Here is a 60,948-nt window from a genome sequence, read left to right on the forward strand (position 1 = left end):
AACTGCTCCAAATGGTCCCATAAATTTCTGCAGTTGTCTGTCGTGTGTCCATGGTCCTGATGGTAATGGCAATACAAACTCGGGTTGCGTTTTGCAGGCTCTCCTGCCATCCTGTTAGGCCATTTGAAAAATGGCTCGTCCTTTATCTTCTCCAAAACCTGCTGAACAGGCTCCCGAAATACCGCATTAACGGCCTGGGCATCTGCCGAGACCGACTGGCCAACAAAGTCCCGCTTTGGTCGGTTGTTATTATAACGATCCGACCTGAAATCCCTCCTCTCCTGAGGGATCATCTTGGCCTTTCCTTTCCCCTGAAGCTGATCCTTCTCTATCCTTTTGTACTTCTCTATTCTGTCCATCAGTTGGCGCACACTGGTAACAGGTTTACCCGTCAAGGATTTCCTCAAGTCATGATCAGCTGGGAGGCCGGCTTTGAAAGTAGTTATGGCCACAGCGTCATTCTTCCCTCCTATTTCGTTGAACATCTCCCAGTACCTATCCGAATAACTCTTGAGAGTCTCGCCCTCTCGCATAGACAAGGTCAACAAGGACCCCAGCGGCAAAGGAGTCCTACTGCATGTAATAAAACGAGCACCAAAAGCCTGGGTCAGCGCTTTGAAAGATCCAATAGAGTTGGCCCTTAAGCCATTGAACCACCTCATTGCCGTCGAACCCAAGCTCGACGGAAAAATCTTGCACATCAGGGCATCATCCCTGGAATGAATAGCCATCTTCTGGCTGTAATAACTTACATGTTCCACCGGATCCGAATGGCCATCATACAGAGAGAACGTAGGTTGATTGAATCGCCGAGGATGGGTAGCATCATCTATGCTTCTTGTAAAGGGTGACCTGGAAATTTGACTCAAAGCTTTGTTCATGGCATCGTTTCCCACGCCCCTACTAGTTGGACTTTTACGCCTACGCCTATGGCGACGCTCCTCTTCGTAGGAGAAAGTCTCACTCTGCGGAGTTCTCGATCTCCGCCTGTAACTAGTTCCATCCGACTCCCCCGATGATAGTTCGGAGCGAGGTGGGGAACGCTCCCGCCGCGCATGACGTAACTCTCTCTTCAAGTCCGCAATTTCACGTTGCAGATCCCCATCATGCTTTACGTGGGAAACGTGACTCTTCCCGCGTGTACGGGTTCTCGTGGTGTGAGTAGTATGTATGCTCCCCTCCTGGACTTCCCTCCGTTCGGGATTTTTTCGAGGACCATCATGCTGAGAGCCCCTTGACTCCGCCTGATGCGGGCTGACATCGCCCTGATGCAGCCCCGCTGCGGGGTGAGGCAGTTCCACTCCTTCCATCGAAAACGTTGTGTCGGAGGTTGTACAAGCTAACACAAGCTCTTCCCACAGACGGCGCCAATTGTAAGGACACGATTTGGTGACGAACTTAAACAGTATTGGATTCGTACGTAAAAGGCCCAGACAATATGATTTGTAGAGCGTGGGTGTAAAGAGCTAGGTTAACTGTGGTATCTACCTCCAAGATTTTCTCTCAAGCCCATACAATGTATTCCTTCTTTTTTGGTTGGTATAATCAACGTCTTTTCTTAAGTCCCTAGTGTTACTCTCTCTCTCTCCCCTTCTTACTTCTTTCTCTTCAGTTTTCTGTGTGTTCTTCTTTTTTTTTTCGATCCCCTTCTTCATGTTCCTCTTTTAGTTTATATACTCCTCTTCGCGATCCATCTTCACCGAACACGTGTAGATTGTGTCTGGGGGATTTCTTTCTGTCCCATCTGGTGCCTCCTGGAACTTCCTACGGGCAGCTGTAAGGCTGCTTCCCTACTGCTCAGGTATCACCTCCACATTAATGCGGCCAGAGAGTTGGTTGAAAGGTTATTAATGCGGAGGCAGCTATAGTTTCAGATATTTGTTTGCCTTATCTCTTTCATCTTTAGTCGGCTACTCTATCCCTTGAGATGACCTACTTCTGAGATCTGATCGTGGTGAGACCACGTCCTGATCGTCTTCGGGCGCGATCGTCCTCGGACGCATACTGCCGAGGAGCATGGCATCCTCGGACGGGTGCACGACCTCGAATGGGTCACTGGCCCAACAATCCTCAACCAGTTCTGAATCCTATGGGCCTATCAACCGAATGATCCCCACAACTAGTATGGTACACTAATATTACTAATATGGTACACTTATTTAAACTCTCTTTCTTTTTTGATAAATAACTTATTTAAACTCTATTGAACACATACAAATCATTCAACATAGGGCCCATATATGATGTTTACACAGGTGTAATTCAAGAAGACGTACACGTTTGCGTCTATTCTATCAGAGAAAAGCTTTGATTTCTTTGCTGTTGATAAGAACTTCGGTAGAACAAATAAGAAGAAAAGACCATCCCAGAAAATCACATTTCAAGAGATAGCTTCACAATAAAACTACCGAGGGAATAGTTTAGATGGATCAGAAAACGATTCTACAAAGAGAAAAAAATAAAAAAGTACAAACCCAATAAAGAACTGCACAAACTCCATAACAATGCTTCAGTAATGCAGTATTGACTGGATGTTTTGATCTCCTCATTATGGCAAACTAAACTTAGCATTTCAGTGAGCTTCTTCTGCTGTATTTCTGTCCACTTTCTTGAAAATACAAGAGATAAAAGAGGCTTTTAACCTATGAATGTCATCAACAATAGAGCCAATTTTTGCTTGGACTTGTCAAGCTGATGCACCAAAACCAGTAGATAAGAACAGTGACTGCTGAAAAGAGTGCTGTTCTATCTATCTTGAGACAAACTGACTGCCTAAACTTCAATTTAAGTGGATTAACAGCTTTCATAATGGTAACAGCTCCAATCTTGTGATTCTAACATTCCCTGCAATTTAACCTAAATCAGGTAGTGGAGGGTTTGGTCTATCTAATCACCTAAAAGAAATTAATTGCTATAATTAGATTTTTAAAGCTTCTTTTACTGCTGGTGCAAGTGAGATTATTAAATGGAAACCAAAAATATAACTAGAATTTCACTGATATTACTCCATTGCCCATGGCAATGCTATATCAAGTTATACCTCATCAACCTTGATTGATAGAAGGATTCTATGAAAGCATGCATCTCACCAGTTAACTGCCAAAAGAAAACATGTATCTCACTAGTTTGTGTTTAACTTAGGAGTGGCAAATGGGTGGGTTTGGACGAGTCATAGATGGATTGGATGTTTAAATACCCATTTATTATTTATTTAACAAAATAATTATTATCCACACCCAAACCTAACCAAAAAATTTTAAGCTAAAACCCAACCTACTCAATTACCCAATTATGTATGTATGTGTATGTGCTTTTATATAGTAACTATATTTTTTGATAATTAGTAAGTAACTATATAAAAGAGAAAGAACAATTATATTGAAAAAAAAGAATGTTCAAAAGCCAAGTTTAACAATAACTCATTGACAAAGTTACATAAGGAAATATATTAGAACCATTATGATCTGAATCATCACTGTTATAGTGAAAGTCATAAATCTTGTTACGACCATCTTTACCAAAGTTGCAAAAAGCAACTCTATACAGCAAGACAGCTTATCCGAGAATCCATAAAGTTTTAAACTACAATCAAACAAATCACCATTAGGCAAAAATGCTCAAGATCCAGTACAAAAACAAATAAGAGAGAATCACATTTGATGGTTATGCAAGTTGCACATGACCAGACCAAACCTTCTATGACTTCTTGCCAATGAGCTATTTTTTGATAGCATAATTGTCACACCACCCATTTATCTCAATCTCTCCATAGTTCCAACTAAATATATGCCCCTAGCCTAGTCTCCTTTAAACAACCCCCCCCTAAAAAAAAAAAGTTCATTATATAGACATCTACCATAATGCCTCTTTTGCACACATAAAATCATTCATAGGCAATTCCTTTCTTTATAAGCATCAATTTTTTTTTTTTTTTTTTTAACAAGGCATAGCACTTATTCTCAGGTAGTATATCTGAGATGCACAAAAGATAATGAAAAAGGAAAGAAAATAAGATCTAAAATTATAATATCTAAAAAAATCCAAGAAACAAACAAAGAAGCAAAAGCCCTAATTGCTCCGACCTATAGTAACTTCAGTTTAAACACCAAGACATCAATTTCATCAAATTTCCTAGCATTCCTCTCCCTCCAAAACTTTACCATATGTTTCTTTTCTCTTCATCTCTCTTTTTGTATCTAAATCTGAAAGTATTGGTTTGGATTGATTTTTTTGGGGTCCCCTGAGCTTAGACAAAAATCAGGTGATACAGCCTCATTTTACAATATACCCTAACTGGTACCCTCCTGATTAAAAACATTCAGATCTCTGTTTAGCGTAATGATTTTAGGCCCATTATGATCTGAGTAATCACTCTTGTAGTAAAAGTCAAAATTATTGTTACGACCATCTTTGCCAAAGTTGCAAAAAGCATCTCTATATAGCAACAGACAGCTAATCTGAAAATCCATAGAGTTTTAAACTACAAACAAAAAAATCTCAGTTAGGTGAAAATGCTAAGTTTCACCCGTACAAAAACAAATATTAGAGTCGAACACTTTTGATGGTTATGTATATCGAACATGACCAAACCAAACTGTCAATGACTTCTTACCAATGTGCTGGTTTATCTACCATAAATCCTCTTTGCACATGTAATATCAGTCATATACAATTCCTTTCTTTATAAGTACCAAAATTTATTTTAAAAATAAAAAGAAATAAAGGAATAACACTTGTACATGGGTAGTGTAAAAGAGATGTGCATAAGATAAGGGAAAAGAGAAAAGGCTAATATCTAACAATTCCAAGAAACCAACAAAGAAGCAAAACCCCTAATTGTTCTGAAACATAGTAACCTCAATTCAAGCACTGAAACATCAGTTTCATCATATGTCCTAGCATTCCTCTCACTCCAAATACTCCATTACGACATAAAGGAATTACATTCATAAGCAATGCATAAAAAAATGAAAACATGAGTGGTTAGAGTATCTTTCTTTTCTCTTTATATTTCCTTTCTATCTAAATCTAAAAGTATACAAGACAACCTCACTGGTATCCTCCTGATTAAAAACATTCAAAGATCCCTGTTCAGCATAATGTGATCCAAGAACTCACAATGAAAATACAGGAGCAGGCTCAAATGGTAAGATACTGCTATTAAAGATTCAAATGGCGGACCAGAGGTCCGTGTTTCTGATATAATGATGACTAAATTCAAAATTTTATAACAGATCGAAAAAAGAAACACATTACTTTGATAATAATTCATTTTTATTACAGCACAATCTCAAGGTAACAGGTAACGAAAACAAATTTATCGATGCACTTAACCAGAATCAAAACATGGGCATTAATCTTGATATAAAAAGCAAAACAAACAAATCCAAAATTAACTACTAACTACCTAATTACCTCCTCCGTAGTGTATCCTTTATCTAACTCTCAGTAGCAGCCTTTGCACTTCGAAAACCCTTCTTCAACTCAGTAACTCTCTTCATACAAGCCGCCTTCGACTTCCCGGGCACAGCAGCAGCAATCTTCTCCCACCTCATGGCCACATCCTTAGGAAAAGCCTTCAATGCATTAAGCAATGCAATATCCTCCTCACCTTTCCACCCACCACCACTCTCTTTCCTATCCTCACCATTCTCCACCACCACCCCAGCATCCAATTCTCCATCCCCGCCTTCAATTCGCCTATCAAACGGCTTCCTCTTCTTCAAAAACTGAGCATATGAATCCCCATCTTCCACTTTCCTCTCCCCCAATTCCTTTGCTGTCTTGATCACACTCTCCACCTTATGCCTCCCTCTAAATGCCTCAGAAATCGCCTCCCACCGCCCAGGTTTCCCCACCGGATGCTTAATCAATTGCTTCCTCAATACCTCAATCTCCTCCTCAGTCCACTCCTTCTCTTCTTCCTCCACACCAAACCCATCTTTACTTTCTCTCCCTCCTCCATTTTTCCCACCCTCCTTCTCTTCTCTCGCAAACCCATTAGCCTTCTCCACTGAAACTACCGAATTCGCATCGAATTCTTCATTCCTACGCGGTTTCTGTCTCTTTTGGGATACCCTCTTATTGGTTTCTTCCAATGCTTCAGTTTCTTGATTTGGGAACTCGAGGATTGGGCCTTGACCGACGCGGATATCACCGCCGGTGACGGAGACTGGGGCGAAAGGACCGAAGAGGAGAGAGAGGGAGAGCCAGAAGAGGAGAGATCTGAGGGGCTCGGATTGGAAGAAGAGAAGAGAAAGAAGGAGAAGAATGGAGGAGATGGAAATGGTGATAAAGAGGAATGGCTTGCTGGGTTTTTGGTGGGTTTGTGGTGAGTCGGTGAATGAAGAAGAAGAAGAAGGGTTTGGGCGAGCTTGGAAGAGGAACCTGGGCCTCGCGTCTTCGTCCAAGAACTCCATTTTTGGTCAGAGGTCTCGGTCTAGACACCTACCTCAAACTTTTTATATATTACTGTTAATGATAACTGTTTGGGATTTTTTTGGAAAGGGCTTGTGATTCATTCTTTATAGCTCAATTTTATTTATTTTCATTTTTTAAATGAAGATTGAGGGGATCTAGTGATATTTTAAAGCTAAAATTTGGGACTCATTTAGAATTTTACTATACTTTAAAACTTAAATTTTTATTAATGGTAAGATGGTCATTAACATATTTAAATAAAAATATGAGATTTAATTTAAGGGAATACTCCTCCAATTAAGAATCTTTGTCACGGTATTTGGTGCTGCTGAAAATGCTAATCAATTTTGACTAATAGGATGTAGTAAAATGGTTTACACCCAAAAATTTCGAAAACCATTTTTAGGTTACTTGCAAATAAAAAACAAAAACCTCAACAAAACTAGAGCTCCCTCCCCCTACTCTCACAGTCAAGATTGGACCGGCTATAATGACAAGATCAACGACCGCATTCAATTTTAGACCATTCTTCTTTATCTCTTTAGGATTGCAGATTGTGGGGCACCATCTTCGTTGAATTTAAACCAAGCCATTACTAGTGTTTAAGCACTTTACCACTCATGTCTTGCTCCTCCGCCATTTGCAAATCAAGCTCTCCCTCATTGATTGTGCCATTAAGACCCACGTAATCTCTCTCTCTCTCTCTCTCCCTTTGATTGACCTGGACCCGTAAAAAATTCTTGGCGTCAAGAGAGATTTGAGATTTCGTAAGTAACTCAATGAGGGCTTTCTAAGAAGGGCGGCTCCCCATTGATTTGCCCTCCCAACTCTCAATTTGTTGTTGAGAATGATGGAACTATTTTATCAGCTTGAATCTTTCAGTATGTACTAGCCAAGTACATAAAAATGTTTCTCGAAGTTATTTTAGGAATGTAACCAAACACTTAAGAATTAAAAAAAAATTATATATATATATATATATATATTTACTCGAAAATATTTTATGTTCAACTACAACTAGCTACATTTATGTTCCTAACTAAAAGTTATCTCATCTCTTTTTGTTTTTGTAGGAGCGCGATTTTTAACGACCTATGAACGGCGTTGGGCTCGCATATAAAAGGCCCCAACAATACGATTTATAAAAAGTGGGCTTGAAAGGTATGACCTTGGGCACAGGTGAGCGGTTTAGTCGTAGTTCCTACGGGAAATACTGCATGGACGGGCTTGGCTGAACTAACTAAATCGTCCATTAGCAAGAGTTCTATGACTCAAACTCTCGCCCACCCGTCGGGCCTCCCTCTTGGCTTTATTTCCTTCTCCTTTTATATCAGTGTTCCATTCCCCTTTTTGTGTCCATGTGTTAATATTGCTTTTTGGGGTACAGGCCTGTCTAGTCATCCCATACCTAGAGCGGTTGGGGGTTGCTGAAAAAACACAAGGGCATGGTTTTGGGTATGGGCTTGTCAGATGCAGAATTCCGTATTACTGTATTGGCGGCTTTTTCTCTTGCCCTTTCCCTGTACCGAGTTTGCCTCTTTTCCCGGGTGTTTTGGGAGGTACCGAGCGTAAGACTGTCCTCGGCCAGGTCCTCGTGCCCTTCTTGGGCTTTCATTAGGCATCCTTGGAAGACTGCTCTCCTCAGCCTGGGCCTTGGGCCGCAAATTATCAGGCCCCACAATATCCCCTCAAAATCCTGCTGCCCGACTCTAGTTGGGGAGGAGGGTTTTGGTTATGTTGGGCTCACATCATGATTCGCTCAGGTTCTGTACTTCATTGATGTCTGTGCCTTTCCATTTGCATAGAAGATGCACAGAATTATAAGAGGTGCCCCTTTAAATTTTAGTCACACGGCGTTCTTTGATGCTACAGTGCTCGAGACGCGCCTTCACGAGGATCTTTTAATTTTATGGTTGCAGATGGTGTTGGAGACCGAGCCAAGTCCTTCTTGTTCGTAGCGTTCCTTGGAACTCTGCGTAAATTAAATATCTCCTCCTTTCCCTTTAAATAAGTAGGACAGGAGGTTACTCCTCTTACATACAAACCCCTCAATTTTCTTTATAACCGTAATCCTTCAGCCATAATCACAGTCTCCATACTTAGCGCTTCCCACCCTTAGTGCAATATGCCTAAGGCACGGGTAGGGGTGAAGGAACTACACCCGCCGCAGAGGCGCCGGGTCCCTCCGAGGCTTAAGGTGATGTGGTTTGGACAAGGTAGACACAGACTCAAGATGATCTTCCATTTTGGTAAGATGGGGATGATATCTCTCCCTCTTTTAGCCAAAATCCGAAGCAGGTACTGGTCGCGTCAGATTCTTGACGCGTCAGAAGTAAGGTTTTCTGCCATCAGCGCCGTCTGCTCTATTTGCAAGCGTGGTTATACGGGGGCTCCTCCACTTCCGGCTCTCTGCACCTTTTCTTCTAGCGGTGCTAGCCTGGGGTCAGGTTCCCTGCACCTTTTCTTCAACGGTACAGGCCCCAAGTTGGGTTCTTTGGCTGCCTGAGTTATGAGCATGTAAAAGTGTTGAGGAATGGTTTCCTTAGACAACATCTTGGAACAGCAGCCAACCTCTCCTCTGCACTTCTTCTTCGGCTTTCTCTTCATTCTCTTGTATTTTTTTTTCCCGCTTACGTGGTTAGCTTTAGTATAAGCTTATTCCAGCTTTTCATTGTACACTGTACTATTTCTTTGTCTTAATAAAAGATGAGTTTATTCCTTTCTAAATACTTTTCCTTTCGGCAGCAATTACTTTGTGAATGGGTGTGCTATGTATGTATTTTCCTTTAGCGATATTTAGAGCAGGAAATTTTGAAGCAGAACTTTACCAATCTGAATTTATAGGCGTTATCAAGTATTATCAAGTATAATAACGATAATTCCCAGTAAGTTAAACTCAGAAAACTAACCGAGATAACGGCTTAATGCCCTATAACGCAGGCGCGGCGATCGTCCGAGAACGATAAATACTAAATATGCCCTCCGAGGGGGCTGCCGAGCAGTGAGGGGCTTTGGTCGTGTTTTAATAACACCTGGCCCTATAACAGTTGAACCAATTCCCTTGGTATCAAGGATCCGAGGGCAGGCCGCTGATTTCAGTCGGGCTGGGAATTAACCCAACTATCAATGGATAGCTCTCATCTGGGGTAGACTCTTAGGGCCATATATCGTCCCGACTGTGTCTAAACCCTGCAATTTTCCTCTTAAGTAGTTGGTTTCCCCAGAGGCTTGAGTCCGAGGACCATACAAGGCCTTGGTTCTGTCCAAAACTTGTAGTTTTTCGTCTAAGTAGTTTTTCTTCTAAGTAGTTGGTTTCCCCAGAGGCTTGAGTCCGAGGACCATACAAGGCCTTGGTTCTGTCCAAAACTTGTAGTTTTTCTTCTAAGTAGTTGGTTTCCCCAGAGGCTTGAGTCTGAGGACCATACAAGGCCTTGGTTCTGTCCAAAATTTGTAATTTTTCGTCTAAGTAGTTGGTTTCCCCAGAGGCTTGAGTCTGAGGACCATACAAGGCCTTGGTTCTATCCAAAACTTGTAGTTTTTCGTCTAAGTAATTAGTTTCCCCAGAGGCTTGAGTTCGAGGACCATACAAGGCCTTGGTTCTGTCCAAAACTTGTAGTTTTTCGTCTAAGTAGTTGGATTCCCCAGAGGCTTGAGTCCGAGGACCATACAAGGCCTTGGTTCTGTCCAAAACTTGTAGTTTTTCTTCTAAGTAGTTGGTTTCCCCAGAGGCTTGAGTCCGAGGACCATATAAGGCCTTGGTTCTGTCCAAAACTTGTAGTTTTTCGTCTAAGTAGTTGGTTTCCCCAGAGGCTTGAGTCCGAGGACCATACAAGGCCTTGGTTCTGTCCAAAACTTGTAGTTTTTTGTCTAAGTAGTTGGTTTCCCCAGAGGCTTGAGTCCGAGGACTATACAAGGCCTTGGTTCTGTTCAAAACTTGTAGTTTTTCTTCTAAGTAGTTGGTTTCCCCAGAGGCTTGAGTCTGAGGACCATACAAGGCCTTGGTTCTATCCAAAACTTGTAGTTTTTCGTCTAAATAGTTGGTTTCCCTAGAGGCTTGAGTCCGAGAACCATACAAGGCCTTAGTTCTGTCCAAAACTTGTAACTTATTTTTCTCATCTATGGGGCTTTGGCTTCAGGGGAATTAGATCCTCGACCGAGCCCCTTTAACCATCTACGTGGCTGACGCTATAAAGTGTAGCCCCTAGTTAAGAATCATAGCCCCTAACGAAGCTTTACGTTAGAACATTGTAACTGGCTGGTAGAAATGACAAGGGTACTGTCTCAAACCATCGCCTATGCCAAGACACAAACCTCCCCACAGACGGCGCCAATTGTAGGAGCACGATTTTTAACGACCCATGAACGGCGTTGGGCTCGCATATAAAAGGCCCCAACAATATGATTTATAGAGAGTGGGCTTGAAAGGTATGACCTTGGGTACAGGTGAGCGGTTTAGTCGTAGTTCCTACGGGAAATACTGCATGGGCGGGCTTGGCTGGACTAACTAAACCGTCCATTAGCAAGAGTTCTATGACTCAAACTCTCGCCCACCCGTTGGGCCTCCCTCTTGGCTTTGTTTCCTTCTCCTTTTATATCAGTGTTCCATTCCCCTTTTTGTGTCCACGTGTTAATATTGCTTTTTGGTATACAGGCCTGTCTAGTCATCCTATACCTAGAGTGGTTGGGGGTTGCTGAAAAAGCACAAGGGCATGGTTTTGGGTATGGGCTTGTCAGATGCAGAATTCCGTATTACTGTGTTGGCGGCTTTTTCTCTTGCCCTTTCCCTGTACCGAGTTTGCCTCTTTTCCCGGGTGTTTTGGGAGGTATCGAGCGTAAGACTGTCCTCGACCAGGTCCTCGTGCCCTTCTTGGGCTTTCATTAGGCGTCCTTGGAAGACTGCTCTCCTCGGCCTGGGCCTTAGGCCCAAACGAGGAGTGAGCTTGGGCCGCAAATTATCAGGCCCCACAGTTTTATTTCAAAATTGGAAAACAGTAGATTTATGAGAAGGTTTGCTTTGTGTTTTTTGTAACACAAGTAAACTTTAAAAAAAAGCAAAAATTCATACTATATTTAATTAATTAATTATTTTTAAATTTAAAAAAACGTTAATTAAAAAAAAAAACAGAAATTAAAATAAACCCCCAACCACGTCGTCCCTCCCCCCACATCTGAAGAACGCGAAAATTACGAAATAGAACCCCACCCGATTATATAAGTGAGAGAGACTGAGAGGGAGAAAGAGAGATCGAGAGGTGTTTCTCGGCGGCTCCGGCCAATACTCGGCAGCTCCAGTTCAAAGAAAGAGAAGACTTTTAAGTTTCACGGTAGCGCCGCCGACATTGTTTGGGTAAGTTTGAGTAGCTTTTGGGTGATAGAAAGAAAGAACAACCCGAGCTCTTACACTAATTCTGGTTTCGCATTTTAACTATATAGGTTGTCGTTTGGTCCTTCGTTTGTTTTGTATGCATGGCAACGACAACAACGTTTAAGCTTTCAGAATTTTAAGGCCACTCAGTCACTACTCACTAGCACCAGGAATCTTAAAATTTTTTTATTTTCTTTGTATAACGGTTAATGCCCGCCTTTTCATTCAGAGTCGTTCATCTTTCTTCTCTCTTAAAAATCTCAGCCAAGCTTCAGTGCCGTTTCATCTATGCACGCCACTTCGAAACCCAGGTGGCATTTTCCAAAACCCATTACCGGAAACTCACGAACCATGACTCACAACTCCTCCATTACCTTTCCAAACACAGGCTTCAAGATGCACGTAACATGCTTGATGAATTGCCTCACAGAGACCAACATGGCCGAATTGTTCACTGGACTTCGCTGCTGTCCAAGTACTCGAAGAATGGCTTTGTTGATGAAGCCCGGGCGCTGTTTGACATGATGCCTGAGAGGAATGTTGTTACTTATAATGCAATGTTGTCAGGTTATGTACAGAATGGGAGGTTAAGTGAGGCTTGGCGGTTCTTTGAGGTGATGCCAGAAAGGAATGTTGTGTCGTGGACTTCGATGCTTTGTGGGTTGGCAGATGCAGGGAGGATTGATGAGGCGAGGAGGTTGTTTGTAGAGATGCCTGAAAGGAATGTTGTGTCTTGGAACTCGATGGTGGTGGGGTTGATTAGGAATGGGAACTTGGAGGAAGCAAGGATGATTTTTCAGCAAATGCCCGATAAAAATGTAGTTTCTTGGAATGCTATGATTGCAGGGTATGCTGAGTGTTGTAGAATGGAAGAAGCAAAAGTTTTGTTTGATGAGATGCAAGAAAGGAATGTGGTCACTTGGACTACCATGATTGCTGGTTATTGTAGGGTGGGCAGTGTGGAAGAGGGGTATTGTCTGTTTAGGATAATGCCTGAGAGGAATGTCGTTTCTTGGACAGCCATGATTGGTGGGTTCACCTGGAATGGCTTCTATAAAGAAGCTTTGTTGCTTTTTCGTGAAATGAGAGGGTGTTTTGACTTAAAACCAAATGAGGAGACTTTCGTTTCACTTGCCTATGCTTGTACTGGAATGCGTTTTCCTCGTCTAGGCATGCAATTACATGCTCAGCTGATTATTAACAGTTGGGACTGCAATGATTATGATGGCAGGTTATCTAGAAGCCTCCTTCACATGTACTCTATGTTTGGTATGATGGAATTTGCGCACTATATTTGTTCGAAGAACCCTAATAAATGTATTGTTCAATCTTATAATTCTTTGATAAATGGCTATATTCGCATTGGACAGCTGGAAAAGGCTCAAAATTTGTTTGATGTGGTACCTGTTCGAGATAAGATCTCATGGACTTCTATGATAAATGGCTATCTCAGTTTTGGGCAAGTATCGAAGGCATGTCATCTTTTTTACAATATGCCTGAGAGAGATGCAGTTGCATGGACTGCAATGATTTCAGGGCATGTCCAAAATGAGCTTTTTGCAGAAGCTACACACTTATTTTCGGAAATGAGAGCTCAGGGTATTTCACCTCTAAATTCTACTTATTCTACTCTTCTTGGAGCCACAGGTGCATTGTCACAACTTGATCAGGGGAGGCAATTCCATTGCATGCTGATGAAAACATTATATGAATTTGACTTGATTCTTGAAAATTCTCTGATCTCAATGTATGCAAAATGTGGGGAGATAGAGGACGCATATTGCATATTCTCAAACATGATTTACCGGGATTCGATTTCTTGGAATTCCATGATCATGGGGTTTTCACATCATGGGCTGGCAAATGAAACTCTGACAATATTTGAAGACATGCTTAGATCTGGGAACCACCCAAATTCTGTTACTTTTTTGGGTGTCCTATCAGCATGTAGCCATGCAGGGTTGGTGAATCGAGGGTGGGAGTTATTTAGTGCTATGAGTGATGCTTATGCAATTCAACCAGGTTTGGAGCATTATATTTGTATGATTAATCTTTTAGGCCGAGCTGGGAAAGTAAAAGAAGCAGAGGAGTTAGTCTTGAGGCTCCCTCTTGAACCTGATTATGCTATTTGGGGGTCACTGCTTGGTGTCTGTGGGTTCCATGAGACAAATGCCGAGACTGCTAGGCGTGCAGCCAAATGCATCCTTGAGCTGGATCCTTTAAATGCACCTGCCCATTTGGTGCTTTGTAACATATATGCAGCAAACGGACGGCATGTGGAGGAGACAATGTTGAGGAAGGAGATGAAACTGAAGGGTGTTAGAAAGGCTCCTGGCTGTAGTTGGATAATGCTGAAAGGGAAAGCTCACGTGTTCCTGTCAGGAAATAAATTACACTCACAAGTGGATGATATGTTATCTCTCCTATATGTGACAGTAGGTGAATCGTAAGAAAGTGGGTGAAATATTGAAGTTTGGGGAAGTTCTGTTTATTGTATAGAAGCATATATTGGTGAGGCTCATCCTACACATTTTCACCTTCCAGAGACATTTTTTTATTTGAGTTAAGACAAATCTGTTAAAGATTTTACCTTTTGAACTGGTCAGTCATCAGTGGATATGCTACCACAAGCATGGTATTGTCATCTCCTATGGTTATGAAGCGGGCCTGTATATTCCAATTGAGTCTATTAATCAGCTGAGAATGGTTAGCAATGGTTGTCATTGAGAAAGAGCAATGCAGTTCTAGTCGTGAAAGGAACCTATAAAACTAATAGAAGTTAAAGTTGGTTTGATTCAATGCTACACCTTAACACCAAGCTTCCTCCTTGTAGTATAGTAAAATGACATCCTGTTCCAGCATAGCAGGCTTTTTAATGTAAAAATCTTTAGAATTTATACTTGATCATTTGATTTGTTGGATTAATGATTTTATAATTACAAATAGATAATTGTTTTTGTCCTAAGTATTTTGGAGCTACTTGTCAGGTTACAACTCAGCCAGATTCTGTTACAATGTGAAAATTGTTGTAGACTTATTTGGCTCATAAAAAAAAAAAAAAAAAAAACATTAGACATTGCTATTGTGCTGGTAATTATGATGGAGCCAAAACTCTAAAACCCTTTTGATTTTGCTAGAATTAGAATCTAATAATGGAGTAATTTTGTATTTGGGTTGAGCTTGATGAAAGCAAATTGGGGTAATAAGAATTTATTTAACTTTTGTTCTAGGGAGGCATTGATATTGAATAATGGCGGCACCTGCATATTCAGGATCCAACTCTCTTAAAGAATATCTGAAAAGATATGGAATAAATGATGAAGAAGATAAAAAGAAAAAGAAGAAGAAGGTCCACAGTAAACCAGATGCAACGGGTCTTTTAGTTGTGGACAAAGATCCAGTTTGGCAGAAAACAGTCAATCTTGAAGAGGAAAACAGCGGGATTCAGCTGGTAAATAATAACATTTGAAATTTGATTTTAATTTTTCCCTTGTTGATGGTTTTCCACATTGGGTGTCCACATTGGGTTAAGTGTTCTATTATGTTATTGAACATGTTTTGGTGGTTTTATGTAGATGAAGAGAAGCCACAAGTTGATGAAGACATTGAGGTTAAGCGGATGAGGAGGCTTGAACAATTGAGGGCCAGACGTGCATATAATGCCATATCAGAGGATGGAAGTGGATGGGTTTCACTCTCTCCTAAATTCTTGAATTCCAATGACCCAAATTTTGATATGTCTCCACCTCGTAAACAGAGGATTCGAAATGACACACCTTCACCAGAACCTGAACAGAAGCATTCATATTCTGCCAGAGATAACATCGATTTGTCACCTTCACAACCGAACCTGAACAATGATATGTCTCCACTTCGTCAATGGAGGGTTCGAAATGATAGCCCTTCACCAGAACCTGGAGTGAAGCTTTCATCTGATTTGTCATCTCCAAGGCAGAGGGTGCCACGTTCCACCAGCCTGAATTCTGATATGTCTCCACCTCGTCGACGTCATGTATTTGCAGACAATGATAGGAGGAACCCTGACATTTCTCCTCTTCGACGGGGTCGTCATGGTTCTCCATATCAAGATGACTTCCATGCTCCCTTGGGATCAGACCTTTCACCCCCAAGGAAAAGCAGGAAGGGTCTTGGAAGACCTGGGTCACCTGACCTTTCCCCTCCATGTAGACACTCAACTGAAACCAATGCTTTGCATGCATCTTTGCTTCCTGACCTTTCTCCACCAAGGAAAAGTTGAAAGGAAGCTGCTGTGGAAGAACAACGAAAAACAGGTCTGATTTCTGGCAAAGATATGAGGGAAGAGATTGCTAGAATTAAGAAGAATGATTTGTTGAGGTAAACAATTACATTAAGCTGTTAAAATACTGCCCCCCCTCCCTCCCTCTTTTTTTCCACTTTTAAGGTTGATGAATTGTGTTTACCATCTTTATTATATGCACATTTACAACTGATCAGTTGTGAACGTAGTTGCTTATTTTGATTTGTTGTGTTATTATTTCTGGATTTATCTTTTGGTGAGGGAGGTGTCAAATTTCATTGAAAAAGCTACAGACGAAAACAATTTTTTATTGATCCTAAGCCTGTTTGATGCTATGCCAGCGCTGTGGTACTATCACCCTCTCATAGCATATGGGACCCACATATGAGAGGGTGGTCTCGTAAGATACCTTTTGGCGCAACCATGGCTCTGCAGTGTTTGTCATACTAAATTGTCAAAAGAATTCCATTTTAGTAAAATAATAAGATTCTTGTGAGCGAATGAAATTTGTATTTTTAACAGATAATATAGGAGTCCAAGAGTTCATTTACGTGTTTGTTATGACCCTGTGGCTGACCCATTCACTTGAATGAAAAATTCTGTATCTTTTTTCCCCATATTTTGGTGGTCAAGCAAGAAATGTTGCATAATTTTGTTCTGATAGCAATCACAAAGTTTCCCTGCTTTAAATTGTTTAGGATAAAGTATTAGTGCCAATGAGTATCAGCTACAGTTTATTCAACTTTAAATTTCCTTCTTACCCAATTTTTCTGCCTTGGTTATATTTCACCATCACTCTTTTGTTGTGTCATTGGAGTGATCTAATTCTGATCTAATTCGGAGGACAGTAGGAAGCTTCCCTTTTGAATTCATTAGGTGTTATATTATATTTTTGCATCATAATGTTAATGTTTATTCCCTAAATAAAATATTTTGCACTCATTCACAAATTAAATGCTATTGATGTGACCTGGCAGAAAGTTTACCGTCTGTTTATTTCTGTTGAGTAGTTGTCTGCACAACTATTTGGGAAATTTAATTCATGCTCCTAGATTTTCTTCAGTTATGTGATGTATATTTTAGCTTTGGCTCACTTAAGTGGTGTCTATTTAAGCTTTGGCTGAATAATCTATATTTTTTTTTTTTCTGAAAAATCAGAAGATCATTGGTTTTGACTAATGTTTAGTTAAAAGGGTAGAGAGATTGGTTAAAAAAAGAAAAGAAAAGAAATGAAATGATGTCATCTAGCTATGATAGTGTTCCCTTCTCTCTTCCTCTTTTTCCCCTGTTTACATTTCTCATCTCTTGTAAGAACTAAATTGTTTATGGAGAGAGTCAGACTTGTACTGATTGCAAGAAAGTTTTACTTTATGTCATCCCCTTTTCATCTTTTGTGAGATTTTATTAATATTGTAATAGTTGTTTGTAAGTGTTAGAATTATGGTTAAGTGATTAAACTCACCATTTCCTAAAAGTTTAAGCTTTTGGGACAATCAGTAATTTAACAGTAAGTTGTCAAAAAAAAGTTGGCGGTTATGAATACTACTGACTGCACCAAAAAGAAAACTACTACAAAGCTTGGTAGAGGTGCTGTAGTTCTGTTTCAAAGGCTTAAAATGTGATATTGTAGAGGAGACAGAAACTTGCAGAAAATTGAGAAGTAAAGGCTTTTAGATATATTGACTGCATCATGGTTGAGGATCTTAGGGATAATAGCGAGCAATTTTAATTTATTTTCTTTCTGAAATTTTTTAACTTGGATTTAAAGCTTCTTTCCTTGATAAGTAAAGTTTTCAAAGGCTTCTTTCCTGGATTTAGTAGATAGATAAATATTTGCTGCATGTTTTTGTCAGGAGATTAAGTTGGAATGGGGCAAAGGCTTGGCTCAAAAGCGGGAAGCTGAAGCTAGGCTGCAGGAATTGGAATCTGAGAAGGACAAACCATTTGCGCGGACCAGATAAAACTAATGATACGAGATATCATATTGTAATATACACACACACTGACACACACACACACACATATATATGTTTTTTTTGAAAAATTTAATTTTAATATTTACATGTGCTCTGTATTCTGAAAGATGTAGCCTGTAGGTTTCTTTTACTTGTATCTTTCATGTTAATTTTTTTTCCCCTTCCAATTCCTATACATTTGATTGGGTGACAGACATTTGGGCATCCTGGTTGACCATATCTTTTGAGGACCTTTTTTTTTTTTTGGTTGTTGTTTGAGTAGGTTTGATAAATGGATTTTCTCAGTGTTAATATAATCCAGCACAATAAGTGGGTAAGTATATAGCTGCTGGCCTGCAGTAGGTCTGTTCCTCTACTGTGCCTCACCAAATTTGAGTTTTACAATGGCATGGTTTTGATTTCCATATGATGCTGTAATCAGAGGGTATTGCGGAAATCCACCTGCCTATAAATTAACCATATAACTTTTCGTTGTTAATATTATTATTATGATTTCCAGTAGGGGTTTTGGCACCTTCTGTCTTACATATGATATTTTATTAATGATTACCCATAAAAGGAATGTCACTAGATGGTAGCTGCAGATGCAAGAATTTTAGTGCTGGTTTAACCGCATCCTAATCTGCCCTTGCATCGTTTCAATCAGTTAAAGAGGTTAGTGTTTTTTTTTTTTTTTTTTTTTTGGGGGGGGGGTGGGGTGGTTTCTGTTATAATTGGTAGACCTCTGTAGTGGAACTTTTTTCCTATGGCTTTAGACATACATTTTTTTGTTTAATGGTAGTTTACTGAGTGTTAAATTGATTAGTGTGAGAACAAGTGGACGAATCACAATCAAGTTTCCCATCATTGTAGGTTTGCATCAAGGATAAGGATCAGCATTAAGTGCATGTCTCCCATCATTATAGGTTTGCATCAAGGATAAGGATCAGCACTAAGTCCATATCTCTTTGCACTAGTGATGGATGAGCTCACTAACTTAATTCTAGAGCAAGCCTTTTGGTGTATGCTTTTTGCTGATGATATAGTTTTAGTGAATGCCAAGTTAAAAATTTGGTGAGACGCTCTAGAATCTAAAGGCTTTTGATTAGGTAGGGCTAAAATAGAGTGCATGGAATGTAAACTTAGTAAAAGTAAAAACAAAAACAAAGGGACGGTAAGACTTGATGGCCAAGAGATACTAAAGAGTGATAGTTTTCAATATCTTGGATCGATAATTCATAAAGATTAGAGATTGAAGAGGATGTGAATTGTACTCATAAGAGTAGGGTGGATGAAGTGGAGAAGTGCATCGGGAGTGTTGTGCGATTTTAGAATACTTATTAAGCTAAAGAGAAAATTGCCATACAATTAGCTAAATGTTGGGCTATTATGAAGCAATATTCATAAAATGAGTATAGTTGAAATGATAATTTTAAGATAGATAAATGGAGATCCATGGAAAGATAGGATTCGAAATGAGGAAATTCACTTAAAAATTGGTGTAGTGCTTATTGATGAAAAGACGAGGGAGGGTCGCTTAAGATGGTTTGATTATGTTTAGAGGAGAGTGACTAATGTACCAGTTAGAAAGAGTGACTTGGGCTAAGTTGAGGGAGCAAAAAAAGGTAGAGAAAGACCAAAAAGCACATTAGTGGAAGTAATAAAAAATGACATGTCAATTAATGGAGTAATAAAGAGTGTGACTTTAGATAAAGCAGAATAAAGGAAAACACATGATCGACCCTAATCAATTTGTCGAGGATTCATAGTTGACTCGAAAATTTTGGGATTAAGTGCATGGTGTCTGAATTTGTCTCAGGGTATAAGGTTTTTTACTGATTATAGATTACTCGTGTGACCAAAAAAAGAAAAAAGAAAAAAAAAAAATCTAAATCATACATTTGATGAATAATATATTAACTGTGCTTCACTACAGAGCTACCCATCTTCTGTTTAGCAGAAGCACAGCTTTCCTTTTCCGGTCTTACTATTTGTACACCTAGTGCCTTGTAATAAATAACATCTGTGTTCTCTACTTATCAGGAAGTAAAAATAAATAACATCTGTGTTCTCTGTTTGCAGAGATGATCCTGAACTTGACAAAATGCTGAGGGAGAGAATAAGAGATGGTGATCTGATGGCACATTTGGTGAAGGCAAGTAATTGACTTTCATTTTTAGTTGTTGAAATCAAAGAATTTAATACTAATTTGACATAACTCTTTGACATAGTGCAGAAAAAGCATCCTGAACTAGTTCTCCCAAACCTAGGGGATAATGAGAAAATGAAGGAATCAGGTTTGTTGTTCCTCAGGACATTCTTGATCACAGCTGGTTAAAACGAAGATTAGATACTGTTCCAAATCGATATGGTATAAGACCAGGAAGACATTGGGATGGAGTTGACCGTAGTAATGGTTGGTTCATTTCCATCATCCTTTAGTCAGATGTTTCTTTATTTTTCTTGAGAAGCTATGGATCTTGTCTTAGCATCTTCCTGTGTGCCATGATGTGGTGATCCCAATCGTTTGGTCATTTCCCATTATAGTGAAATTGTGCATGAGAGAGAGAGAGAGAGAGAGAGAGATCATTGGCCACTGGAAGATTCTTATGCTCTAAAGAAGCAAAAGAATTATTTTGAAAAGTATGTTTAGCTATCAGAAGTGATTAATTTCTGTTGTTTTACCTCTTATAGGATTTGAGAAGGGATTGTTCAAAAGGATGAATGAGAAACGAGCTACAGAAACAGAAGCATATCTTTGGTCTGTCTCTGATATGTGACTTGAAGTGTATGGATTAAGAAGATGGCAATATGCTTTTTATGTGTTTCTGGTGGCAGTGGTGTACAGTTGAACTTCTTTTATTGCTCAATAGCAGCAGCTGTTTCCTTCGCAATTGAAATTCTGTACTCATGATGCTTAGTTGTAGAATTTCAACTCTGCGGAGATGCTGTAACAATCCAGGTAATTTTTGTTGCTTGACTGTGGATTAAACCGCAATTTTATAGCATCTAGCAATGACGTTTTATGCTTTGAGTGTTGGGATATCTCTTGTTGCGTTGTTGTAAAGAAACCTAGTCTTGGGCCTCCTGGCATGTGAGTATGTGGGACTTGGTTTAGGTCCAGTGTGCACTGGACCCGATCAAATGGTGACATATGTCTAAAAGTGGACACATGTCATCATCTCAATGGGTTCAGCACTACTAGACACTGGACCTAAGCTTGACCCGAGTATGTGACCATAGTGATCTTTTAGAATGTCAGATGGCCTTATTGAAAGATCTAAAAACTTTTTTGGCCTAAAGGTATTTAAAGTAACTAACTTTTTATTATTATTTATTTATAGCTTTTTATATTTTCATGATAGTTTTTTATATTTTTCATGAAAGTGGTATTAAAACTTTACTTAAATAGTTTATTAACAAATGTCTTAAGATACCCGTTAACCAGACCCTTAAATATATATATATATATATATTTTAAATAATTTGTATCATTCTAGTAACTGAACGGCACATAACAATTTAGTCAAAAGTATATATAAAGTATTTTCTCATTTTAACTTTGCTTTGGAGGAATTCTGAAATGGCAGAATACGAAGTTGTTGTGAATTCTACATGCTCATAATTTGATTCATTTGCAACCAGGATGATATATGAATTACTGTGGATCCATGTGGTTTATAAATTTTGAGTTTGACTTATCTTCAGTACTAGTTCTCCAAAAAAAAAAAAAAAGACTTATTTTCAATACTTTTCAAAAATGAACCTTCTTTTGTTTTAATGAGAGAATGTCATATCACCCACTAATTAAATAAAAGTTGGAGATTAAAACCCACTACCATTTGCTATTATATATTTAAAACAAAAGGATATGTCTAGTTAAAAAATTTCTAGAGGTAAGCCAAACACATAAAATTTTCAGTCGGCAAGCAATTAAAGAATGAATCCTCTCACTAATGAAGTCCAGATAAATATATTGCTTGATGTAGATACTAGCCGAACCTATTATGGGTGTGACGTAAAGAATACTTTCCATTTTCTATTGCAGTGGTCAAACACTCTGCATCTACTCCAGTGATGATCTCCTACTTTATGCAAAATGAAGGTGGGTGTGGCATGTGGGGCTAATGGCGTGTACCTTAGCAAATGCAAAATCAGTGGCTAAGATCTCTGTCAAGCTTAAGCGAGAAGGCTAGACACAAATTTAAAGAATATAGTTCTCAAACATGAAGCTTACAACAATGGCAATCCTTTTTGGATGCTTGTTGAAAACCCCGACCAAATAACTGAAAATTATAACAAAAGAAACAAGGTTGATTTCAGATTTTAGTTCTGTCTTGATCACGAGCTTACACTATGAAACTCAGCATGTTGGCAATTTGGCAAGCTCCCTCTTGGATCCTTGACTTATTATACAAGAAGTTTATTCTCCAAAACTGTTTTTTTTTTTTTTTTTTTTTTTTTTTTTTTTTTTTTTAAATAAAAATTAAAGCTGAGAATCAAATTTTGTCACATCCAAAATGACTACCATGTTATCATTACTTCAAAAATAGATAAATAAATCCACTCCAAATAGGATATGTTCCATACTAAATCATACTCAAATAAAATTACTAGGATGCAAATATATAAAGGATATGAATACAATGAACATGGCAAGCCAAGTTAACAACATGCAATATAGTTCATCATCCACCCTTGCTATGGTGCATGCGCAGTATTATTGGGATACATTATTGGCCCTTCTATCTTATAACCCATATGAAGCTATTAGTCTAAAAAATGCAATATGCGTAAATTATACACTGCCGTTGAGTAATAGTTGGGATTTGTGATCCACCATTATTAGCCAGCATTGCCGTACCATTAAAAAAAAGACCCTTAAGCTTTAAGTTATATAGAAGAATAAGACTTATATTAATAGTCTAGTTTTTACATAGAGTTACACTCAAAAGACAACGAAAGAAGATGATTACATGCTTCCTTAGCAATATCAGTGAAGGAAATCTGAATTCTTCATTATTCACACCACTGTAGTGAGCATTCAAAATCCTACTGTTATAGTTAGCGGCGTTGATCTTATCTCATCCCACGCATATGGAGGTTAAGCAGGTTTCTTCCAACCAATTTCCACATCCAACCAAACTTTTTTTATCTAGAGTCTGCAAAAAAAGTTTCCAATATACATAATTAGTATCATCAAACAAAGGAGGTGTTTTGTGTGACTATCCACGATTCATGACATCAGGAGTTAGGAAATCACACAATAAAGATAAAAAACCTAATCAAAGTATGTCTGCTATGATACCACTTGTTGGGTTATAGACTGACTTTAGGTAATTAATCCAATTATCTAAGTTGATTAATTAGTCAAATTACATGCAGATCAAACCAAGGCACAATCAAATCACCAAATTAAATTAGAGCGTAGGGGAAAATAAGTTTGACATGAAGATTTGATCACGATGGACAAAACCCTCGCATGCAAAACCTCACTAGGTGAATTTCAAGCCACCACTCTCAAAGAATCCACTAATCAAGAAAAAACAGTTACGGATACATGGAATTTTACCCTATAGGCCTATCCTGAGGTACCTGCCTATAGTAGAACCTCTAAACTATATTAGTCTCAGTTCTAATTCCCAATTGGACTTGATTTGTAAAAGACTTCTCCTATGCATGAATCTCTCTATCCATGACAAACTCCATAACAACCTTTATTGTTGTAATTGTTGTAACTTTGCAGAGTTCCTTAATCCATATTTGGATGAATCGAAACTCGAAAGTAGCTTGGCACAAAACCCTAAGCGCACAAACATCACAACAACTCCTGTTATGCATGTATCCCTCTATCTCTATGATGACGACTATAAAATGTCTTTTATATGCTCTGGAATACTAGTACATGAATCCCTAGAAAACCAAGTTATCATGGGCCAAAAACAGAACTTTACATTCAATTTTCTTGAAACTCGATAGATCGAGCGATGTAGAGCTAGACATCGAGGTTCATTAAATCTCGATAGATTGACATGTATCAAGACCTACAGATGCAATTTTTCTTGAGTAATTTCTTAAGCATTCTTGTGTCTTCAATCGTACAACTTGTTTACAACTTTAAGGTATTCTTGAACATACTATAAACTAAGACTCAATTACACATAAAATGCGTTTTATTGAAGGATATATCAATTACATAAAAATATGACCCTTACAATAGGTCCATAGCAAACCCAAATATAGTGTCCATCATATTACAGAGAGTTGTGCCGTTGTGCCTATTATCAAAGAGTTGAATCTCTTAGCCTTATTACTTTTAGTTGTTTATATACTAAGACTCAATTATACATAAAGTGCGTTTTATTGAAAAATATGTCAATTACATAAAAATATGACCTTTACAATAGGTCTATACCAAACCCAAATAGAGCGTGACCAATAATGAGTTTAGTCCAACATATTGCAGAGAGTTGTCCCTGTTACCAAAGAGTTGAATCTCTTAGCCTCATTACTTTTTGAGGTCTATATATCCTTTTGAATCTCTTTTAAATTTGCTCAATTAAGAGCAAAATCAGTTAACAAAACAATCTGCCTATATAATGAACAAAATTCTTTTGATTGTCTATTTTTTGTGATGCTTTTTTGAACATCCTTTCAGGAAATGTACCATTTATTTTTGTGGCATTTGGCCAAGTAAAACTATATGGCCGAGTTTCCATGCGGTGAAAGCTACCCAATTTCCAATAGTTTTGATTAATTAACGACATGTTGTTAGCGTGCATGCACTCAATGGGATACATTTTAGAATCCAAGGAAAATTGTCCTTTCGTTGACTTGTCCTTTCGCTTTTGATTTATTTGATTAGCAATTGGAAATTTATTTGATTTATGAGTTGAGTTCTAGGGTGATTAGAATTTCGGCTTCACACCTGCAGTTTCTACAATAATATCTGTGGGGCCCAAATGATTTATGGGCCAGACGCATCTACCTGGGGAGAATCCAAAGGCCCAAACCGAGGAAGGCTATGGCCCAAACTCGACAAAATAGCCTATGGATACCGCCGAGGACAGCTCAGTCCTCGGCAGACCCAAAGTCCCCCCTGAAAGAGGGGTAAAAACGGTATAGGACTGAAACTTGGAAGAAAGATCTAAAATATCCGGGGAAAGTTGCCCTTACTGCTATTCAATGCTCTGAACCTGACAGAGCCGCATTCTTTGACTTTTACAACCACCCCCAACGACTTTGAATATGGGCTGATGGGACAAGTATCAATCTTGGAAAGGTTGACTCTATACGTGGACGAAGGACAATGAACGCAGGCAAATATAAAAGGAAAAATAAGTAACCTAAAGAGGGGGTTGGGAAAAATGGCCAAAAACCAGAGCCTCCCAGCCCACCTCCAGGAGAAAGACTCCAGGGGTGAAGGAAAACTTAAACTTGTACGAACACCATGAAAAACCCACCGCCTGTCGATCAAGGCCTAACCTTCCAAACCCACGCTCTACAAATGATATTGTTAGGGCCTTTTCACGTGCGAACCCGACACTGTTACAGTCCGCCACGAATCGTGTCCTTACAATTGGCGCCGTTTGTGGGGAAGGCTTGTGTGTTGGCATAGGCGGTAGGTCGAAATAGTTCCTTTTTTATTCCTAACAATTGGTTATAGAGTTTCAGCGCAAAGTTCCGTTAGGGGCTATGCTTCTTGATTAGGGGCTACGTTTGTCAGCGTTAATCGCGCGAATAATTCTAGGGGCTTGGCCGAGGAGCTAACTCCCGTAAAACTAAGTTCCAGTGCCAAAGAAAACTAGGTTTTGGACAGAACCAAGGCATTGCATAGTCCACGGACTCAAGCCTATGGGGAAACCAACTATTTGGATGAGGAAAACTAGGTTTTGGACAGAACCAAGGCATTGCATAGTCCTCGGACTCAAGCCTATGGGGAAACCAACTGCCTGGATGAGGAAAACTAGGTTTTGGACAGAACCAAGGTATTGCATAGTCCTCAGACTCAAGCCTATAGGGAAACCAACTGCCTGGATGAGGAAAACTAGGTTTTGGACAGAACCAAGGCATTGCATAGTCCTCGGACTCAAGCCTATGGGGAAACCAACTGCCTGGATGAGGAAAACTAGGTTTTGGACAGAACCAAGGCATTGCATAGTCCTCGGACTCAAGCCTATGGGGAAACCAACTGCCTGGATGAGGAAAACTAGGTTTTGGACAGAATCAAGGCATTGCATAGTCCTCGGACTCAAGCCTATGGGGAAACCAACTGCCTGGATGAGGAAAACTAGGTTTTGGACAGAACCAAGGCATTGCATAGTCCTCAGACTCAAGCCTATGGGGAAACCAACTGCCTGGATGAGGAAAACTAGGTTTTGGACAGAATCAAGGCATTGCATAGTCCTCAGACTCAAGCCTATGGGAAACCAACTACTGGATGAGGAAAACTAGTTTTGATGCAGGGACTCAAAAGCTAGGGGAACCAAACCTGGGATGAGGAAAACTATTTAAAAAAAAAAAAAAAAAAAAAAAAAAAACTATGGCACATAAACCTCAAAATCCATCCGAAGAGAACTTCGCGTTAACAGATGGGTTAATACCTTGATTGCGCGGATTCCTTGGTCTACCCTCTGATCCCCAGTATTAAAGGGGTTGGTGCGATACGGCGCAACATATTACCCAAAAGCACAACCAAAGTCCCTTGCTACTCGGCTACCCTCTCGGACGAATTATTTAGAATTTATCGTTCTCGGACATCGCTCTAGCATGCATCGCGCAGCACTCAGCGGTTATCCCGGTTAGTTCCAAGAGTTTAATTTATTGATGATTAACCTTGTTATGCTTGATAATATTTGTAAGTTTAAACTAGTAGGAATCTGTGTTAAGGCATTTTTCTGCCTGGGATATCATTAAGGGCAAGCTTATATTTAATATTCATGCATAAAGTAGTTGTTACAGAGAAGAAAGATATGTATAGAGAAATAGACACATATTTTATTAAGACAAAGGAACAGTACAGTGTACAATGAAAAGCTGAAACAAAGCCTACATTGAAGCTAACTACGTAAGTAACGAAAAATACAAGAGAGTGAAGATAAAGCCGAGGAGGTAGCACAGAGGAGAAGTTGGCTACTGCCTCGAGACCTTATTCCTCCTCAATGCTTTTGCACGCCCATAACTCAGGCAGCAAAAGAACCCAACTTGGGGCCTGCACCGGTGAAGAAAAGGTGCAGGGAACCTGACCTCAGGCTAACACCATCTACAGAAAAGGTGCAGGGAGCCGGAAGTTGGGGAGCCCTCGCAAAAATTTGCCTGCTACAAGGCAGACGACGCTGATGGCGGAAATTCCTTCTTCTGACATACCAAAAATCTGGCATGACCAGAACCTGCTTCGGATTTTGACTAAAAGAAGGAGGAGTACCATCTTCCTCCTGTCAAGACGGAGGACTGGCTTGAATCTGTGCCATCCTTGTCCATACCATATCACCTTGAGGATTCGGTGCCTCTGAAGCGTGCGGAGACCTTTCATCCCCATCCACGCCTCAAACATCTTGCTTTGAGGCAGTGGCACTAGAAAGAGAGATCGCGGATATGGAAGAAATATGGTTCTGAAGGGAACAGGAGAGTTCATGTGCAAGTGAAGTGATCCCCTATCCCATTTATACCCAGAAGTAAACCGGTGGCATTTAATTCACGCAGCGTCCCAAGGAACGCTACAGACAAAACGTCTCTGGCTCGATTTCCAACGTCGTCTGCAACCCTGAGGTTAAAGGAGTCTCGAGAAGGCGCACCTCGAACACTGGGACGCCAAAAAGTACCGCGTGATCAAAGACTATGGAAATACCTCTTAATTTGCGGGCCCAGTAAATTCGCGGCCCAGGCCCGTTCAGCATAGTAGCCCAGGGACAGAACCAAGGCCTTGCATGGTCCTCGGACCCAAGCCTATGGGAAAACCAAGTACAAAAAAATAATTATTACAAGTTTTGGACAGAACCAAGGCCTTGCATGGTCCTCGGACCCAAGCCTATGGGAAAACCAAGTACAAAAAATTATAATTATTACAAGTTTTGGACAGAACCAAGGCCTTGTATGGTCCTCGGACCCAAGCCAATGGGGAAACCAAATACTTGGATAAGAAAAGGTTTGAATTTCGTAAGATGGGTTACTTAATAAAAATGTCAGGTCACTTCATCCACGGCTTAAACACCATAAAAGGTTAAGACCAATAAAGTTGTAAGGAAGGTGGTGGAACGCCCCAGCATTTAGTCGTATAAGAAGGCTGTTCATTTGGTGGGTGATATATCTTCAAATGGTTATTCCTCACACGGCATCAAACCTTCGTCTTACTCCTCGGCTAGCATGGGGTAAGTATTACTTTTCACTAGTCGGCCTTATTGTGCCAAGCATTTCTATTAAAGTTATGGTGACATCTTTTTATTATCAAGTATTTTGGTCTTAGTCGTCATTGATTTAGATGCTATATTATTGTGCCGAGCAGCATTTGTAAATTTAAAAAAAGAAAGAAAAGGCATAGAGACAAAACATGCGAAATAAAATAACAACAATTTTTATTAATACGAAAAATTATTACAACGTACAAAGAGGGGCTCAAACGAGCCTATACAAAATGTGAACTGCCTAAGCAACAATTACATCCGTAGTACAGATAAGTAAACTGTCAGGCGTCTTTTAAACTCGTCTTCAAAGTCTCTCCAATCTCTGCCTCAATACTGCTCATATTACGATAAGAACCTTCTTTGGGAAAAAATGAAGGAGAAGGAAATAGTAAGGAAGAAATCAATGAAGAAGATGGAGGACATGAGTAAAGAAGGAGGAGAAGAAGAGAGAAGAGATGAAAAGAAAGAAAAAGGAGCAAAAGAGGGAGAAGTGAAAGCACCAGGATGGATCTGGTGCTGGGAAGACTAAGAAAGGGAGACGGAGGGTAGCACCAGTGAAGGAAGAGAGGAAGAAGTAGAGACACTTAGTCCCTGCCTCGATCCTGACTCCCAACACACTGGAGCCATACTAGGTATGCTCATAGGAGAGCGGTTGGTACTGATGATGGGTGTTCTCGACTCAGTCACGCCGAAAGTTTGACGTGACAAGTCCCTGCTTCGGATTTTGACTGAAAGAAGGGTGAGGTTGATTTTGAGTCTTCGCCACCCCTGTCCCGATCGAGCCATAATGAGCTTTATTGGAACATGGCGTTTATGGGAGGGGTTTGGCTCCTGCATCACTCGTTGTTATGGTAAAGTGTATCACGATTTAGTTTATAAACCAGTGGGTAAAATGAACCCTAGGGGAGGCCAAGTATTTCAAATCTCAGAAGGATGAAAAGGGATTCTTTACAAAAACAATAACCTCCTCCCTTCCTTCTTATACAGAGGGTGGAGCGGGAGACATTTAATAGGTTCAGATCTCCAAAGGAATCTACCAACACAAACATGCCGGTTCCGTTTCTCCACCCCATCAAAACAAACCGCCGAATTAAAGTAGTCTCGTAAATAGTGGTCATTAAAAGCGCGTCTTGGATACCCAAACGATAAGAACGCATCAAGCGCGATATCAAAAAACTGTCTCATAGACCGGTGCATTTCTTGGACAGATGAAGAGCCGCCAGCATTATTAATAGGTCAAATTGATTAGGCCGTGGGAAGAGGTTCGGCATCACCAAAACCCCCCTTTCCAACCAAGAGGTTGGACAACCGGGTTTTGAGGGGCTATTGTGGGGCCCAAATGATTTATGGGCCAGGCGCATCTACCCGGGGAGAATCCAAAGGCCCAAACCGAGGAAGGCTATGGCCCAAGCTCGACAAAATAGCCTATGGATACCGCCGAGGACAGCTCAGTTCTCGGCAGACCCAAAGTCCCCCCTGAAAGAGGGGTAAAAACGGTATAGGACTGAAACTTGGAAGAAAGATCTAAAATATCCGGGGAAAGTTGCCCTTACTGCCATTCAATACTCTGAACCTGACAGAGTCGCATTCTTTGGCTTTTACAACCACCCCCAACGACTTTGAATATGGGCTGATGGGACAAGTATCAATCTTGGAAAGGTTGACCCTATACGTGGACGAAGGACAATGAACGCAGGCAAATATAAAAGGAAAAATAAGTAACCTAAAGAGGGGGTTGGGAAAAATGGCCAAAAACCAAAGCCTCCCAGCTCACCTCCAGGAGAAAGACTATAGGGGTGAAGAAAAACTTAAACTTGTACGAACACCACGAAAAACCCACCGCCTGTCGATCAAGGCCTAGCCTTCCAAACCCACGCTCTACAAATGATATTGTTAGGGCCTTTTCACGTGCGAACCCGACACTGTTACGGTCCGCCACGAATCGTGTCCTTACAATATCCATTCCCTTAATTAGTTGATAATCATGGATTTACGTCTCAATCTAAAAATCATGGTGGAGTTTTAAAAAAATGGTTAATATATGGATTTCTTCTCTTCTCTCTACCTGATAACATGGTTTATATAACTTTTTGCATTTCACATTTTGAGAAAAATAAAAAAGTCCTATTATAGTATATAACTTTTTTTTTTTTTGAAGATGCATATAAAGTATAATGTTATTTAGTTAAGTAAATATATATGGTAGACTCTAATGTGCAAAGCAAATGAAAAGTAGGTAGGTTTTACAATATCAAAGGAAGTACAAGTTGGGCCTAAAAACTGTAATCGAACAAAGTAGTTCTTCTGTTCTCTTTTTTTATTTATTGAATTTATTCATTTTATAGATAGGTTGAAATTTCATGTATGGATGTGTTTACAAATTATGCTAGCTATATCATTTATTTTCATTTTATATGTTATTGACATCAACATTGGGGATTTAATTTGTTGTGGTTTCCGTTTGATGCTTTCTTATGTATAGTCTAGCTTTTCTAAAAGCAAAATTTGCTGCCAATTTAAAATTGGATAAAAGAGAAATATATATATACATATATATATATATATATATATATATATATATATCTGATAAATTAGATCCATCAATCAAATTCTAATGTGAGTCTCTCTTTGCTTAACTTTGTTTTCCATATTTTTAATGTTTAGAAATTTAGATTTTTCTTTTATATAATAAAAGTTGGACTTATAAACCATTGTTGCACTGAGTGACCTCACCAAATTGCAGATTTTTTTTTTTAGATTTTAAGAAAATAGATATAATTTTTTTTTTTGGTTTATCTTCTTCTACTATAATTTTTAAGTTGATAAGAATCTTAATTTCATTGCAATCCAAATTCTCCATCTAATCACTTATGATCTCCTATAATTTTTAAGTTAATAAAATTCTTAATTTAATTACAATCCAAATTCTTCATCTAATGCTTTATAAAAAAATCTTAATTAAAAAATAGCAACGTAGTATAATCTTGTAGTAACTTTTTTTTTTTTTTTGGTTGGGTGAAAATCACTCAAGTTTTGGTGTTTTCTCCCATGCTTTCAAGGATAAAAATTAAATTTTCATTTGAGGTTTCCACTTAAATATGCTTTCAATCATTTTTTTGAATAGATTTTGATTATTAAATTCAAGGCTTTTCCATTTAATATTACTTGAGCCTTAAATCTCAATATATTATGCAAAATCCTTTGATATATTTTTTTAGGTATCTCTTTTTATATTAGTTATATAGTTATCTACCATCTTCCATTCAATTATTTTAGACATATATATGCATTTATAACACCTTTTTTTATGAGCATTTATAACACCTTAGTTTCATACATTATGCATTCATCATATAACTTAAAAGTAAAATATTCATTTATTTTTATTATTTAATTTTATGTAAATTAATATAAAATTTTTTTTTTATATATGAATTTTGATTAATCCGTGCCTCGTACGGGCATATACTAGTATGTGTGTATAAATTACAACTTATTCACTTGTGGTTTATCTAAAATTTAAATTGTCTACTTGTAGTTTGAAATTTGATACTTTACCTACTTGAAGTTAGCTCAATTAAAATTCCGTAATCCACCTCTGTTAAAAATAGGGTTTAATATTTAATTTTGCTCCATTTTTATGTCTTTCTCCTCTAAAAACACAAACAACATAAAAATACAAGAGAAAATAAGATCAAAAGGTGGTTGGTAACAAATTTTACTCAATGTCTTAGCATTTCAAACATGTATTTACACTCATTGCATCATATGCATAGATTCAAACAAATACTGTAAAAGAATCATCAATCTAGCAAACATATGAATTCCTTCATCAATTTTTAATTATAAAAATCTTGAACTAAAATCTTTCCAATCAACCTTAAATCCAAGCATCATCAGCACAGAATTCAAAACCCAGATTTGCCCATAAAATTTCAGATGGGTAAGTTGTAATCAGCCCATATATATATTTGTCTTTTTCAAGCAATAAGCTAAGCAACCATCGTTTAAAGAATGAAGAAAGAAAAAGAAACATTGAAAATTTTGATATGCATAAAAAGGAAAACAAAATAAGTGTATCCGAACCAATGATTTGATCTACACTAATATATATAAATATTTTTATTATTTTGTCCAAATGGAAAAACTCCATATCAAAAGTAGTAAGAACTGTGATGAACTACTGGCGTTGTAACTTTCTATTTTAGTTATTTCGTTGACAAGGATATGAACATTCTGCATTCCATGACAATCTCCAGACGCAAGCGTGGCCTCATGGTGCTTAAGATCGACCTTAAGAAAGCTTTCGATAGACTTGAATGGAGTTTCATCCATTGCTTCCTCATCTGGTTCAACTTCCCAAAAGCGTGGATTGACCTTATCATGTCATGCATCAACTCGCCCAACCCCTCGGTTCTTATAAATGGCGAAAAACTTGACCCTTTCCTTCCTTTAAGGGGCATCCGCCAGGGTGATCTCCTTTCACCGTACATCTTCATTCTATGCACGGAGTACCTTGCTGACCTCATAAACTCTGAGATCGCTCTTGGAAATTGGACTGGAGTGAAAACCTCTAGAGATGGCCCCTCATTCACGCATCTTTTGACTTGATCCTCTTTACTAAGGCAACCAAGAAGAATAGCATCACCATCAAAAGAGTTCTTGATACCTTCTGCAACTGTTTCGGCCAAAAAGTAAACCACAGCAAATCAAAACTCTTCTTTTCGCCCCACACTAGTGCTGAGAATATCGTCACCATTGAAAACGAGTTGGGCATGAACCGTACGAATGAGTTTGGGAGATACCTTGGTGTCCCCATCATCACTGATGGTAGAGACAAGCGAGCCTTTGATTCCATTGTCGACAAGGTCCGTGCTAAGCTCTCTGGTTGGAAAGCTAGATCCTTATCCATGGCGGGTTGCCTCACGCTTATCAACTCTGTCACCTCGGCCATGCCCACCCGCCTTATGTAGGGCACCATGCTTCCCCAGAAAACTTGCACTGAGATAGATTAACCGACACTTCCTTTAGGGTGACTCGACCATAAGGCAAAGAATGCATGCTATTGGCTGGGATGTTGTCACAAAACCAAAACACCTAGGAGGTCTAGGTATATCAAAGAGCATGAGCCGAAATAGGGCCCTCCTAGCCAAAAGATTATGGGAGTTCCTGTTGGGTTACACGTGTGAGTGAAGTCCCACATTGAATAAAGATGAGAAGAATGAGGGATGAAGATGCTGCTGTCAAAAGGAAAACTACCAGAATTGAAGTCCATTGATTTTGACATGTGTGGAAGTTGCATTTTAGGAAAGCAGAAAAAGGTGAGCTTCTTGAAAATTGACAGAACACCGAAGGCTGAAAAATTGGAGTTAGTACACACTGATTTGTGGGGGCCTTCTCCGGTTGCATCCCTTGGAGGTTCAAGGTACTACATCACTTTTATTGATGACTCAAGCAGAAAGGTATGGGTTTATTTTCTGAAAAATAAATCTGATGTATTTGAAACTTTTAAGAAGTGAAAAGCCCATTAGGCAAGGGGGAGTAAGTAGGACTTGTTCATGGCCCATAGAGAGGTCTTGAAGCCCACAGAGAAGCAGAGACTCACACGTGAGGGGGAGATTGTTGGGTTACACGTGTGAGTGAAGTCCCACATTGAATAAAGATGAGAAGAATGAGTGGTTAATATAACATAATTGAGCACATACCCATTGGGGTTTAGGCCTTTTGGGTTAAAGTGTGTCTCTATATGTTATATTAATTACTCAAGGAAGCTCCCCAAGGTGTTTATCTTCCCAACAAGTGGTATCAGAGCCCATGGTGGTGTGCGGCGAAGGTGGTGAGGTGTTCATGGTCCCTACCCAGCGGGGATAGAGAAAGCCTAAATGGCCCACACATGAAGATCCTGGAGAAGAAAAAAAACCCAACAAAGAATATTGCTAATGGTGCTAAATAATGGTGTGATGCAAGGTTCCCATGGACATGGACGTGCGGGGTTCCCATGGATGTGCGTGCGGGGTTGACACATGGTTCCCATGGATGGCGTACGAAAGACTCATGGATGATGCATTGATGAAGTGAAAAGCCCATTAGGCAAGGAGGAGTAAGTAGGACTTGTTCATGGCCCATAGAGAGGTCTTGAAACCCACAGAGAGGCAGAGACTCACACGTGAGGGGGAGATTGTTGGGTTACACGTGTGAGTGAAGTCCCACATTGAATAAAGATGAGAAGAATGAGTGGTTAATATAACATAATTGAGCACATACCCATTGGGCTTAGGCCTTTTGGGTTAAAATGTGTCTCTATATGTTATATTAATTACTCAAGGAAGCTCCCCAAGGTGTTTATCTCCCCAACAAGTGGTATCAGAGCCCATGGTGGTGTGCGGCGAAGGTGGTGAGGTGTTCATGGTCCCTATCCAGCGGGGACAGAGAAAGCCTACATGGCCCACACATAAAGATCCTGGAGAAGGAGAAGAAAAAAAAAAAGAGCCCAACAAATGAATATTGCTAATGGTGCTAAATAATGGTGTGATGCAAGGTTCCCATGGACATGGACGTGCGGGGTTCCCATGGATGTGCGTGTGGGGTTGACACGTGGTTCCCATGGATGGCGTACGAGAGACTCATGGATGATGCATTGATGAAGTGAAAAGCCCATTAGGCAAGGGGGAGTAAGTAGGACTAGTTCATGGCCCATAGAGAGGTCTTGAAGCCCACAGAGAAGCAGAGACTCACACGTGAGGGGGAGATTGTTGGGTTACACGTGTGAGTGAAGTCCCACATTGAATAAAGATGAGAAGAATGAGTGGTTAATATAACATAATTGAGCACATACCCATTGGGGCTTAGGCCTTTTGGGTTAAAGTGTGTCTCTATATGTTATATTAATTACTCAAGGAAGCTCCCCAAGGTGTTTATCTCCCCAACAGTTCCATACTAAAGCAAATACCCTAGTACCTCGAATGTCACCAAAAGAAAATCTTTGACGTGGAACAACATTTTAAAAGCCAAATCCATTTGTGATGAAAGTAGCCGTTGGATTATCAAAAATGGCGAAACAACCCACTTCTGGTATGACAACTGGATCGGTCATGGTCCTTTCTGAAACCTCATCCAAGGCTCGCTTCACATTCTTGACACCACCAAAGGTTAAGGATTGTTGGGATGCCAATGGAAACTGGAACTTAAATGCTTTATCATTTGCCCTTCCAGACCAGGTCCACGACATTATCCGAGCCACTCCCAGACCTCTTCTCTCCACCTTAAGTGACCTACCCACGTGGAACCTTTCCCCAAACGGACAGTTTAATCCTTGCACGACCTATCTTCTTGCTGCAAACCTTCCTTTAACCCATAACGCCGCTGCCTGGAATTGGCTTTGGAAATCACACACCCTCCCAAGTGTGAAAACATTCCTATGGCTTGCATGCCATGACCACCTTCACACAAAAAAATCAACTCCTCAAGAGACACATTATAAATGATGACTCATGCCCTCTTTGTCTTTCATACTCTGAAATTACAATTCATATTCTCAGGGACTGCCCAAGCATTCGTCCCATATGGCATGGCCTTTCAAATAATTCACTCCCACTGGATTTTTTCAATCTCAACCTCACAGAGTGGCTAAAGCACATGTCCACCTCTTCATTGGTCATCCCATCTTAGCTGAACACTCCTTGATCCACAACCCTCCCTTTTGCCATGTGGTCCATATGGTCGGCTCGTAACAATAAAAACCCTCTCCCAGGAAATCACTCACACCCTTCCACCCAAAAGATCCAACATGAAAAATAATGTTTTTTACGTTGGTTGGAAACCCCTTCCGTTTGGTTTCTTTAAACTGAATACGGATGGGTCGACTAGGGGAAACCCGGGTTTGGCCTCGGCAGGTGATCTGATAAGAGACCATAATGGCATGTGGATCGACAGCTTCTGCAAAAACATTGGTTTTACTTACTCGATGGCTGCTGAACTATGGGGCTTAAGAAATGGTCTTAGCCTAGCCAAAAACCTGAACATTAAAAAGCTCCCGATAGAAACTGATGCTCAAACTGTTACAAATGTGCTTAACTCCCATAATGCTTATTCTAACTCTCCACATCCTTATTTGAATATTATTAATGACTGTAGGTCCCTCCTCCAGTGTTTTGAGGAAGCTCGGATTGACCACATTCACCGTGAAGGAAATCATTGCGCGGACATTTTGGCAAAGGAAGGAATTCATAGTGCTAGCTCTCTTTATTTGCATTCCCATCCCCCCTCATGTATTTTGTATCAGCTTGCAGCTAACGCTTGGGGTATCACATACCCTAGACTTTGTAATCCTTAGTTTTTTTTAATGAAATTTTGGTTTACCAAAAAAAAAAAAAAAAAGAAAAAAAAAACTTTTTAGCGAACCTAGCTAGTAATTTTTTAGGTTGAAAAATCCTAGAAACTTATTTTGGTTTTCTCCTGTATGTCAGTGCCCTTATGAACAATCATAACAATAAAAGAAAAAAAAAATTAAATAACAATTTATTAAGTTTTAGGATTTATTAACTAGGATATGAATTTTGACTACTCCATCTAAAGATGTCATTTTCTTTATATACCATTCATAATTGTTGAATTTCCAAATGATTAGAGATTAAAAACTATCTCATAAATTATATTTTTAAATTTCATGTTTTCTTTTATATAAAAAATTATGCATAAAAGAAGAATCTAAGTATCAAATATTAAATAATATTCAAGTGACATAAAATTTGACATGCATATTAAAAATATAGACAATATGTAATTCAACGACAAGATTATAATATGAATTTAAAAAAATGTTATCAAGTTATGTAATATTGTAAAAATTATAAACCCCCAAATTGACCCAATTCCGTGTCAAGAAACTCAAGAGAGAGAAATAAAGATAGAAAATATTAAGAATTTGAGAGAGAGAGGTGTAAGAGAAAACTAAGATGGATGATGAGTATTGAGACAACACAAAAAGGATTTTTACCATTTTAGAGGTTGGTATATTTTGTAAATTGTGAAAATGTGGTGAGGGCTAAAATGAGTAATTTAAAAAAAAAAAAAAATTATTAAGACTAGAATCTTCAGTTATTAAGACTAGAATCTTCAGTCCCCCCACCCCTCTCCCCTCCAAATTTGGGGAAATTAAAAAATAAGGGTTAAGAGGGGTAAGAATTCCCTCCAAACCCTTCCTCTGCCTTTAAAAAAAACATTCAAACAGGGTTAATTAAATATTCTCTTCTCTTTACTCTCTTCTCACCTCCCTCCATCTAAGCAAGCCATAAAAGAATTGAATGAAATATGATATTTTTCTTTTTTATTTTCTATTGTGTTTGTGATTTTATAAATGAAGGGATATATATATATATATATATATATATATATATATATATATATATATATATATATATATATATATATATATATATATATATATATAATTTTACTTGTATATCTTATAGTTTCTATATGTGTGTTTATAATGAAGATAAAATTGGTATTTCACCTTCATTTTATTAACTTAACATTTAGTTTTTTTATTATTATTAGATATCTATAAGATTTTTGGGTTTTTCTTTTATAAATTTTTTATTTATTTAAATCAATAAGATTTTAAGAACGTGGCATCCATATGTTTGATTTATTTATAGGAACCTTATAGAAAATGTTTATTCCTTCCCAAATATTCCTAGGTTTATATTATATATATATATATATATATATATATATGAATGAAGTGTAAGTTAAGACAAATCTCCCAATTAAAAAAAAAAAAAAATTAACACTGTCATAGTTCATAAATTTGTTGGTAAATTCTAGTGTTCACATGTCAAAATTGGGTTGTATCAATAGAGTTGTGTAAGGGTTGAGTCTAGCTTAGAAATTACTCAAAGATGAGAAAGTTTTGATTTGCTTAAAGATGATGAGTTGCTTATATTTTACCCATATCTTTTGCATCATTAATTTTTGAGTGATACTTCATTAGAAATTTAGTTAAATAAAAAGGTATCAAATAATATTAAAAAATGAGAAAGTTTTTAGTCATAACAAAATCTTATAACATTTGATCATTAGGCTTGTTTTGAGTTGTGGTGGGTTTGGGGAATTTTTTTTCCTTTTATTTTATTTTGACTTATGGTTGGAAAAACTTCAGCTTGTTATGAAAATATTGTGAGATTTTTATATATTTGTAAAAGAGCTCAAATAAAAATTACATCAACTCCAACTCACCATTTTTTAGTTACCACTAATAGAAAATTTTATTATAGAAACATTAAGATTACATCAGGAGCGACAAGATGCTATGAATAATGGGGAAAACTTCTAACCAAGAAACTGAAACATGAATGCTTTTGCAAATATTGCAAGATCAATGCTCTAGAATCTTAGGTCAACGAACTTAATAGATGAGTGTAATTTCCATATTCCATGGCATAAGCTACAAAATCTCAAGCTAGTCTAATTGGACATGGTCCTTGTTATTCAACTTAGGCCTAATTTCCCAAACACCAGAGGATCCAAGCGATGGCATAAATAAAAAACTTCAATATGAGGCTCATGAAGACGGTTCAACAAGTTATTTACTACATCATTGTGGACAACTGAAGCACCAGTCCTCCAAGGCGACAATTCAAAAGAGCAAGTGTGACCGTTTCAGGCCCCCATCATTCACAGTTCGGGTTTGAGAGTATATATTGTCCACTTCACCAAATTACATTAAGTTTTTGTTACTAACCCACTCACTCCACAATTTTCTCCAAAATTGCTCAACATTACTGATACTTTGACCATTGCAGGGCAGGGACTAACACACGAAATGGAGCTACAACAATCTAGACCTCAGCTCCACCCCCTTGTGCCACTTAAAAGAGGCAAAATCTATTCACTCTACCGAGAATGTGCTAAAAGTGGTTCATGTTGGCCTTCTTTGTTTGTAATCCTTCTCAGCTTTTAGAAGGGATAATCAATTTCAAAACACACCCCTCTGCCATCCCACATTCCTTCCTCTCTTCTCCCTTTTTTAAATTCACTATTTACAATGGATTTAAGACCTTTGAACCATAAATATTTTTGTTGAAAGCGTAATGCTATGTGCACAATATTTTCATAACTTAAAAAAAAAAAAAAAAAAAAAAAAATCCTAAATAGCAAGTTATTATTGGTTATAATATAAGCCCACTACTTACATCACTTTTTTATCCACCAATATTAACTTGCAACCTAAAATTTGTTGTGAAATTGTTATGGATGTAGTAGCTTTACTCTATTGAAGTCACCAAGTGGTGCCAATTGAGCTACAAGGTGACGTAGATGATTACTGCAGAGAGAGAGAGAGGTACAATATAACTTCATGAGCTAACTTCATAATTGTACACCTTTCCACCCAATGAAGTCTAATTCCATATTGTTAGACTACTTTAATCACAATTTATCTCTATACAGGGCCAATGGAATCCTCTGTTAAACTGGAAAGTACATCATGTCACACCAAACAAAGAAAAGGTAGAGAGAAACAGCTTCTATGCAAGATTTGTAAGAGAGACTCTTCACTATATCAAAACAGAAAATAAAACATTATTTTCCATCGACTTGACTGCCCTCATGTAAGCTTATTTAATGATGAAAGCAGCTGATCCACAAAACATTTTCCTGTCAAGTAAGACCTTATGAAAAGATAAATATTATCAACAGTTAAAATTCTGCCGATTTTGATAAAGACAGTAAAATTCTCTCATTTCAACAAGGACAGTATTGATGGGAAGTGGATTTAACTTCTCCATGTTCTCCTAAATCAAATTCATGGATGAGATCTAGAGGAAGAACAATGATTGGTAAAAGTCACCGCTGATGAGAAAATGCTATCTCCGACTCTTTTTGGGCCTTAATCTTTTGAAAGCCATAAACGTGACAGCAGCAGATAGAGAGTACCTGAGCAAAATAAAACATGACATCAGAAAAGGTAGTGTAGTATGTCCCAGAATTTCTTAACCTTGCGAGAGAATTTATCTTATAATTCTGTTGGCCTGTTGCTTGTGGAAATATGTGTGGATTTCATATCTTCAACATATTATATAATTAAGTAAACAACTAGTATGTAGAAGAGTGCAATAACATGCTAAAATACATTTTGGGATTTGTGCCTCCCACATCAACCAAACCCCACAAGCATGTTTTTCTTTCATTGATGTACAGTGATCAAAACATTTTGATAGTTTGATTAACAGAAATGATGTTTGAAGTAACAGTCGCTTCCGCTTTACATAAAGATGTTCCCATAAAGATGTTCCCATAGAACTTAAAACAAATATCTAAATTATGCCTTATTCAAATAATAAGTATATGAAATCTTTGAATCATCTGTGGCTTTGAGAAGTTTATGGTAAGTTGGTAGCTGCTTAACATGCTACTAGCATAACTAAGTATGAACCTTTAACAGAACAGATTGTTATTTTCACTAACAATTTGTTGACCAGTTTTCATTATATGTTAAAATTAACGAATTAAATTAATTTGATTATTTCCCAATTGACCAGGGAAATATCATAGTGGCACTGCTGGCCTATATATAGGTCCACAAAATGGTAAACAAACATGACAATTGGAAGATGAACTCCTTCCATTCTTGGAATAATCATGAACAATATAAACTGAGATCAAGGCATAAATGAATAAAAAATGATTATGAATGCAGTAACAGCAAACCAGTCTTTTCAGAAGAGGATTGCAAGTGCATCCAAAATTTGGTGTATCTAAAGATGCAAAAGCATACCATGTGAATGTATAATTAAGATGGTCCTGTGGCATTACTGAGCTGCAAATCAAGGTATTAGCATCTTTTGGGATCGGGTATGGGTTACTTGGATTGACATTTTCGTTTACGTCTTCAATGTAGATAGTATTCTCAGGAAGTCCAGCAGCACGAGCCAATGCAGGAACATCAACATAGAACCACTGACAGGAGCTTGGATCATTTGCTGGAACAAATATGCTAGGCTTCTCACTCCCACGAACTACTCCAACAACTTCTGAAGGAATGACAGCAGGGGCATTGACCTGTAAGTTGCAAAAATTTAGATTGTATCTTTGATATGCCCCACCTGAACAAGGCATCAAGTAACTACAAAACAAACCTCAATATTTTTGGGCTTCTTAGACCAAATCCTCCACCAAGAGCTGCTTTCGCTATCTTTGACAGATGGGGTTGCTGTACTGGAAGGAAGTTCGCTGGATTGTAAATCTTCCAAAGACTTTTCTTTCCAACTACGAGGAACCCATCCTCTGTTAACCAATATTGGCGACTGCATGCTGGAAGAAAAATATTCAATACACTTTTAGCTAATACTACAAACCATCAATCAGTCAAGACAACACAACCTTTTTTTTTAAGATATGAAGGAGAGGATAAAACCTTGAGAATTTTTCTCTCCAAGACAGTAGAACCCTACTTTAATTTTTTATGGTACAAAACACTGCTTGTTGAGAAAACTCCCAAATCTAGGATACAATCTAAGCCAACAAGTAATGTCAAATTGTTTGAGCCAATATTTGGCACATCAATAAAATCAAAGAGCCCTTGTAACTGGATTGTTTTGATCACCTGTGGAAACACATATCACTATGATAGGTGCATCTAACATATGTTCAATGTCCAGAAATATTTTACTAACTCCGTCCCATATATTTTTTATATGTTGAATGTCAATGAAAAAAGATCACTTCATGAGAAAAGATCACAAAGAAGCAAAGACGTACAAAGAAAAGGGAAAAAAGAAGAAGAAGGGAAATTACACTTTGCCAACTTGTAGTTTAAAAAATGGTACTTTACCCACCTGTGATCCTATTTGTTAATAATCCATTACCCATCTGAGGCCTTGCCGTTACTCTAACACAATCTAACTTAAAAACATTTTAGAAAGTGAATCAAACACACTAAAACCAAGAGAAAGAAACCCGATGCCACACTCTTCACTCTTTCTTGTCGGATTCAGCCACTCCATGAAGATCATCAAGTGAAATTTCCATAATCACTTTCGATTACCATTCCAATCAAAACCCCTATAAGAGAGTTTGAGGAATACCCCTCTGGAGTGAAGTTCCAACCCCTATAAGAGAGTTTGAGGAATACCCCTCTGGAGTGAAGTTCCAAGTACGTTCTCTAACCTAGGGTTTTTATGTTATTTTATTTTTTTGAAATTGCAGAAATTGATGGTAATTCTCCATGTTGTTTCTATTGAATTCTGTGTTAGAAATTGCAGAAATTGATGCCCAAGACTGAGGAAGGTGATGCTGATACATGCTTGGGAAGCCTGATTCAAGCTCTGGAAACTGTTAGGAAAGAAAGGCAAAGAGAGTGGAAAAGAAAAAACTAAATTGTAGTCTGACTGTGATGATGAAGAAATCAAAAGAGAATGTGGACAACTCAAAGGATACTGATAAAAGCAGAAGTTAGGACACAAAACCAGATCTGGGAAACATGTACCCAGAAGAAGATTTTGAAAGTTTCCTACAGAGAAATCAAACTGTGAATACCAACAATTAGATAAATAAAAGAGAAAACAGACTTCAAAATTAAGGGAAAAGAAAGAAACCCCAAGAATTTTTGGCATAAAATTAAAAATGTTGGGGATTTATAAATTAGTTTTTTGGGTTTCATTATGTGGTTAAGTTCTAAAACCAGAGAACTTGGTTTAGGTGGGGTTGATATAGGAAGAGAAGGTAAAGGAAACAAGAAGGACTTTGTTTAAAATCAATACTTTAAAAAAAATTCACATAAAAAAAATTGAATATGAATTTGTAGAGAATCTCTTAAAGATTGAATATGAATTGGAGCTTTTTATATTGGAACTTCTCTGTCCAATAGTTCACATAAAAAAATTCAATCAAAGATTAACTAGAATACATATGACATATGAAGCTACTATGTTAGCTTCTCTTTGGGCAACAGAAACTTCAAAGGGCTCAAAGCTGTTAAGTAATGATATTGGCTTTTCAGTGTGTTTGATTCACTTTCTAATATGTTTTTAAGTTAAATTGTGTTAATGGCAAGGCCATAGGTGGGCAACGAATTGTTAATAGATAGGACCACAGGTGGGTAAAGTGCCATTTTTTAAACCACAAGTGGGTAAAGTGTTTTTCAAGAAAACCACAAGTGGGCAAAGTGTAATTTCCCCAAAAAAACCTATGAACAAGGAAGAAGCAAATCTATAAACATCAAAAGGGAATCACTAGATGTGAGTTCCCAAGCCCGAGACCAATCAAACAGAGAGCCCATAAATGAGGCAAGGAGTTGATTCCCCAAACTCTCCACATCTTCAAATGTACAATTATTACACTCCCTCCAAATGCACCACATCAAACATAAATGCTGTCAAATTCCAAATATCAGACAAGTACTTCCCCACCAATTCCTCCATCCAAATAGCAGGTTTATCACCCTTCCTTGTAAAACCCAAGAGACTGCAAATGTTCTACCGTCAAAGCTCCACAAAAGATAAGCCCTCTTGCCGTGAATCATTAGATGATCCACAGTCTCCCTAATATACCGACACATATAACACCAATCCACAATAGAAGATCCTCTTCTCCTCAAATTATCACCAGTGAGTATTTTTCCCCCTGCTGCAATCCAAACAAAGAAGGAAACCCATCTTGGTGCCTTAACCCCCCAAATGCCTTTCCATGGGATGATGACAGAATAAGAACCTCTAAGCTTATTATAATAAGAACAGATATGGAAGTCCCCATTCTTTTTCAACTTACACCACATACATTCCCCACTCTCAGTTGAAGGGTGTTAGTCTCCAAAATTTCAAGAAACTCCACTACTAATGCCACCTACCAATGATTAAAATCACGAAGGAACCTCACATCCCAACTCCTCTCCCCCACACCCTGCCTCACCAAAGATGACTCTACAAAAGCCTCCCTATTAATGGCAGTCTCATACAAAGCCGGGAAGACTGCTTTAAGTGGATGGTTACCACACCAACAGTCATGCCAAAATCGCACCCAGTTCTCCATCCCGTTCACAAACCGAGTACAATGACTAAAGGTTTCCCAACCCATTCTAATGTTTTTCCAAAGACCACAACCATGTGAACCCCTACCCAACTTGGAAGTCCATCCCCACTCCTCTCCCCCACACCCTGCCTCACCAAAGATGACTCTACAAAAGCCTCCCTATCAATGGCAGTCTCATACAAAACCGGGAAGACCGCTTTAAGTGGATGGTCACCACACCAACAGTCATGCCAAAATCGCACCCAATTCTCCATCCCATTCACAAACTGAGTACAATGACTAAAGGTTTCCCAACCCATTCTAATGTTTTTCCAAAGACCACAACCATGTGAACCCCTACCCAACTCGGAAGTTCATCCCCCCCCCCCCCCCCACCCGCGTCCCCCCTCTCTCTTCCCCGAATTTCATAGCTATCACCCTCCTCCAAAGCCTTGTCTCCTCTACCCCAAACCACCCCAACCATATTGCTAGTCTTGTTTAGAAAATTAAATTTTTTGAGGGGACGCCTTTTTAATGTTGTCTTACAAATTACCAAAACTACCCTCATTAATCCAAACTTAAGTGAAAGAATGACATTTACTTTTCAAATAAAGGATATCTTAGGAAATTTATCTATTAACTTTGAGAGGAAAAACTTTTGGTGCATCCCAAAATGGAATACGGTACCAACAATTTGGACACAATACTATTAATTGCTATTTCTATTTAGTTTGTTTTTTTTTTTTTTTCAATACTAGTCAGGTAGTAATCCCTTTTCACCCCTTATTTCTCTAAGGTCATATATATATATACATATATATAGTCGGAATAGAACGCTTTAGTGTCCATTTTTGTATTCTTCCAAAAAATAACCATATTAAGGACATACAGGTAAATTGAGAAATTAAAAACTGTCCATGAAATTCTACTCCCACTAACAAGCCCCAAATATACTCTGCACACATTAAAAAGCCACATTCTTAAAATAAAAAGATAGAATAAAACAAATAAAAAGTAAATGTAAAAAATTTAACTTCCACAAAATCAGGACACATGTTTTATACATAAACTATAACTACTTGTGATTAAGACTTAATCATATTATATTTTTTTATTAAAAAAAAAAAAAAAAAAAAAAAACTTTGTACACATGCATAGTGCATGTGAAGATGCTAGTAGAATATAACAGCTTCTTTGAGCTTGGTTTCAAGCCAATATGAGAAAAATTAATAGATATATTACAATAGGGTACAGTATAGTTTCTTTTTTGAGAAAGCTTAAATTATGTGAGTTCATCATTAGGTTTTTTGACCAGAAACTTACTATGCCAATCTGCATTGTATGTAGAAGATGGCGAGTTACGTTACAATGACTAATGAAGCTAATAAACTCCTGCTGCATATACCTCTCAGTGTTGTTGGGGATGGCAAAAGGGGTGTGATTACATAGTAGCCGTTTTCAGTCACTCCAGAAATGCTTCTTGAACGTGGACCCACATAGACTGATCTTTTCTCATCAAAAACTCCTTTGCAACTAACCCTCCTGAATTCCAGAGAATCCAATTTTCCATTTGATGGAGATACATTGTTAAGCATCAGAGGTTCCATTTCCAACCTATTCTGTCTATATTCCAGCATTTTTATCTGCAAAATATAAAACATTGTCAAACATAATAGTCCACTTAACTCAAATCAATTCAGTCTTTGACTCAAAGCTTTTGGTGGTTTTGTTAACTAAATCTCATGGATACAGATATGGTCACAAACAAAAATTTGACACAATAAGAATGAGCCAACCCATCATATTGTCCAAAAAATCAAAAAGTACTGTTTGTTGCGAGGACTCACATAAGCTTAGAAGCATATAGGCAATGTGCAAGGTCAAAAGGTGAAAGGCAGGGTGAAGCTTCCTAAAGCATTAGGCATAAGTATCATAATCTGCTGAAGCATTAGTCATTCTTTCTCTGATATACTAAAGTTTTTGGATTTATGTACTTTCATATGACTTTTGACAGCCCTTGTACTCTGCCTGTGAACTGTGGCTGTGTTGCACTTATATTTCTTTGAATAAAATTGACGTTTACTGATAAAAAATATAATAATAATAAAGAATAAATATATATATATATATTTAAGTCTATATATATCAATGCTTCTACCAACTACTCTTAAGGATCCATAAGAGTTGTTCCTGTTGTCACTCCTTATTTCCTATTTTTCTACTTCTGTTCTGCATCAAAGTTCATATGGTAATGCTTTAAATTTTTCTTGAAACATCTTATGCTATCTATTTTCATCATACCAAAAATTCACAAGACTTCTAAATATATATTTTACTGAACATTATGTAAATAATTCATGTTACATATTGCTACCTCTGCAAATATTTACCAAACAATGTTTTAGTGGAAAAGTCAGAGAAACTCTTTTTTTGATAGTTAAAATAATTTTATTTTAGACAAGAGAAAGAATATATAATACAAGACTTCTCCACAATGTAAACCACAAACTCAACCGCAAGCTATTTAAAACTCTAAGAAGGAACAGGATTGGTCATTGGAAATTGCCTAAGAGAACCATTGCATCTTAGCAAGGATTGTTTGACATCAGGTGTTGGGCACTTGACACAAACAAATGTTATACTGTTTCACTCTTGCCAAATTGTCCAGAAGACACATAACGTGACAGCATCCCAAGCTTTAGATATTTGTTGAAGTTGAAATCCCCTTGGCAACAACTTAGTAATTGAACTATGTTCCTCTGCATGATCCAAGATACTCCAAATATTGAAAATAAAACTAACCATATATCTGTTTCCCTCTAGCCAAATTGTCTAGAAGACACATAATGTGACAGCATTCCAAGCTTTAGATATTTGCTGAAGTAGAAATCTCCTTGTCAACAGCTTATTAATTGAACTATGTTCCTCTGCATGATCCATGATACTCCAAACATTGAAAAACAACTGACCAAATATCTCCTGCCACTATACAAGAGAGTAAAAGGTGATCAATGGATTCTTGTTCTTACACACGAAAAACCGGCCACAGACTCACAAACACAGAGAGAGAGAGAGAGGGAGTGAGTTACCGGCGGACGGCGGTAGGCGTCTAGGCTGTAGCTGGCCTGGTCGTGACTCGTGACTCGTGACTCGTGAATGGTGAGCCTGCCGAGCTGCAAGAGGCGACTCACGATCAGTGGTTCCACGGACTCAGGCGAGAGCGAGAGATACTGAGATAGAGCGTCGGTCTGAGAGAGTTGAGTGGCTGAGAGTAGAAAAATGTTATTTATAATAGACAGAGCCGCAGAAACAGCAATCCTAGCTCAAAACGACGCCGTTTTGATATATTTTGTTTTTTAATTACTAAATGAAACGAATCGTTTTTGCAATGAGGTAACCAACTCGTGAAGAAAACTAGTCTTTAGCCTTTCAATGTGTTATAACCCATATGAAGCTGTTGGACTAGGAAATGCGATATGCATAAATTATACACTGCAATTGAGTAATAGTTGGGACTTGTGATCCACCATTGCCTTACCATTAACAAAAGGACAATTAAGCTTTAAGTTATATAGAAGAAGAAGACTTATATTATAGTCTAGTTTTTACATAGAGAGTTACACTCAAAAGACTGCGAAAGAAGATGATTACTAGTACAAAGTAGATAACTAACAAAGAAGATTGGAACTAGCACTTGAGAAGGTGTCCTAACTTTTTTTTTTTAAAATAAAACAAGAGCTTGTGTTTTGCTATTTGCAAGGGTTCACCAAGCTTTTCCATCCATTAAGATATTCTTCATCCAATGGAGATGAAGATATAGTTTTTGGCTGTTCTCAATATAACCTAGGGCCTCTATTATTTTATTTTCTACAAGATCTTTATCTTTTGTGATTTGCTCTATAGTTTACGTGTAGCTAACTGGTATTCCTGTAACAAAGTAATCTTTTACCATAAACTTTTCGAAAATTGATTCCTTGACTCTTTTGTTTTTTCGCACAAATTAATTAAGCTTTGAGTAATAGTTGGGACTTGTGATCCACCATTATTAGCGACCATTGCCTTACCATTAACAAAAGGACACTTAAGCTTTAAGTTATATAGAAGAAGAAGACTTATATTATAGTCTAGTTTTTACGTAGAGTTACACTCAAAAGGCAACGAAAGAAGATGATTAATAGTACATAGGTGTCCTAGCTCCTAACATTTTTTTAAGTAGCTTTTTTATGTAATTAATTTGTACCAGGCTTCTAGCATGCGTATCACATGATTCCATCGATTAAGATATTCTTCCTCCAATAGAGGCGAAGATTATAGTTTTTGGCTATTCTCAATATAACTTAGGGCCTCTATATTATCTACAAGATCTTTATCTTTTCGAAAATTGATTCCTTGATTATTTTGTTTTATCATACAAATTAATTAAGCTTTGTAATAAAGTTGTGGTTATGGAAGGGAAATCATGAATTAATGTGCATAACAATAGTATAAACTCACATAACACAAATAATACTGTTAGGAATATGAAATAATTGTTATCCCTTTAGTTAGGTAGCTAGATAGTTGATTGAGATTATGATGAGTTAGTTAGGATTTGAACACATGTAGCTCATTTAACACATGGCTTAATTCATAGAGCACATGTTGAATTAACTAGCAAATTATCTTGAACTATGTGAGCCAATGACATTAAAGCTAGTCTTCTTTAAATACATGATTGTAATTCAATATTAGATATCAATTGAAAAATAAACCAATTTCTTAGTGCATTAGTGCATCTCTCTCTCTCTCTCTCTCTCTCTCTTTCTTAATCTCTTTATTTCTCTATGGAGGGTGACTACCTCGAATTAAGTCAATTTCTTTGCATATCAATCCGCCTACAATTCATACCCATCCTTATTAGGAACCTATAGGTTCCTAACAAATACTTCGGCCAAAATGGCCATATACCACTATTTAGCAAAATATTTAGTAATATACCACTGTTTACGATATATTTATGTACGGCACCGAGATCCCAAGACCCATATGGGCCCTGGGCCCAGGCCCAATGGAACGGCCCCATTGCCCTAAGCCTTTCTTGAAACTACCTTCATGTAAAAACAAGTTTTGGGTCTCGAATCCTGAGAAGTGTTCGGCATAAGCTTTCCCGAACAAGCATATGAACCGTGTCCGGGAAAATCATGAAATGCTCAGGAAACTGCATTACCGAGTACAATCGACTAAGCTGGAACCAAGTTCCAAGGTCATAATTGTTGCATCCCACTCTCACCTAAACACCCACTTAAAGCAGATAATATTTGACCTTCAATAGCACTAACGATGACTGTAATCATAATCTCCCCACTAACCTTAGCTATAAATAGCAGAAGTTTGGGAAGAGAAGGGGGTTCAAAAAAAAAGAGAGAAAAACAGTGAAGGAGGAAGAGAGAATGAATATTGCTTTGAGTCTCTCTGCCGAGAACGACCTAGAGTAGAAAATCGTGAAGCCCACTCTACAAATAAATTGTGAGCCCAAGTGAGTTCAAGCCCAACAGTCTCACCTCTGGTTCTCACAATTTAGTAATTTAATACTTTTTAAAAATTCAAGTTTGCCATATAACTCGAGTTCCAGAAGTTTGAGTTCTTTGAAAAAATAGCCTTTAAATTTGTCGTGCCATTTTTTATAGAACTCAAGTTACATAAAAAAATGGTGGCTATTTTCCATGGAACTCGAGTTTGCCTTGTAACCTGAGTTTCAAAAACTCGAGTTTAAAAAAAAAATGATTGACCCCTAATTATTTCACAAACAGTAGTAAATCTATACATATTTTGCCAAGGCGAAAATGCACTTTTCCCTACATTTTGGGCCTTGTTACAATTTGGTCCCTAAATTGATTTAGCTTCTAGGTCAGTCCCTGATTTTCAAAAATCGTTTTCAAAATAGTCTCTACCGTCAACACAGTGACAGAAAATGCTTAGGTGGCAAACGGAAGTACCAGGTGGCATGTTAGATATGATGTGGCTAATAAAATAATAATAATAAAAATTATTTGGCTTTTAAAAAATAACACATCAACATTTTAATAATAAAAAATCCATGTCAGAAAATTTAAAAATAAAAAAACAAAACCTTAAATCTCATTAAATTAAATAATTAAATTTGTATTTTTTAATTGCTTTCATTGTTTTTTTGGAAGAACATAAGAACATGTTCTTCCCTAACATAACTAACACAATCAAACTCAACAAATTCCAACACAATCAACACCAAATTCTACAACAAATCAAACCCATAAACTCAAAAAAAAACAAAAAAACTAATCTCCAACAAACCCAAACCTAGAAATTTTCTTGGGAAACAAACACAAAAAAAAAAAAAAAACCCAAAAAATTCAACAAAGACCCATGCCCGAATCTCCATAGCTTTTTCAGTTTAAATCTGGGTTTCATTTGGATCCGTGATTGACCGAAGCTCCATCAGTGTTGGCGTTTTGTTTGGGTCATCTTGCTTCAATGGAATCACCTCCACCGTTGCCCCACCAGCCACAACCTCAAACCACAGTAGCCACAACCCAACAACCTTCCTCTTCCACCACTTCTCAATCTGCAACCACAAACCACAGCCAAACAAAAAAAAACCCACGAACCACAACCCACAGCCAAAAAAAACCCATGAACCAAATCAACCACGACCCACGGCCAAATCAGCCACGATCCATGGCAAAAAAAAAACCCACAAACCATGAACCAGTCAGACCCACGAACCGATTGGAACCATCGAAGCACAGTCACCCACGACCCGCGGCTAAACCGACAGGGACACCATCGAGCATGTCCTCACCCATGAATCTGACCACCATAAAGTTCAGACCCATATCATAGCCAACAAAAACCCACGAAATCTGACCCACGACCCGCTGGAGAACAACCACAAAATCAGACACACGAATCGCCGGAGCACAGCCACGAAACCACCAAGAACAATTGCAAGTCACGGGAGTGAGAGAAGGGAAATAGAAGGGTAGAGAGAGAAAGAAGAGTCGGAGTGCATGAGAGCTAGAGAGAGAGAGTGAGGGTTGAAGAGAAGAGAGGTTATGTGTGGAGAAGAGAAATTATAAGCCTTGGGTTTGATTTACTGGATGTTTATGAGTTTGATTTCTTGGATTTATTGGGTTTGATTTAGGAAAGAACATGAAACATATGAAGTTCATGTCCTGGGGAAGAAGAAGAACAATGTTCTTCTGAAAAAGTTTTTTCTTTTTTTGTTTTTGATTTTGAATTTTTCAGTTTAATATTTTAAAATTATTTTTATTTTTTTATTAATTAAAATGTTGACTTGTCATTAAAATGCTGACATGGATGCTGACGTGGTATTTATTAATGTTATTTTATTAGCCACATCAGATCTAACATGCCACCTGGCACTTCTGTTTACCACCTCAGTATTTTCTATCACTGGGTTGATGATAGAGACTATTTTAAAAACGATTTTTAAAAATTAGGAACTGACTTAAGAACTAAATCAATTTATAAACTAAATTATAATAAGGTCCAAAATATAGGAACCTAAACTACATTTTTACCTTTTGCCAAATAGCGGTAATTCGCTGGCTATTAAAATCCACTATTAATACTTTCATTTGGGACCCACATTTCCACGCAGCACCTTTTGTTTCCTAAACAAGGGGCAAGACTCCTCTTACCCTCCCCCCCGCCAAAAAACACAGCATTTGGGAAAGAATGGGCGTTAGGTTCAAACCCAGAGGCCATATATCTTCTTCACTCTCAATTGACAACTTCCTTAAATCCCACAAAAACCTCTCTAAAACCCCTCCAAAACTCTGGCTCGATACCCAACACGACCCTACAGAGATAGACTATCAAGGTCTCCCCATCTTGAAGCTTAGCCATCCCATCTTGCAAGCCTTGGAATCATGCTCTAGCGTTAGGCATTTCAACCAAGTCCACACTCAGCTAATTATCTCTGCTCTCTTCCAACACTCACTCGTCGCGAGCCGAGTTGTGAAAAAGCTCTGCTCTTCTTCTCTCACTGTTTCGCAGGCTGTTTACGTATTCGATTGCCTTGATGAGCCTGATGCTTTTGTGTGTAACACTATTATAAGAAGCTATGTGAATTTTAACGACCCGTTTAGTGCTTTACGGTTTTACTATGGAAGAATGGTTGGGAAGTGGGTTTTGCCTAATCATTATACTTTTCCGATTTTGATCAAGGTGTGCGCGGAGATTGGGTCCTTGAGAGAAGGGGAAAAGGCTCATGCTCGTGTGGTGCAATTTGGGTTTGAGTCAGATTTGTTTGTGCGGAACTCATTGATTCACATGTACTCGGTTTGTGGGAGGATTTGGGATGCGTGGATGGTGTTTGATGCGGGGCCTGACTGGGACTTGGTGAGTTGGAATGCGATGATTGATGGGTATGTGAAGAATGGGGAAGTTGGTGTTGCGCGTGAGCTTTTTGATGAGATGTATGAGAGAGATGTTTTTAGTTGGAATTCTATGATTTCGGGGTATGTTGGGATTGGGGATATGGAGGCAGCAAAAGGGTTGTTTGAGAGAATGAAAATTAGAGATGTTGTCTCTTGGAATTGTATGATTGATGGGTATGCTAGGATTGGGAATGTTTCGGTGGCTCGTGATTATTTTAATCAGATGCCTTTGCGAAATGTGGTTTCTTGGAATATGATGTTGGCACTTTATGTGCGAAGTAAGAATTACAGTGAATGCTTGAGCTTGTTTGATAGTATGATAGAAGATGGAGAGGCTAAGCCAAATGAGGCTACTCTTGTGAGTGTCCTTACTGCATGTGCGAACTTGGGGAGTCTTGAGAGAGGCAAATGGGTTCATTCTTGTCTAAAAAATAGTGGGATCAAACGTGATGTGTTACTTTCAACAGCTCTTTTGACAATGTATGCAAAATGTGGGGATATGGATTTGGCTAGAGATGTTTTTGATGAGATGCCCATCAGAAGTGTTGTGTCATGGAATTCTATGATCATGGGATATGGTATTCATGGGAATGCAGAAAAGGCCATAGAAGTATTTATGGAGATGGTGAAGAGAGGACCAATGCCAAATGATGCTACTTTTGTCTGTGTCTTATCTGCATGTACCCATGCAGGAATGGTTTTGGAGGGTTGGTGGTGCTTTGATTTAATGTGTCGAGTTTACAAGATTGAACCAAAGGTAGAACACTATGGTTGCATGGTTGATCTCCTTGCCCGGGCTGGTTTGATGAAAGATTCAGAGGAGCTTATAAGTAAGATGCCAATGGAGTCCGGAGCTGCCTTATGGGGAGCTCTACTTTCTGCTTGTAGGACCCACTCAAATTCAGAGCTAGGAGAGATTGTAGCCAAGCGACTAATTGAGTTGGAACCAAGGGATATTGGGCCCTATGTGCTGTTATCAAATATATACGCTGCAGAAGGAAAATGGAATGATGTAGAGCATGTGAGAAAGCTGATGAAGGAAAAGGGGTTACAAAAAGCAGCTGGGTCTAGCTTGGTTCAATTTGGGGAGTTTAATTCCGAATCTTTTGTGGGAAATGGTTTAGTCCATAGGAAAAGCATGGTGTACTCAATGTTGAGTGAGATGGGTGCTCAGATGAAACTGTCTTGTGGAGATTCTAATAATATGGCATCAAAATTGGGAGCTTAACAAAGATTAAAAGACATTAAGAAGAATTTATGATGGTTAATTATTGAAGTGGATGTGTACATTATGATTAAACTGCTGCAAATGGATCTACGTAGCATGTCAAAGAATGATGACTCTAAAAAGAGGAGATGCTGGGAAAGAACAAACGTACCATAGGCCCTTCTATTAAGCAATTATGGGATTCATACAGGGCATTGCGGCTGAATGATTATTATCTACAGTTGGATACTGTTGGTAATAAGCACATGGCATTGTACAGTTAAAGAGGTTTAGTCCACATTCAGATTCAACTTTACTTCTGTATCCAGCATAATCCTGCTAAGTAATCAATGGCAGTGTTGTATTGCTTCGATATGTTGTATTAAGCATTAATCTTGTAGAATAAGTTTTGTTGAAATTCTCTGATCTACACAGATGACGTTACTATGTATGGATTTATCATTTTTTGTTTTTATAATTTTTTTGTGATTTTTAGCTTTTGCATTAACAAGATTAAATATTGTAATGCTTACAAAAATAACATACCTTTCAGTTCTTGTAAACTTGGCCCTTCTAAGTTCTTCCCCTCAGTTTATTTTTATGTTTTGTTTTCGGCTAAGCAATTGATTTGAAGAAAGAGTGGAGTATATGAGGCCTATTAGGCGTAAAACTCAAGCCCACCTGAAAACCCCCAGGGTAGATACATTTTTTTTTTGGGTAAGTAATCTATCTGAGGAAGGCCAGGAGTAGATGAAGCCCAATAAGCATAAGTCATAAGCTCGGTTTCCCTTCTTCTGTATTAACCTTTAGATTTTGCTCTTGAATAGCATCAGCAAATTGACATTACTGGTATATTCTTTATGAGAATACATTCAGTCAGGCTGTGGCGCAAAACAATGGTTTTACGCCAGCCAATAGATTTATGCCACGTCATCTTTATCACCTAAATCCCTCTCCAGTCTAGAAACACACGGCGAAATACAGAAAACCCACACAGCCCTGCTTCCTCCCTCTTCCATCTTTGCTTGCCCAAACCTCCACTACACCACACACCACACACCGAAGCTCACTGCCACAGAGGTCGCCGGAGCTGTGCGTGGAGCTCGGAAACATACCGGAGCCGCCGTGAGCCACAATCCAAAGGGTTGTTTTTCAGGATTTCGAATTATTGATGGGTTTTTCTGGGTTTATGGGTTTTTTTGGAGCCTCATGACCGAATGATTTATGGTCTTTTTTTTTTTTTTTTTTTTTTTTTTTTTTTTTTTCTGTATTTTGGTTTCAAACTCATCTGGAAAGCAAGTTGCTTCATCTGTATTCGAATTTGAGTTCCCAAGTAATATATCAATCTGGGTTTGTTGGTTTGAATTTAGGATTAGGGATTAGATTTTTTTTTTTTTTTAATTTTTTATAAAAGATAGTATTTTTTTTTATCTGTTCCTGAAGGCAATAGTGTGGGGTTTTTATTTTTGTTTATTTTTTGAATCTGGGTTTTCTATTCTGAGCCTTTTTCAATTTTTTGGGTGAAAGTTTTGGTTGAACTGTTATTGGTCTCTCTTTGTTGAATACTACCCATAATATAGTTTTCTTTTTCTTGGTTTCTTTCCATGTTATTTTGTATAAGTTTTTGTGTGGGCAATTTGTTACAGATGTAGCTTTGTGTGGTTTTTCAATTTGTTCATGTTTGAATGCTGAAAAACTAGAAATTAATGAACTAGAAACTCAAGTTTTGAGTCTGATAAGCCATGGTATTTATTAAATTGAAGCAAGGGTCCATGACCGTTTGTGCAGCATGAATTTTCCGGCTCCGGTATGTTTTCGAGCTCCACGCACAGCTCTGGTGACCTCTGTGGCGGTGAGCTTCGGTGTGTGGTGTGGTGGAGGTTTGGGCAAGCAAAGATGGAAGAGGGAGGAAGCAGGACTGGGTTTTTTGTATTTCGCTCCGTGTTTGGAGACTGGAGAGGGATTTAAGTGATAAAAATGACGTGGCAGAAACCTATTGGCTGGCGTAAAACCAGTGTTTTACGCCACAGCCTGACCGAATGTATTCTCATTCTTTATATTATTACTATTAAACTTATTATTTTTCTCTTTCTTTTGTGAGGAGAGAGTAGACAGGTCGAAGGGACAGAGGGATGGGGGTAGGTGCCGATCGATCCACAAGCCTATTGGCTTACTAGTGAAGACTTTGAACTTCCAAAAGGAAACTATGTAAACTAGAAATAATGTCTCTACTCACAATGATTGTACACTATTTTTTTCAAGGTTCCGTAAGTCATTGTGCTTGCACTATACGTCAATGGAATTGGAATAAAAATAATTGCTGCTTGACATGCTGCTTGGAATAACAATAATTACACGCAGGGGAGGTTGGTAAATGCATCAATTTTTAACTGATTGATGATTAATCTAGGTCAAGAAAATAACAGGCTGATTTTTGTTTTGCTTTCAAGTCTTCTTAATACTGTCAAGTACCTGTAAGTACCATGATGTGAGTATTTAGTTTTTTACTAGAGCGGATAGGAAGGTTTGGCCCTCAGAGACTATGGAAGGAGTAGAATGACTGTGAATCTTAATTTATTCATTTAACAATATCTTTAAACACTATTTGCCCATCAAAGCATTCATCACAAAGTTCAGACATGGCTGAATAAACGTATCACATTCTTGTAAAGATTCAGAACTGTATCTTTCATTGTCTTTGATCATGCATAATTATGCAGGAGCCAGGAGCATGAAAGTATGTGGGCAAAATCACCATATACCACTGTTTGGCAAAATATTTAGCAATATACCATTGTTTGTGAAATATTTAGCAATTTATCACATTTTTTAAACTCGAGTTTGTCATAAAACTTGAGTTCCAGAAACTCAAGTTCTTTGAAAAAATAGCCCTCAAATTAGTTGTACTATTTTTTATGGAACTCGAGTTCTTGGAACTTGAGTTACATCAACTGTTTTCCATGAAACTCAAGTTTGTGAAACTTGAGTTACACGGCAAACTCGAGTTTCACAATCTCGAGTTTAAAAAAGTAGTAAATCCCTAATTATTTCATAAACAGTGGTAGATCCATACATATTTTTCCAAACAAGGGTATTTGGCCATTTTGGTCGAAAGTATGTCCAAAAATGGAAAATAAAAACTAGATTTTGAGAAGTATACAAGAAAAATAGAGTGGCCCTTCTTGGTTAAGTAAACAACTGGGAATTTTATTAGTCAATGATACAATGATTACATTCAGGAATGAGAAGTTTTCCTAACTCTCTTATTAAAGACTATTTCCATCTCTGAAGAAATAAAAAGCAAAGAGTAAAAAAAACAGTAACAAATCAAATGAACTACATAGGAGAATATGGTGGGTAATCATTGCTGTGGAATAAATATGACAATAGAATAATAAAATCTAGCTTGTCTATGAGTTCACTTGTACTCCTGTGTCATATGTATCTCCAGCTTTCCAGTCTTGAGGTATGTTATTAATAGGAACAACCCATGACTGATCATCTTCATCAGCGCCACTGAATAACATTCTTAGAGACAAAGGTCCGCTTGGGGGTGAGGTTGTGGTCCACACTGCTCCATAACTACGATCCAATAGCTTGCACCCAAAATTTTGAGTCTGCACATTTTGAAAAGTTTTTCATCAATAAAACAATTAACAATTATTATTATGTAGACACTAGTAGGAGATAGCTAAAAAGACAGGCTATATATATATGGGCCATAGGTCAGGACATTATTATATGCAACCCCTTTTATGTAGTAATCTAGACTAGTTACTCAATTTCTCTCTTTTGTTCTTACAACAGATTATTTTTGAGAACAATTACTAAAATTTTTACTATATAGACCTTACAAACTAATGTCAACTTTTAAACATAAACAAATTCAAATTTTATTTATTTATTATGTTGTTGATGCGGCACCAATCACATTCATTGTCATGTCCTTTATAGTAAAAATGGTGATAGTTTTAGTGTTTTCGCCATTTCTATACCAACCTTATAACCCCACATTTTAATGCCATCTTCACCGAGTTAAACCGATTATTGTATGGAAAGCAAGTGTTTGAAGAGAAAACAAAGTTGGCTCAATTCAAGACTGGATGGATGAAAGTTAACAGTAAGGAAGTGTATTACTACCTCACAAAGCTGCACAGCAGTGATATCTTTCCTGCCTTGTTGATACCATATGACAAAAGCCAAGTAATTAGGGTAGTTACTGTTCTCATCTATCTTGATTGTTATGTTTTTGTTCGGGTAGCTGCATGAGACACTGTTGAAGAGAGAGAGAGAGATCTCCCTGAATTAGTCTACAGAGTTATTTGGTATGCTTTAAGTAATCCATCAAATCAGAAGAAAAAATAAAAGAATTTGCAATTAAATTAGGACTACTGGTAAATGAGTAATGAAAATAACTTTATGCAATAATGTCTTTCATTTATAAGTTCCTCTATCTTGTTAATCAAGTATCAAAATTTAATTAATTTTAAAAGTGAAAGAGATATTATCTTAGGCTTAAATCTCTTTTCCCTTCTGCTTTAAATTTTTTTTTAGAGATAATTTTTTCTTAAAGTTGATTATATAGGTAGCCTAATACTAAAATATTATCTTACCGTCTGTAATCAATATCAACCACACCAAGGGAAAACAGAGAAGCAGCTGCATCAGTAGTTTGTGCCATTCGGCCAAAGGCTCGTCTGCTCAAAATGAAGTCAGTGCGGTCACCTGAGCCTGAATCCGTTATAACTACGGTTACTCCTTTGTCTGAGCAGTAGGCCATGTTTGTGCATTTCACCTAGTGAAATGATTTTTTTTTTGTTAAGGAACATCAGAAATAAACTGAACCATTATTCATAGGTAAGCTAGCATATGCTATAGGACTAAATATCATATCAAAAGAAGCACAGCTTTAAAATCTGAGGTAGATAGATGCTGCATCAACTCACCTGGTAGCAAGCGCCACAGCCAACACCATTTCTATAGAGGTCAGATGCAGCTGATACATCCCCGCCATTAATTGTTGCTCCAAAGGAACCAAACCCACATGCTCCTCCTGTTGTTCAATAAAAATGAAAAATAAGAATGCTTGTCTAGTATGTACAACAATATCAAAGCATGCCTTTTCTTTTTATTTATTTAATTCTCTTACTATCTGTTCCTTGTTCATCAGAATTTGGGTAATAAGCTGCCCGAGAATGAATGAAAGGGTCGCTACTTGTTTGAGCTCCTGCTAGCGTTAGCATGAGAAGCAAAGTTGCAACAAGGGAGAGAGGAGACCATAGAGACACAGCCATTATGGAATAAAAGGGATAGAAGGATGAAAGCACAAAAGACAAGGTGCTAGTGCATGAAGCCAAAGAGGCTTGTGGTATTTATAATGAACCAAAATCCACCTCCTTCAGCATTACCTTACCAACCTTGACATTCTTTTAAAAAGCATTTTGATATAGTGGGATTCGGTTAGTATTGTTTCTCAGCTACCTTATTAGACTTGGTAATTTACTTTTTTTTTTTTAAAAGAATAATATAGAAAAACTCTGCCTTCTGACCTTCCAAATTTTGTTTGTACTTTTCCTCCTTGACAAAATCTTTTTAATTGAGTTAACAAAAGTCCTTCTTAAACCGTGTTTGAGTTTGAAACAATCCTTTTCTACTTAATTCAGATTTATCAAAATTAATATTCTATTAGCAGTCAATGCTGATTACAACTTCTTCTTTTTTTCTTCTTTTCACTCTATAAATTCTGCAGTTGTCATGGACTAATCGTTTTCATATCAAAAGCATATTGTGGATAAGTATGCACAATGTGGAAAATATTGGAATCTCTGAACTCAGCCAACTTCTAACATGCTAGTTATTTGACCACAACATACGATTGACCTTGACATATATACCAAAACAATAAGTCTAACACAACAAATTTCACAACTATTGAGCTAACATGTTGTGATTGATGTACGATGTCAATGACTCAATGGTGGTCCTAGTGAAAGTAATGTTGCACTAATCACAATTTGTCATCTCAAAAAGTTGTGAAAAAAGTGTAAAGTTTGTTGTGGTTGTAGCATTATTGATACCAAAATAAGTTGAAACCAAAGTTGAGTATTTTGAACGAGAAAATAAACAGTGGGTTTGCTTGAAATGAAAGTAAGAGGGACAGTTAGGTGCCTTTGCACTAGAGAACCAATGTTAGGCATCAATTGATGTTCCCACCTATGTTAAAGATCACATTAGGACCCTGATCCCTATGTAGAAGGTGCCAGGATACAACCATCTCATTATGAGTTAAAATTGGCATGTTCCTCGAATTAATTTTTTATTCAACACATCTTTAAAATTGCTAAAGAAAACTAGAAAGCAGATCTTTCTCAGAGTTTCTTCTAAAACACGCTCCTAATGGTTCATTCATTGTCAATTAAATCTCTATTCATCTCTTGGATTCACACATTGCAGAAGTAGTCTAGCTGAGCTGACTGGAATTTTGTTGACAGGCTCAAGAGCACCACGTTTTCAGTATGCCGACATAGACTGACTTGAAATCCATCCGTTCAACCGCATCAGCCATGACATGGAATCCATTTTGAAATTTTGGACCCCCATCATAATTTCCTCCTATTTTTATTAGTGAAAAATAAAAACCTTGCATTATATTCATATCAATCTAAAGCTCTAAGGGATTGTCAGAATATCTTTTCAGGGACATTGCTACTTGTTAGTGCTTGAGGTGACCTCTAACTAAGACTTGCACTGTGTAGATATGCATGAAATTGTGATGCAATCAATGCTTAAGATTCTTAAGTAAATTTTCTATCTTCATATATCAATAATTGTAAAATTCGAATTATATAACATAGGTTGGAGATACTCAATTGTTTTACTTTGAAAAGGAAA

At 37.9% G+C, this 60,948-nt stretch overlaps 4 protein-coding genes and 2 pseudogenes across 7 annotated transcripts; 3 read left to right on the forward strand and 3 right to left on the reverse strand.

Moving 5' to 3' along the window:
- Positions 1-2,373: 2,373 nt before the first annotated feature.
- On the reverse strand, positions 2,374-6,497 carry LOC115972261 (transcription factor MAMYB). 2 transcript variants are annotated; one of them, XM_031092474.1, is made up of 2 exons: positions 5,416-6,497; positions 2,374-2,844 (listed from the first exon to the last, which is right to left on the reverse strand). In XM_031092474.1, the coding sequence occupies exon 1, from the start codon at positions 6,417-6,419 to the stop codon at positions 5,439-5,441; it is 981 nt and encodes a 326-aa protein (XP_030948334.1). In that variant the 5' UTR covers positions 6,420-6,497; the 3' UTR covers positions 2,374-2,844; positions 5,416-5,438. The 2 variants fall into 2 exon arrangements, with proteins under 2 accessions (XP_030948334.1, XP_030948335.1); XM_031092475.1 differs by lacking the exon at positions 2,374-2,844 and adding an exon at positions 3,564-3,582.
- A 5,097-nt stretch (positions 6,498-11,594) lies between these two features.
- LOC115971864 (pentatricopeptide repeat-containing protein At1g32415, mitochondrial) lies at positions 11,595-15,106 on the forward strand. 3 transcript variants are annotated; one of them, XM_031091946.1, is made up of 2 exons: positions 11,595-14,662; positions 15,016-15,106. In XM_031091946.1, exon 1 carries the CDS (start codon positions 11,995-11,997, stop codon positions 14,233-14,235), a length of 2,241 nt encoding a protein of 746 aa, XP_030947806.1. In that variant the 5' UTR covers positions 11,595-11,994; the 3' UTR covers positions 14,236-14,662; positions 15,016-15,106. The 3 variants fall into 3 exon arrangements, with proteins under 3 accessions (XP_030947806.1, XP_030947807.1, XP_030947808.1); XM_031091947.1 differs by having other exon boundaries at positions 11,595-14,296; positions 15,016-15,099; XM_031091948.1 differs by lacking the exon at positions 15,016-15,106 and having other exon boundaries at positions 11,595-11,767; positions 12,050-15,008.
- A 17-nt stretch (positions 15,107-15,123) lies between these two features.
- On the forward strand, positions 15,124-20,174 carry LOC115971866 (annotated as a pseudogene).
- A 19,618-nt stretch (positions 20,175-39,792) lies between these two features.
- Positions 39,793-47,450, reverse strand: LOC115972608 (annotated as a pseudogene).
- Positions 47,451-52,105: 4,655 nt separating this feature from the next.
- LOC115970824 (pentatricopeptide repeat-containing protein At4g18840-like) lies at positions 52,106-54,475 on the forward strand. The gene has a single exon (XM_031090443.1). It carries the CDS (start codon positions 52,147-52,149, stop codon positions 54,076-54,078), a length of 1,932 nt encoding a protein of 643 aa, XP_030946303.1. The 5' UTR covers positions 52,106-52,146; the 3' UTR covers positions 54,079-54,475.
- Positions 54,476-57,243: 2,768 nt separating this feature from the next.
- On the reverse strand, positions 57,244-59,438 carry LOC115972007 (expansin-like B1). Its single transcript, XM_031092143.1, has 5 exons — positions 59,207-59,438; positions 59,004-59,110; positions 58,671-58,852; positions 58,198-58,330; positions 57,244-57,674 (listed from the first exon to the last, which is right to left on the reverse strand). Exons 1-5 carry the CDS (start codon positions 59,349-59,351, stop codon positions 57,468-57,470), a joined length of 774 nt encoding a protein of 257 aa, XP_030948003.1. The 5' UTR covers positions 59,352-59,438; the 3' UTR covers positions 57,244-57,467.
- Positions 59,439-60,948: the final 1,510 nt, after the last annotated feature.

Source organism: Quercus lobata, chromosome 12 (assembly GCF_001633185.2).
Source record: "Quercus lobata isolate SW786 chromosome 12, ValleyOak3.0 Primary Assembly, whole genome shotgun sequence".
NCBI classification, from domain to species: Eukaryota; Viridiplantae; Streptophyta; class Magnoliopsida; order Fagales; family Fagaceae; genus Quercus; species Quercus lobata.

Excerpts from the sequence above, each read along its gene's own strand:
- LOC115972007 (XM_031092143.1), bottom strand. The coding sequence starts at position 59,351 with ATGGCTGTGTCTCTATGGTCTCCTCTCTCCCTTGTTGCAACTTTGCTT. Across the intron at positions 58,331-58,670 it reads GTTGATATTGATTACAGACG|TGTCTCATGCAGCTACCCGA; the intron begins GTAAGATAATAT and ends TCTCTTCAACAG. Across the intron at positions 57,675-58,197 it reads CTGCTGTGCAGCTTTGTGAG|ACTCAAAATTTTGGGTGCAA; the intron begins GTAGTAATACAC and ends CAAAATGTGCAG.
- LOC115972261 (XM_031092474.1), bottom strand. The coding sequence starts at position 6,419 with ATGGAGTTCTTGGACGAAGACGCGAGGCCCAGGTTCCTCTTCCAAGCT.
- LOC115970824 (XM_031090443.1), top strand. The coding sequence starts at position 52,147 with ATGGGCGTTAGGTTCAAACCCAGAGGCCATATATCTTCTTCACTCTCA.
- LOC115971864 (XM_031091946.1), top strand. The coding sequence starts at position 11,995 with ATGCCCGCCTTTTCATTCAGAGTCGTTCATCTTTCTTCTCTCTTAAAA.